Source organism: Hylobates moloch, unplaced genomic scaffold (assembly GCF_009828535.3).
Source record: "Hylobates moloch isolate HMO894 unplaced genomic scaffold, HMol_V3 SCAFFOLD_1, whole genome shotgun sequence".
NCBI lineage: Eukaryota > Metazoa > Chordata > Mammalia > Primates > Hylobatidae > Hylobates > Hylobates moloch.
The window spans coordinates 114,986,948-115,059,036 of NW_026652276.1; the positions used below are offsets into that span (position 1 = coordinate 114,986,948).

General features: G+C 36.9%; 1 pseudogene; it reads right to left on the minus strand.

Annotated features, from left to right (window-relative positions):
* Nucleotides 1-19,839: 19,839 nt before the first annotated feature.
* Nucleotides 19,840-52,009, minus strand: LOC116810577 (ADP/ATP translocase 2-like; annotated as a pseudogene).
* Nucleotides 52,010-72,089: the final 20,080 nt, after the last annotated feature.

Below are 72,089 nucleotides of genomic sequence, written 5' to 3' on the forward strand. Positions count from 1 at the left end.
GAACTGTGAAGAAATGTATTTCTGCTCATTATAATTTACCTAGTCTCAGATATTTCATGACAGCCCCACAAAACAGATCAAGACAACAGTCTTTTTCAACCATAGTACGTTAGCAGATAATTGAACTTCTTTTCAAAATGTGTAATAATATTTTTACAGAAAATATTACTACTTTTATAGAATTTTACAGAATTGCTATTTTAAATATTACTATTTTTACAGAAAACAAAAAACACAGGACACATTTTATTTTAATTTTAAAGTGTTTATTCAGAAATTTAAGGAAAATTCCAAAAGAGTGTTCTTTGGAATAAACTCACTCTTTCAATGCACATATAAATTTCATTTGCTTTTTGAAGCTATAATGATATCTCTGACCTGCAATATGTAAATACCTGCAATATGTAAATACATGTAAACTCTTGATTACCTATCAGCCACCAGAAATAACTTCTTTCTGCATACTTCAAGCTCACCTCACTCCCAGATATAATTTCTATTTCATGATGCCTCTCCCTGCTGCTGGTACTATAATGCCAAGCAATTAAACCACATATTGCTATGTTAAAAATTGCTTGAGGCCGGGCGTGGTGGCTTATGCCTGTAATCCCAGCACTTTAGGAGGCCAAGGCGGGCGGATCACGAGGTCAGAAGTTCGAGACCAGCCTGACCAGCATGGTGAAACCCCGTCTCTACTAAAAATGCAAAAATTAGCTGGGCATGGAGGCACGCACCTGTAATCCCAGCTACTCGGGAGGCTAGGACAGGAGAATTGCTTGAACCCAGGAGGCGGTGGTTGCAGTGAGCGAGATCACACTACTGCACTCCAGCCTGGGCGACAAGGCAAGACTCCATCTCAAAAAAAAAAAAAAATTGCTTGAGAATTTGATTAGAAATGCTAATTTCTTTGTTAAAGATGGCTGTCAATTACATCACAAACAGATATTGATCAAGAACAAAGGAGACTAATTTTTTCTTTCAAAGGTAAATTCAGATGAGAGTTCTCAGGGGAAGACATGAGGAGAATGTAATGATAACATTTATGACTATATGATAAAACAATAAAGGAACAGTAAAGGAATACAATGGTCAGTAAAGAGTAAATCCAAATAAACTTGGGCTGATGATATAATAATATATTAAAATGATATATATGGAATTCAGTAGGAATATAGATAAACAAGCACCTGTTTTGTCTCAGAGAATAAGGACAAGCTCAGAGAGCAGGTGTTATTTGAGTTGAAACACGGAAGATGAACAAGAGTTCATACAAGTGAAAGGAAGGCAGGTCATTTTAATCAAGGAGCATGGGTAATCATTAGCAGGGATGAGGAGGTGGGAACATGAGGTATGGTTCAGGCCCCTGGAACAGGAAACGTGAGTGGAAGCAAGTGAAAACAGTGAGGCTGGACTGGATGGCAGGAGCCAAGGCATGAAGCACTTTAATGCCAAGGATTTTAGATCTTAAACAGTAAGCAATGGGGAGATTCTGAAGAATTTTGAGTCAGTGAAAGACATTTTCAGATTTCTTAATGGAGAAATTACTAGGGCAACAATAGGATGATCACCTGGAGGGAGGCCAAGTAGAAGCATTAAGACTATTCTAGAGGACCAGGCAAGAGGTACTGTGAACCTAGACCAGGAGTGTGGCCGTCGGAATCAGGGAGAAGTGGTAGATATACAAGATTTTGTATGAATTGGCATTATTTATGGATTGATAGAGCTGGAGGCTAAGAAGATGATTCATTGGTTTTCAAAGTGTTAAGTTCTCTTTTTGTGAAATCTTCCTAGATAATTAAGTACAGCCTACATTGTTAGTTTCTTACTTTGACCTTTTAGTGGCATCCTCATTTTTTCCCCACGATTTTTGGGTGAATGTGTTTTGTTTTGTTTTGTTTTATTTAAACACATATTTATTCTCACCTCTCACAGGAGGAAGTGTATACTTCCTAACTCACCCGCATTGGGCTTGGCCATGTGATACACCTTAGAAAGTAAAATGAGAATGGATGTGACCTCTGCCACCTCTGCCTTGAAGCTTTGGATGCCACGTGGGAATCAGCTGAGAATTTTTGTGCCTTTGCTGTCTGCTAGCAAAGCAACATACCCCAGTCAGGGCAGCTCATTCAGCCTGGGTTCTGGCATAAGAAGAAATGTGATCAACTGTTCAGACCAACACACCATGTTCAGATAACATGAACAAGAAATTAATGTGTGGGCAAGGGACTGAGATTTTGAGTTTGTTTGTTACTGTAGCAGAAGCTAATTCAGGGACTATATGCTTCTTTGTAGCAGAAAACTTATATTTCTATACCTAGACCCCCCTTCTTAAAATGCATCTTAAACAGAAATTTCAGAAATGAATTATAATAAAATGAAGACTTAGCTTGAAGGGTAGAGGATTTTAAAAAGAGCACCCTCTTTGAAATCCACACCATGGATCTTATACTTTTTCCAGAAGCCTAGTTTTTGAATGACTGTCTATTTGCATAATGGCTTTTCTTGTGTTCCCTTTGTATTTCTATCTAATTACTTTAGAACATCTTCCTTACGTTTTGCATCATTTTGGTCCTTTTCTTTAGGACCTACACATTCCTGGTCGACTACTTGCAATTTGGATAGAGTAGTTTTGGGAATAAAACATTGAAGATGTGAGTAGTCTGAAACAATGATAGTTATCAATGTTGATAAGTTATCAATGTTGTGGACCACTCGCATTAGAAAAAGAAGGCAACCTTTCTTTTCTCCTTATATGATGAAATATGGGCTTTAGTGGTGGTCTGAGGTCAAATTTAGAAAGTATTGAAGATCATAATTTAACATTTTAAATGTAAAGAATCTTTTTCAAAAAATTCTTTGATGTCTTGAATTAGACTATAATGTAGCAGATCCCTGAGATTTAACTTGAACCCCAAAAGAAGGAATTCTGGCATGAACAAGAATATGTTTGACCCTGTAGTGGCCAAGGGAAAGCTTCCCTTCTGCCCTCTGTGGATTCCTTGAAAATGAACTGACAATACATGGATTAATAGGAGAAAAAGACAAACACATTTATCTAAGGTACATAAGCAAGGGGGAAGTGCAGGAGGATGATTACTCAATAACCCAGTGAGTTTCAGAAGCTTATATGCCCTTCTTCAAAGGGAAGAGGAGATGGGGGGAATGTATTTTCAGGGATAGTAAATGATTTTTAGGGGAATTGAATGAACATGGAGACAAAATAGCTTGTAAATGATATCTTTGTAAGCTCGATGGGACTGAGAACCAACAATGATTTGGGACAAAGCTTGTCTGGACTCCAGGTATGGTGTTTAATTTTCAATCTCTTCCTCTATGTTATGAGTTTTATCTTCTCTGGTTAATAAAATTTCATGGAAAGGATCAAAGGCAATTGTGTTCCTCCTTGAGGATCTGGCTTCCAGGTAGATAAGGGAACTTCAGAGAATAGCCTTATCCTTTGCTTTGTGGGAGACAGAGGATGGAGAGACAGGAGGGAGGAAGAGGAAGGTCAGAGAGACTTTGAGGCTGCCTCTTTTAGTTAAGCATGTCAAAGTGCTGTATTTTGGGGTATCATGTTTTGAGCCCCAACAACTCATAACAGTCATCCCTTTTACATTTCCTGAAGTGAAAGTATCATTTCAATGGTAGTATTAGTTTTACTACTTCTACTACTCGTAAGTGCTGCTACTTTTGAACATACCAGGTACTGTAGACTGACTTACACAATAAATCTACAGTAAGTTGATTTACTGCAGTTGTGATTCACACAAACCTCACAAAAATTTTAAGAATAGGCACTAATATTTCTGTTTTATAGACAAAGAAACTAGAGTTGAGAGAGACAAAGGAACTGCCATGTTAGCACAGTAACCAGGCTCTGACACTACCTAGTCATCTCACGCCATGACATAAACTTACTTCAAATATATGCTATGAGACATGTATAAGGCTACATAATAATTCTAGAAAAAGTTGTAATTTGTCATCTACCATTATTCCATTCTCCAATTTTTGTTTCTAATTTCTTTTTTTTTTTTCCTTGAGTTCACATCTGTGTCACTGAAAAAAGCAACCCAGTTTGTTAGGCACACATCTTCTGTGTTGATGGATGTTAGCAACATATTTACTATTTTATTGGATTTTCAGATTCATTCTTTGTGGACTTAGTGATTAGATATTACTTTTTTTCCAAATGATCTTTTTTTCCTAAAACGGAGAACACTTTGTATATATAAGAATTAAATCATTTTTATTATTTGTAAGCAGGTAATTTCTTCATTTAAGTAAACATGACTACCAAAGTCTAGATTCACCAAAAATGTGAAGATACCCTTCACATCGCAGGACAGAATATGGAAGCCACTGCCATCTTTCATGACCATGTAAGCTAATAAGTATTCAGCCATTGAAATGGACACATACAAACATACACACATAAATAGAAACAACTGAAATTTACTTTGTAATTTATATGCTTTTATCTTTAATTTTCTAAAATTCAATTTCAATTTTTGTGTTAAATTTTTAAGAAGTAAAATTAGAAAGCTTACCTTAATGATCATCCAACTAATAATTACTAAGGTTTTATAATTACTGAGATACCAATATATCTTTCTTTTTAATACAAACAAACCAAATTGCATATTGTCAAACATTAAGCTACCTTTCTTGGATTTATTTGTATTGTGATATTGTTTGAATATGCAGAAAATTTACCAGGACAGGAACTTTATGTCAAAAGAAAATGGAGCTGAGAGTTATGCAACAAGAAAATAAAAAAGTGTTTTCTGTTTTCTTGTATTGCTAAAATGTTATCATCTTCTAGTCTCTCATTATGTCAAACTGCATACATATAAATGATATATCCCACTATGTGTTAATTCCTACAATTGAAAACATGAAGAAATAAAAACCAGGTACCTCCTATATGGAGGCATGGTTATTTGAATATCACTTTTATCTCCTTTTATGAGTTCATAAGTTCCTACAGATTCTAAATAATATAACTTACAAATGTTTTTAAAGACTTCCAAGTGCAACTCTATTCTGGAATGAGAGGCTTGCTGCAATTTCTTTATTACTGAATTCTTCAAGCTACTATTTTATCAAAATGTGAAGCAAATTTTAAAAGTCAGTGCTTATTACCCATTTAAATTACTTCTTTGTTATTCTCATTGAGCTGTTTTTTTGTGCAGAGTTAAGGTGAGGGGGCAAAGAAGTTAGAATGAAAGAATGGTTTTTATAAAAAGGAAAGAAGGAAGGAAAAAGGGAAAAGGGGAGAAAAGGAGGGAGAAAGAAGTGATATAAGTATAGTTTTTCATATTTTTCCATCTTTGAAGTCAGGACATACCTTGCATTTGATGGGTCTATGATGCTAGAGCCAATAAGCTCTGATTGGTGTGCAGAGCTTATTCTTCTTCCTGATGACCTAAATCAGAGGCAGTGTGTCCATCACCAAAACTTTTAAGAACCTTTTGAGGAAGGAATATGAGTCCCAGTTGTTGTTTGTTAGGATCAAGAAGGTGAGAGCATCAAAACTTGCAGAAAGATATTAGTGATTTGAAAAAAGCTCCCAGAGAGGATAGTGAAACACTTTTATGAAATGCTGCATGATCAATGCTCTTGAGGGCACAAAGGACCATACTGTGTGGTGGGGAAATATGAGGATATCAACACTATCATCTGAAATATTACAGAAGAATTTACATCTAAAGATAAAGAAATTTGGAAATACATCAATCATTCGTTTTGCTCATATTATTTTCCTTCTTATGTACATACAAAAATGATTTATGATAAAAACTTATCTAAAAAAGGTCTTTTGGTAAGTATAAAATAAAAATCCTGAATTATAATGAAACTGTATTATCATTTGATTAACAGTTTTCCCTTTTTAGTCATACATAAATTAATGTTGCATTCTATTTTTTAAATGAGAATATACATTGAATTTTAATAACATTTAATTTTAAAAAGAAACAAAAGTGAAACTAAAGAAATTTTAAACTTCAAATAAGTGCTTATTTTCATTAGTAGAGATCTTAGTATTTAAAAGTAAAGGAGAACTTGAAAACAGATGATTACAAATTAGTTTGGAACCATTGGTATTTTCAAAAATCAATTCTACTTTTAGATATAAATATTTAAGACTTCCTTTTTTAGTAATTGGTTGCCATTATTTGCAAAAATAGCTTGGTAAAATAGAAAGAGCACTGAACTCACATATCCTGAATTCCAATTTTGGAAACCAATTAACCTTAAGAGATTTGTCCATTACTTTTGAACATATTTTCTTTCTACCAATGATAGTCATGATTTTTGCACCATTTACCACTTCTTGGATCCTGCATTTCTAACTAGCTCCCCAGTCTGTGGTGATGCTGCTGACCCATGGACCACACCTTGAGTACTAAGACCTTTAAAGAAAATCTATCTGTATTCACATAGTTGTTACCATATTCCTCATCTGGAAGATTTGACTCCCTTGTTCATTTTTGTTTTCTGAATATTTTAAGAAGCTACACCTTGGTAGTCCAAATTGTTCATAAAATCTTTAGCCTTTCTAAAAGTACATTGAGGAAATCAGATTACACCTGTTTTAGGGCATTTACTCCATGCCTGCCTAGTCAGATCTGGGAAAATACTGAATATGTGAGATTAATTTTGCTTCATATCTTGAAAATTTTCCCAGTGGAAGAGGAGATGTTACTTACTGGGAAGATGTACCCAAAGAAAACTTTCCCTCTTTTCCCTAATAAAGTACCAAATGATTCAGAAAGCAGCACCTCACACTCATCTGAATCACACTCAGGGATGTGTTGGGGATGTGGACCCTAATGCTTTGATTTACATCTAGGAGGGTTAGTGCACAGAAGGTAGTGCTGGTGAACTAGTCCCACAGTTGGGTTAGTGCATGGAAGTTAGCTCTAGGGGGTGAGTATCACAGCTGGGTTAGTGCATGGAAGTTAGCTCTAGGGTGTGAGTCTCACAGCTGGGTTAGTGCATGAAAGTCGGCTCCAGGGAGTGAGCCCCACAGTTGGGTTAGTGCATGCAAGTCAGCTCTAGGGGGTGAATCCCACAGCTGGGTTAGTGCATAGAAGTCAGCTCTGGAAGGTGAGTCCTACAGCTGGGTTAGTGCATGAAAGTCAGCTCTGGGGGGTGAGCCCCACATTTGGGTTAGTGCATGGAAGTCAGTTGTGGGGGTCAAGTCCCACAGTTGGGTTAGTGCACAGACTTCAGTCCTGGCAGTAGAGTCCAATACTTGGTTAGCATGGCACCAGAAGGAAATCTGGTTAACCCTGTTTCAGAAATAAAACATTTCTAAGGACATGTTTTGATAAGTTTTAAGCTTCAGTGATCTGTGTTATTGTATTGTTTGTTCTCATGTTGCCATAAATAAATACCTGAGATTGTGTAATTTATAAAGAAAAGAGGTTTAGTTGACTCACAGTTCTACATGGCTGGGGAGGCCTCAGGAAACTTACAATCATGACAAAAGGCACCACCTCACAGGTTGGCAGGAGAGAGAATAAGAGCTGAGTGAAGGGGGAAACCCCTTATAAAACCATCAGATCTTGTGAGAACTCACTATCACGAGAACAGTATGGGGGAAATCACTCCTATGATTCAATTATCTCTACCTAGGTCTGCCCTTGACATGTGGAGATTCTTACAATTCAAATCCCAGATTTGAGTAGGGATGCAGAGCCAAATCGTATTATTCCACCCGTGGCCTCTCCCAAATCTCATGTCCTCATATTTCAAAACATAATTATGCCCTTCCAACAGTCCCCCAAGGTCTTAACTCATTCCAGCACTAATCCAAAAGTCCAGGTCCAAAGTCTCATCTAAGACAAGGCAAGTCCCTCTGCCTATGAGCCTGTAAAATCAAAAACAAGTTAGTGACTTCCTAGATACAATTGAGGTACAGGCACTGAAAAAATACATCCACTCCAAATGGGAGAAATTGGTCAAAATTAAGGGACTACAGGCCCTATGCAAGTCCAAAATCCAATAGGGCAATCATTAAATTTTAAAGTTTCCAAATTATTTCCTTTGACTCCACGTCTCACATCCAGGTCATGCTGATGCAAGATGTGGGTTCCCGTGGTTTTGGACAGCTTCACCCCTGTGGCTTTGCAGGGAACAGTTTCCCTCCTGACTGCTTTCATGGGCTGGTGTTACTTGTCTGTGGCTTTTCCAGGAGCATGGTGCAAGCTGTTGGTGGATCTAACATTCTGGGTTCTGAAGGATGGTTGCCCTCTTCTCACAGCTCCACTAGGCAGTGTCCCAGTGGGGACTCTGTGTGGGGGACTCCCACCCCACATTTCTCTTCTGCACTGCCCTAGCAGAGGTTCTCCATAAGGGCTCCACTCTTGCAGCAGACTTCTGCTTGGACACCCAGGAGTTTCTTTACATCCTCTGAAATTTAGGCAGAGGATCCCCAACCTCAATTCTTCACTTCTATGCAGCGGCATGCCCAATACTATGTGTAAGCTGCCAAGGCTTGGAGCTTGCACCCTGTGAAGCAATGACCCGAGGTGTACCTTGGCTCCTTTTAGCCATGGCTGGCGCTGATGCAGCTGGGATGCAGGACACCAAGTCCCAAGGCTGCACAGAACAGGGAGGCTCTGGGTCTGGCCCACGAATTTTTTGTTCCCCACTAGACCTCTGGGCCTGTGATGGGAGGGGCTGCTGTGGAGGTCTCAGACATGCCCTAGTGAAATTTTCTCCATTGTCCTGGAGATTAACCTTTGGCTTCTTGTTACTTATGCAAATTTTTGCAGCCGACTTGATTTTTTCCTCAGAAAATGTGTTTTTATTTTCTATCGCATCATTAGGCTGCAAATTGTCCAAACTTTTATGCTCTGCTTCATCTTGAATGCTTTGCCAGCCACTTAGAAATTTCTTCCACCAGATACCCTAAATTATCTCTCTCAAGTTCAAAGTTCCACAGACCTCTAGGGCATGGGAAAAATGTTGCCAGCCTCTTTGCTAACACATAGCAAGGATCACCTTTATTCCAGTTCCCAACAAGTTCCTCATCTCCATCTGAGACTACCTCAGCCTGGACTTCATTGTCCACATCGCTATGAGCCATATGGTCAAAGCCATTCAACAAGTCTCTATGAAGTTCCAAACTTTCCAACATCCTCCTATAGTGGGAGCAGGCACCCCCAAATCTGGCCATAAACTAGCCCCAAGACTGGCCATAAATAAAATCTCTGCAGCACTGTAACATATTCGTAATGGCCCTAAAGCCCAAGCTGGAAGGTCATGGGCTTACGGGAATGAGGGCAAGGAACACCTGGCCTACCCAGGGGGAAAATAGCTTAAAGGCATTCCTAAGCCACAAACAATAGCATGAATGATCTGTGCCTGAAGAACATGCTCCGGGTGGAGCCAAGATGGCTGAATAGGAACAGCTCCGGTCTACAGCTCCCAGCATGAGCGACGCAGAAGATGGGTGATTTCTGCATTTCCATCTGAGGTACTGGGTTCATCTCACTAGGGAGTGCCAAACAGTGGGTGCAGGACAGTCGGTGCAGCACCCCGTGCATGAGCCAAAGCATTTGCCATTGGTTTGCAAGGCATTGCCTCACTCAGGAAGTGCAAGGGGTCAGGGAGTTCCCTTTCCTAGTCAAAGAAAGGGGTGACAGACGGCACCCGGAAAATCAGGTCACTCTCACACTAATACTGCGCTGTTCCAACAGGCTTGTAAAACGGCACACCAGGAGATTGTGTCCTGCACCTGGCTCGGAGGGTCCTACGCCCACGGAGTCTCGCTGATTGCTAGCACAGCAGTCTGAGATCAAACTGCAAGGCAGCAGCGAGGCTGGGGGAGGGGCGCCCGCCATTGCCCAGGCTTGCTTAGGTAAACAAAGCAGCCAGGAAGCTCGAACTGGGTGGAGCCCACCACAGCTCAAGGAGGCCTGCCTGCCTCTGTAGGCTCCACCTCTGGGGGCAGGGCACAGACAAAAAAAAGTCAGCAGAAACCTCTGCAGACTTAGATGTCCCTGTTTGACCGCTTTGAAGAGAGTAATGGTTCTCCCAGCACACAGCTGGAGATCTGAGAACGGGCAGACTGCCTCCTAAAGTGGGACCCTGACCCCAGAGCAGCATAATTGGGAGGCACCCCCCAGTAGGGACAGACTGACACCTCACTTGGCCGGGTACTCCTCTGAGACAAAACTTTCAGAGGAATGATCAGACAGCTGAATTTTCGGTTCACGAAAATCTGCTGTTCTGCAGCCACCGCTGCTGACACCCAGTCAAACAGGGTCTGGAGTGGACCTCTAGCAAACTCCAACAGACCTGCAGCTGAGGGTCCTGTCTGTTAGAAGGAAAACTAACAAACAGAAAGGACACCCACACCAAAACCCCATCTGTGCATCACCATCATCAAAGACAAAAAGTAGAAAAAACTACTAAGATGGGGAGAAAACAGAGCAGAAAAGCTAGAAACTCTAAAAAGCAGAGCACCTCTCGTCCTCCAAAGGAATGCAGTTCCTCACCAGCAATGGAACAAAGCTGGATGGAGAATGACTTTGACAAGTTGAGCGAAGAAGGCTTCAGATGATCAAATTACTCCAAGCTACAGGAGGAAATTCAAACAAATGGCAAAGAAGTTAAAAACTTTGAAAAAAAATTAGACTAATGTTTAACTAAAACAACCAATGCACAGAAGTGCTTAAAGGAGCTGATGGAGCTGAAAGCCAAGTTTCGAGAACTACATGAAGACTGCAGGATCCTCAGTAGCCGATGCGATCAACTGGAAGAAAGGGTATCAGTGATGGAAGATGAAATGAATGAAATGAAGTGAGAAGGGAAGTCTAGAGAAAAAAGAATAAAAAGAAATGAACAAAGCCTCCAAGAAATATGGGACTATGTGAAAAGACAAAACCTATGTCTGATTGGTGTACCTGAAAGTGATGAGGAGAATGGAACCAAGTTGGAAAACACTCTGCAAGATATTATCCAGGAGAACTTCCCCAATCTAGCAAGGCAGGCCAATATTCAGATTCAGGAAATACAGAGAATGCCACAAAGATACTCCTCGAGAAGAGCAACTCCAAGACACATAATTGTCAGATTCACCAAAGTAGAAATGAAGGAAAAAATGTTAAGGGCAGCCAGAGAGAAAGGTCGGGATGCCTACAAAGGGAAGCCCATCAGACTAACAGCTGATCTCTTGGCAGAAACTCTACAAGCCAGAAGAGAGTGGGGGCCAATATTCAACACACTCAAAGAAAAGAATTTTCAACCCAGAATTTCATATTCAGCCAAACTAAGCTTCATAAGTGAAGGAGAAATAAAATCCTTTACAGACAAGCAAATGCTGAGAGATTTTGTCACCACCAGGCCTGCCCTAAAAGAGCTCCTGAAAGAAGCACTAAACATGGAAAGGAACAACCAGTACCAGCCACTGCAAAAACATGCCACATTGTAAAGACCATCGAGGCTAGGAAGAAACTGCATCAACTAATGAGCAAAATAACCAGCTAACATCATAATGACAGGATCAAATTCACACATAACAATATTAACTTTAAATGTAAATGGGCTAAATGCTCCAATTAAAGGACACAGACTGGCAAATTGGATAAGGAGTCCAGACCCATCAGTGTGCTGTATTCAGGAATCCCATCACAGGTGCAGAGACACACATAGACTCAAAAATAAAGGGATGGAGGAAGATCTATCAAGCAAATGGAAAACAAAAAAAGGCAGGGGTTACAATCCTAGTCTCTGATAAAATAGACTTTAAGCCAACACAGATCAAAAGACAAAGAAGGCCATTACATAATGGTAAAGGGATCAATTCAACAAGAAGAGCTAACTATCCTAAATATATATGCACCCAATACAGGAGCACCCAGATTCATAAAGCAAGTCCTGAGTGACCTACAAAGAGACTTAGACTCCCACACAATAATAATAGGAGATTTTCACACCTCACTGTCAACATTAGACAGATCAACGAGACAGAAAGTTAATAAGGAGACCCAGGAATTGAACTCAGCTCTGCACCAAGCAGACCTAATAGACATCTACAGAACTCTCTACCCCAAATTAACAGAATATACATTTTTTTCAGCACCACACCACAACTATTCCAAAATTGACCACATAGTTGGAAGTAAAGCTCTCCTCAGCAAATGTAAAAGAACAGAAATTATAACAAACTGTCTCTCAGACCACAGTGCAATCAAACTAGAACTCAGGATTAAGAAACTCACTCAAAACCGCTCAACTACATGGAAACTGAACAACCTGCTCCTGAATGACTACTGGGTACATAACGAAATGAAGGCAGAAATAAAGATGTTCTTTGAAACCAACGAGAACAAAGACACAACATGCCAGAATCTCTGGGACACATTCAAAGCAGTGTGTAGAGGGAAATTTATAGCACTAAATGCCCACAAGAGAAAGCAGGAAAGATCCAAAATTGACACCCTAACATCACAATTAAAAGAACTAGAAAATCAAGAGCAAACACATTCAAAAGCTAGAAGAAGGTAAGAAGTAACTAAAATCAGAGCAGAATTGAAGGAAATAGAGACACAAAAAAATCCTTCAAAAAATTATTGAATCCAGGAGCTGGTTTTTTGAAAAGATCAACAAAATTGATAGACTGCTAGCAAGACAAAGAAGAAAAGAGAGAAGAATGAAATAGATGCAATAAAAAATGAAAAAGGGGATATCACCACTGATCCCACAGAAATACAATCTACCATCAGAGAATACTACAAACACCTCTACGCAAATAAACTAGAAAATCTAGAAGAAATGGATAAACTCCTCGACAAATACACCCTCCCAAGACTAAATCAGGAAGAAGTTGAATCTCTGAATAGACCAATAACAGGCTCTGAAATTGTGGCAATAATCAATAGCTTACCAACCAAAAAGAGTCCAGGACCTGATGGATTCACAGCCGAATTCTACCAGAGGTACAAGGAGGAACTGGTACCATTCCTTCTGAAACTATTCCAATTGATAGAAAAAGAGGGAATCCTCCCTAACACATTTCATGAGGCCAGCATCATCCTGATACCAAAGCCTGGCAGAGACATAACCAAAAAAGAGAATTTCAGACCAATATCCTTGATGAACATTGATGCAAAAATCCTCAATAAAATACTGGCAAACCGAATCCAGCAGCACATCAAAAAGCTTATCCACCATCATCAAGTGGGCTTCATCCCTGGGATGCAAGGCTGGTTCAACATAGGCAAATCAATAAATGTAATCCAGCATATAAACAGAACCAAAGACAAAAACCACATGATTATCTCAATAGATGCAGAAAAGGCCTTTGACAAAATTCAACAACACTTCATGCTAAAAACTCTCAATAAATTAGGTATTGATGGGACATATCTCAAAATATTAAGAGCTATCTATGACAAACCCACAGCCAATATCATACTGTATGGGCAAAAACTGGAAGCATTCCCTTTGAAAACTGGAACAAGACAGGGATGCCCTCTCTCACCACTCCTATTCAACATAGTGTTGGAAGTTCTGGCCAGGGCAATCAGGCAGGAGAAGGAAATAAAGGGTATTCAATCAGGAAAAGAGGAAGTCAAACTGTCCCTGTTTGTAGATGACATGATTGTATATGTAGAAAACCCCATCGTCTCAGCCCAAAATCTCCTGAAGCTGATATGCAACTTCAGCAAAGTCTCAGGATACAAAATCAATGTACAAAAATCACAAGCATTCTTGTACACCAATAACAGACGAACAGAGAGCCAAATCATGAGTGAACTCCCATTCACAATTGCTTCAAAGAGAATAAAATATCTAGGAATCCAACTTACAAGGGACGTGAAGGACCTCTTCAAGGAGAACTACAAACCACTGCTTAATGAAATAAAAGAGGATACAAACAAATGGAAGAACATTCCATGCTCATGGGTTGGAAGAATCAATATCGTGAAAATGGCCATACTGCTCAAGGTAATTTATAGATTCAATGCCATCCCCATCAAGCTACCAATGACTTTCTTCACAGAATTGGAAAAAACTACTTTAAAGTTCATATGGAACCAAAAAAGAGCCCGCATCGCCAAGTCAATCCTAAGCCAAAAGAACAAAGCTGGAGGCATCACGCTACCTGACTTTAAACTATACTACAAGGCTACAGTAAGCATAACAGCATGGTACTGGTACCAAAACAGAGACATAGATCAATGGAACAGAGCAGAGCCCTCAGAAATAATGCCACATATCTACCACTATCTGATCTTTGACAAACCTGACAAAAACAAGAAATGGGGAAAGGATTCCCTATTTAATAAATGGTGCTGGGAAAACTGGCTAGCCATATGTAGAAAGCTGAAACTGGATCCCTTCCTTACACCTTATACAAAAATTAATTCTAGATGTATTAAAGACTTACATGTTAGACCTAAAACCATAAAAACCCTAAAAGAAAACCTAGGCAATACCATTCAGGGCATAGGCATGGGCAAGAACTTCATGTCTAAAACATCAAAAGCAATGGCAACAAAAGCCAAAATTGGCAAACGCGATCTAATTAATCTAAAGAGCTTCTGCAGAGCAAAAGAAACTACCATCAGAGTGAACAGGCAACCTACAAAATGAGAGAAAATTTTCACAACATACTCGTCTGACAAAGGGCTAATATCCAGAATCTACAATGAACTCAAACAAATTTACATGAAAAAAACAAACAGCCCCAACAAAAAGTGGGCAAAGGACATGAACAGACACTTCTCAAAAGAAGACATTTATGCAGCCAAAAAACACATGAAAAAATGCTCATCATCACTGGCCATCAGAGAAAAGCAAATCAAAACCACAATCTGATACCATCTCACACTAGTTAGAATGGCGATCTTTAAAAAGTCAGGAAACAACAGGTGCTGGAGAGGATGTGGAGAAATAGGAACACTTTTACACTGTTGGTGGGACTGTAAACTAGTTCAACCATTGTGGAAGTCAGTGTGGTGATTCCTCAGGGATCTAGAACTAGAAATACCATTTGACCCAGCCATCCCATTACTGGGTATATACCCAAAGGACTATAAATCATGCTTCTATAAAGACACATGCACTCGTATGTTTATTGCGGCACTATTCACAATAGCAAAGACTTGGAACCAACCCAAAGTCCAACAACGATAGACTGGATTAAGAAAATGTGGCACATATACACCATGGAATAGTATGCAGCCATAAAAAATGATGAGTTCATGTCCTTTGAAGGGACATGGATGAAACTGGAAACCATCATTCTCAGTAAACTATCACAAGGACAAAAAACCAAACACCGCATGTTCTCACTCATAGGTGAGAATTGAACAATAAGAACACATGGACACAGGAAGGGGAACATCACACTCCGGGGACTGTTGTGGGGTGGGGGGAGGGGGCAGGGACAGCATTAGGAGATATACCTAATGCTAAATGGGTGCAGCACACCAACATGGCACATGTATACATATGTAACAAACCTGCACATTGTGCACATGTACCCTAAAACTTAAAGTATTATCATAATAAAAAAGATAAAATAAAGAAAAAGAACATGCTCCTGCTGCAGTTAACTAGCCCAACCTATTCCTTTAATTTTGCCCATCCCTTCATTTCCCATAAAAGATACTTTCAGTTAATTTCATTTTTATAGAAACAATGCTAATGACTGGTTTGCTGTTAATAAATACATGGGTAAATTTCTGTTCGAGGCTCTAAGCTCTGAAGGCTGTGAGACCCCTGATTTCTCACTTCACACCTCTATATTTCTGTGTGTGTGTCTTTAATTCCTCTAGTGCCACTGGGTTAGGGTGTCCCCACCTGAGCTGGTCTCGGCACTCCTATCTTCTTCTGAGCCCTCCAGACTGTTCCAACCTCTGCCTGTTACCCAGTTCCAAAGTCACTTCCACATTTTCAGGTATCCTTATAGCAGCACCCCACTCTACTTGTACCAATTTACTGTATTAGTCTGTTCTCATGCTACTATGAAGAAATACTCAAGACTGGGTAATTTATTAAAAAATAGTTTTAATTGTCTTAAAGTACTGCATGGCTGGGGAAGCCTCAGGAAACTTATAATCACGGCAGAAGACACCTCTTCACAGGGTGGCAGGAGAGAGAATGAGAGTCAAGCAAAGGGGGGACTCCCCTTATAAAACTACCAGATCTTATGATAACTGACTCACTGTCATAAGAACAATATGAGGAAACCACCCCCATCATTCAATTATTTCCACCTGGTCCCACCCTTGACATGGGATTGTTACAATTCAAGGTGAGATTTGGGAAGGGACACAGAGCCAAATCATATCACTTAAATTCTGTTTTATTTTCCAAATTGGAGTGTAGAATTTAATATTATCAAATTTAGGATAAAATGTCTTAATTGTATATACAGTATGTGTTTATAGTGTTTATTTTAAAATATTTTCTTTTAGCCTTAGAGGTGTAACCTGCTTTCTTCCCACATTCTCCTTTTCACACTCCCTCCAAGTGTTTCTCTCAGAACACTTCTTGATGCTCTCATCTTCCTTGGAGAGAGGCTTTCTTCCCTCCTCTTCATTCTCATGTTGGGGCAGCTGGTAGAGGTCACAGGTTTGGAGGCCCAGCAGCCTCATCAGCATAGATGGTGGCTTAGTGCAGATTACAAGTCAGCCTAATGCCATCTGCAGTGACATTCTCTTCATCACCGTAATACTACCAAGAGGCATGGGGCTCCCAGGTGACACCCCCACTGACACCTGATGTCTCATCTCCATTCTCATGTCTGAGATGCATTAGAGCATTCACCTCAGGATCTTCCCACACTCAAGCCTGATCCTCACTGCACCTGGCAGCACATTCTTCTATTTTTCAAACTGGGATAACTGAAGACACAGTTTGTGTCATTGAACATATAGCTTGGATTTCTGTTTCTCATTCTCTTCTTTTTTTTTCCATGTTGAAATTTGTAAGTAAAGAAGTGAGAAACACTGTCTGTCTTCCACTACTTAAAAACCAGAAGCCTGGGCCAGGTGTGGTGGCTCACACCTGTAATCCCAGCACTTTGGGAGTCTGAGGTGGACAGATCATGAGGCCAGGAGTTCGAGACAAGCCTGGCCAATATGGTGAAACCCCATCTCTACTAAAAATACAAAAGTTAGCCAGGCATGGTGGCACATGCCTGTAGTCCCAGCTACTTGGGAGGCTGAGTCAGAAGAATCACTTGAACCTGGAAGGCAGAGGTTGTAGTGAGCTGAGATCATGCCACTGCACTCCAGCCTGGGTGACAGAGCAAGACTCCATCTCATAACAAACCAACCAACCAACCAACAAACAAAAAAGACCAGAAGCCTGTAACCTAGCTTTATTTTTACTTTTCTGAATAAATATCCATTTGCTTCCAAATTATTTACACTACACAACACACTTCCTCCACTGATTTGGAATACTATCCTTATAATTATGAAAATTTTATATTTATTCTTTTTTCTTTCATTTTCCTTTATTTCCATCCATGCTCATTTATGTCAACAGCACTTTTAATTATTGAAGCTATAGAATATGTGCAGTTATGAGAAAGGGCTGTTTCCTCCCTGTGTTCTTATTTTTCTAAACTTTACTCTCTTACAGAATCCTCCATTTGTGACTTTAGCTTTGCCAAGACGAGCTCGGTCGGGGAGACCCTAACCAGTGGCACTAGAGGAATTAAAGACACACATACAGAAATACAGAGGTGTGAAGTGGGAAATCAGGGGTCTTACAGCCTCCAGAGCTGAGACCCCTGAACAGAGATTTACCCACATATTTATTAACAGCAAACCAGTCATTAGCATTGTTTCTATAGATATTAAATTAACTAAAAGTATCCCTTATGGGAAACGAAGGGATGGGCCGAATTAAAGGACTAGGTTGGGCTAGTTAACTGCAGCAGGAACACGCCCTTAAGATAGAGATCGCTCATGCTATTGTTTGTGGCTTAAGAATGCCTTTAAGCGGTTTTCCACCCTGGGTGGGCCAGGTGTTCCTTGCCCTCATTCCTGTAATCCCACGACCTTCCAGCTTGAGCTTTAGGGCCATTAGGAATATGTTACAGTGCTGCAGAGATTTTGTTTATGGCCAGTTTGGGGGCCAGTTTATGGCCAGATTTTAGGAGGGCTTGCTCCCAACATGTTTCCCTTCTTCGATTTGCAAAGAGATAAAAGCAAGGGCAGCTTTGTCACGGTGAGCTACTTCTCGCAGGAGTCGGGATCCACATCTGCAGACTATACAAAGGCAAACAACATAGATTAAAAGCACAGTCATCATTGAAATCACAGAGCCTCCAAGTGTTTTTATTCATTTAAATGGGTTACTAGCTGCTAATTTGTCTACAGCTCCTTTAAGCACTCCAGTTCCTGGCATTAAGGTCAGATGTGCCTGGGATGCTTTAAATATTTGTTCTTTTAATTTTGCTATATCCAAAAACAAATTTGTGGAGTGTCCTTCTGGATGCTTTTTTATTCTTTCCCAAATTTTGATCTTATTAAGAGCATTTAATAGTTTCCACAAATCCTTATGTTTAGCTCCTAGAGTGGGACATATCATTTGAGGTTGAGGTGCCACTATAACGCCATGGTTCCAGATAATAGGAACTTTTGCTGTACTTCTTATCATTTCTACCATCTGACAATTTTGTTCAGATCATCTGAACATAGTGTGGCTGTGGCACGCAGACTGAGAGGTGCAATTCAAGCTAAATATCCCCTTAGGGGACCAATCAATAATGATTCCATAGGAATTGTTGTGCAGCACCTCTGCCTGTTCTGTAATGCAATCTTCCTAAACAAGTACGTTCATTTTTTCTAACTGTTTACAAATAGGTTTTTGAGGGTGGTATGCCTCAATTATAAGAGCAGATTTATTATGGTAAATACTGAGTTCAGAAAGCATGTGTAACTGTGTCATAAAGTGATTGCATCCAGGCATTATTGCCACCCATACATAATAAGTATAATTGTTCTCTGTGTCAGCCCTTATTGAAGGAACACTCACAGCAGTGATGATAACTGCTATCATATCTACCATTAAATTATTCACTGTGACTGGCTGTCCCACTTTCCTCAGGTTTTCTTCCACCATCTGTGACAGCTTCTTGATCTGTCCCCAGGTGGGTAGCTGTGTTCAACGGGTGTTGCTCATGACAGTTGGGGTCCTCCTCAGCTTCAGTCTCGACATGGCTGCTATCGAGGGGTCCTTGGGATCCTCTCGGAGTCTCTTCTTTGGCATCTGGCTCATGATAAGGTTTCAGGTGTCTTGATGGTATCAAAATCAGCTCTTGATTTTGGCCTGGAGAAATACAAGCATAACCTCTACCCCAAGTTATTATTTTACCTATTTCCCAACTTTTTGTTATTGGATCTCTCCACCAAATATGTTGTTCTGTTTCTGTCTTTGCAGCTGGTTTCTGTCAATGCTGTTCAGCCACTGATAACATCTGGCCTTTGGGCAGGCTCAAAAAATTTAAAGTTAATAATGTTAGGTTCAGTTGTATCTGTGGTGTTCCATATTCTCTGTCTCCCCCTTTCTGCTTTTGCAACTGCTGTTTTAGGGAGAGATTCATTCTTTCTACTATGGCTTGTCCTTGAGAATTGTATGGGATACCAGTAATGTGTTTAATATTCCATATGGAGAAAAATGTAGCTAGAGCTTGGCTAGTATAGCCTGGGGCATTATCTGTTTTAATAGAAGCTGGAATGCCCATCACCACAAAGCACTGCAAAAGATGACGTTTAACACAGGCAGAAGACTCTCCTGTTTGGCAGGTAGCCCAGACAAAGTGAGAAAAAGTGTCCACACATACACGTACATAAGCTAGTCTCCCAAATGAGGGAACATGCGTGACATCCATTTGCCAAAGAGAGTTAGGTTCCAGTCCTCGAGGATTAACTCCTCTTGTAAAAGATGAGGAATGTACCATTTGGCAAGTTGGGCATCGCTGGATAATATCTTTAGCTTCTTTCCAGGTAATGCTGTATCTGCGTTTGAGACCAGAGACATTAACATGGGTTAAATTGTGAAAGTGTCTAGCATTACATATTGCAATAGCAACTGGGCCATCAGCCATTTGATTTCCTTCAGTCAAAGGTCCTGGAAGAGTGTATGAGCTCTAATGTGAGGCATGTAAAATGGGTGCATTCTACTTCTAACTGCTGTTTGCAATTGGGTAAATAAAGTCATCAGTTGTTCGTCTGTAAGAAATTGTAACTGAGCATTTTCAATTAACTGTGTGGAGTGAACCACATATGAAAAATCAGAAATCACATTAATAGGCATATCAAAAGCAGCTGATACCTCAATTACCACTATAAGCTCTGCTTTTTTGAGCTGAGGTACAGGATGTCTGGAACACTTTACTTTTTGAGCCAGAATAAGAAGCTTTACCATTACTAGACCCATCTGTAAAAACATTCTCAGCACCTTCAATTGGTTTAAATTTAGTTATTTTAGGGAGAATCCAATTAGTTAATTTCAAAAACTGAAACAGCTTTGTTTTAGGAAAATGCTTATCGAGAATACCCACAAAGTCAGCTAAATGGGTTTGCCAAGTAAGACTATTTATAAAAGCTTGCTGTATTTATGCCTTCATGAGAGGGACAATAATTTTTCCAGGATCATATCCATGTAATTTAACAATAAGAGTTCTTCCAATCACTATCATAGTAGCAATTTGATCTAAATAAGGAGTTAGAGTCTGTGAATTAGTATGTGGAAGAAAAAGCCACTCTACTAAGTCCTGTTCTTGGACAATAACACCAGTAGTTGAATGCTGAGTTGAAAAAATTAGCAAACCTAGAGTCTTCTCTGGATCTATTCTATTTATCTGAGCTTTATGTCCTTGCCTCTCAATCAGTTGTAACTCTGCCTCCACCTCCTTTGTTAATTGTTGAGGGCCAGTGAGACTAGGATTTCCTCTAAGGATAGAAAACAGATTACTTATGTCATAGGTAGGAATGCCTAGAGCAAGTCGTATCCAATTAATAACTGCTAGTAATGTTTGAAAGTCATTTAATGTTTTTAGTTGATCCCTACATATGGTTACTTTCTGAGGCACAATGGTAGTGTCATTTACTAAGGTCCTCAAGTGGGAGTAAGGAGTAGTATGAATTTTGTCAGGAGCTATAATTAAACCAGCACGAGAAATCGAATTTTGCAAGTGATCATAACATTGGAGTAATATTTCTCGAGTGGGGACAGCACAAAGTATATCATCCATATGGTGAATAATGTAACACTGTGAAACATTTTTATGAGTTCGTTCAATTGCTTGCCCCACATATGTCTGGCAAACTGTTGGGCTGTTTGACATGCCCTGTGGCAACACTTTCCAATGATAACGCTTAGCAGGCTGCAGGTTGTTTACTGCAGGAATTCTAAATGCAAACCATTCACAGGCTTGCTCAGTCAAGGGGATAGTAAAGAAATAGTCCTTCAAATCTATGACTATTAAAGGCCAATTTTTTTTGAATTATAGCAGGAGAAGGCAATCCTGGCTGTAATGCTCCCATAGGTTGTGTAACTGAATTGATGGCTCTTAAGTCAGTTAACGTTCTCCATTTACCTGATTCTTTCTTAATTACAAAAACTGGAGAATTCCAAGGGGAAAATGTTGGAGCTATGTGCCCATTTTCTAATTGTTCAGTAAATAATTCCTCTAAAGCCTCCAGTGTCTCTTTACTTAGTGGCCATTGTTCTATCCAAATTGGCTTGTCTGTTAACCATTTTGAAGGTATAGGTTCTGGAGGCTTAACAACGGCCACCCTCAAAAATCATTTCCTAATCTTTAGCAGGAACTTTGTTTTTCCACTTGAAGTGGTCCTTTCAAACCTTGCAAATTTTTTTCTAGTCCCATACCAGGGACATATCCCATTTCATGCATTGTATGTTGACATTGAGGGCTATATAATTGTTCTGGAACCAGAACTTGTGCTCCCCTTTGTTGTAATAAATCTCTTCCCCATAAATTTATAGGTACAGAAGTTATAATCGGTTGAATAGTCCCAGGTTATCCATCAAGCCTTTCACAATGCAAAATATAACTACTTTGATATACTTCAGCAGCTTTACCAACTCCAACTATGTTAAATTGAGTGGGTTGAATTGGCCATGTGGACGGCCAGTGCTGTAGAGAAATGATTGAAATGTCTGCTCCTGTATCCACCAAACCTTTAAATTTCTTTCCTTGAATAGTTATTTCATAGGTAGGACGTTTACCAGTAATTTTATTTACCCAATAAGCTGCTTTGCCTTGTTTATTTGTGCTTCCAAATCCTCCTGTTTGTTTAATTTCACTTTTTCACATTCCCACATATGGCACAATCAGGAACTGTTCTATACACTCTCCTGGCTCTGCTTTCCAGGGAACAGAAGTAGATACAACAATTTGAATTTCCCCATTATAATCTGAATCAATGACTCCTGTATATATTTGTACCCCTTTTAGACTTAAACTAGACCTTCCAAAAAGTAATCCTATTGTCCCTGCTGGCAAGGGTCCACAGACTTCTGTTGGGACCTTTTGCGAGGGCTCCCCAGGCAGAAGCCTCACTGCTTTTGTGCAGCATAAATCTACTGTGGCACTACCAGTTGTGGCGGGGGACAGACATTGTACAGGGGTGAGGGAATGACCTGAGCTGGAAATGCCCCAGTTTAGAATGGAGCCCGGGACGGGCCCCTCATGGCATTTTCTGAAATCAGGTTCCCATCTTTATCAAACTTAGAGTGACACTGATTAGCCTAATATTTTCCTTTTTTACATTTTGGACATATTTCAGGCTCAGCAATTTTCTTTTTTCCCCTATCTGGCAGCCTGACTCACTGATTTTTTCTACATTCTTTTTTAGTATGAATAGCTTGTTTAACTTATTTGAGTAATTTAAAAGGAAAAGGCTCAAATGTAGCTGTAATTTTTCCCTGTTGATCTGAGGGGTGTATTCTAACAGGGAACTGCCAAGCCTCTAAATCACCGTCTCATCTAGCTTGCTGAATTCCTGCCTGAATAGAACAAAGAACCATCGCTCTTTAAGAGTACTTGGGTGGGATTGCTTTAAGAGTACTCGGGTGTCCTTCAGCTAGTTTTCCATTTCAACCATTGCTCTGGTGACCCTTTGACCTGGATTTCAGCCCCCATGAATGGACGCCGCTTGCCGAGACCAGCTCAGTTGGGGAGACCCTAACCCAGCGGCACTAGAGGAATTAAAGACACACACACAGAAATATAGAGGTGTGAAGTGGGAAATCAGGGGTTTCACAGCCTCCAGAGCTGAGACCCCGAACAGAGATTTACCCACATATTTATTAACAGCAAACCAGTCATTAGCATTGTTTCTATAGATATTAAATTAACTAAAAGTATCCCTTATGGGAAATGAAGGGATGGGCCAAATTAAAGGAATAGGTTAGGCTAGTTAACTGCAGCAGGAACACGTCCTTAAGACACAGATTGCTCATGCTATTGTTTGTGGCTTAAGAATGCCTTTAAGTGGTTTTCTGTCCTGGGTAGGCCAGGTGTTCCTTGCCCTTATTCCTGTAAAACCATAACCTTCCAGCTTGGGCGTTAGGGCCATTATGAACATGTTACAGTGCTGCAGAGATTTTGTTTATGGCCAGTCTTGGGGGCAGTTTATGGCCAGATTTTTGGGGGGGCTTGCTCCCAAGAAGCTTTATAGATGTAAACACACTTAAATGTGAGTTCATGGCCTAATGTATTAATTAATGTTGGAAAATTGCATGTTTACAATTTCAAAACTTTAGGTATGAATGTAGCCAATAAATTGAGTTATTCAAAGTGTATGCATTCCTTTATGTTTCACAGGAAACTTTTATTTTATTTATTTATTTATTTTATATCTACTTTTGTGAAAAAAAAATCAACAACAGTGTTCAACCATAGACTCAATTTAAGTTATTGTTTAAGCACCTGATTTTAAGCACCTTAAAGTATTATGTCTCCTTATATGATTTTAACTGTAGTTTTAAAAATAAATAAATTATAAATTTATCCTGTCTATAATATTTATTATCTCTAGCATGATGTTGAGATAACCTTCTCAACAGGAAGACGATGAAGATGAAGACCTCACAGGAAAGTTTTATAATTTTTGATAATAGATGAGCACAGTTAGCTTTATTGCTTGATTTGTTAAAAGCTTTTTACTTGCTTCTATGAATGAGATTATGAGATTTGTTCCTTTGTTGCATTCTAATGCATTATTTTTGGTATACAAAAAAATTTGGTTGTTAGTATTCTCATTTTTGTTACTGTTGCTTTTCTGAATTTTTAAAACTTTAAAATAATTCCATACATTTTTTATATATAAGTGCAAAAAGAAGCATATAAAAAGGTATGCTCATTGAAGGAATTTGAGGGAATTTTTATATTTATAGAAACCTATAAATAAGCATAATCATACCCCATTCCATTAAGTGTCTGTGCAGTCAATATTTCCCTCTTGCCCTTTATCTATGTGTATATGTGTCTAAATACTCAAAGTGATGTCATATTGGATATAAGATTTTGTGTCTTAATTTTCCAGTTACCAAGAACTTTTTCCCACATTAATCATTATTTATCACAAACATGATTTGTAAGGGCAAAATATATTCTAGATTATGACTGTAACAAGTTATTTTTATTTGGACAGTTTAATCTCAAATTTAATATGATAATTAATATTTTAGTCTCATTATACACACATTTTTATTTAGTTTCCAAGTTTTCTTTAGTTTCACTTCATAGAAATGAAATTACTAGATTAGAGATTTTCAGATTAATTTTAGGCTACATGGAGAAATTAAGCCTGAGAGAAGTAAACTACCAGATTTCGTGAAGTAAAGGGAGACTCTCTCAGTAAGTCCTGGAAGAAGTCGTAGAGACCAGCAGAGAGGATGCATAGAATTATCCAAAACACATGCTGGAGTAGAACTTGGAGACAGAGAATAAGACAAACTTCATTTACCTAAAAATGTGGAAGTAAACATCTTAGCCTATACCAGACCTGAAAATCAGAAGTAGAGGGAGGAAGCCGTGGTTGGATCCTAATGATGATGAACATTGACAGTAACACTCAGAGTCTATCCGCAGTGGGAAAGAGCCTCTTCCTGAAGGAGAAACATTGGAAACCTGTGTGAGACATGGTGGCTCTGAGCACCGGTCCCCAGGGAATGGAAAGGCATGCCTTGGAAGTGCACCAGTGCAGTGTGGCAGCATTGAGAAGGTGCATTGCTCAGGAAGAGAGAGGTGCCTTGGAGACAGGACAAGACACCTTTGGAGACTTAGTCATAAAGCCAAGGAGGAAAGCAGGCCTTACTGAATAAAGTTAGTTTCAAAGAATCAGAATAAAGCTGACCAAGTTAATAACAGCAAATCAGGGTCCTTTAATTAAAGCAAGTGTACCTACTGCAGCAGCAGGAGAGGGCACTCTTGAACTAAGAAACCAAGGAAGCCACAAAACCCCTACCCCCACCCCGACCCCAGCATGGCTTGCTGTTACTAGTTCAGGAGCATCTTACTTAGGAATCATGAAAAGATCATCATGAACATCCCTACAAAGTCAAACAAATTGCAACAACCAAAACGGTTTTAAAAAGAGAACCATCAGATAGAGAAAAGTTGTAACACAGGATATAAAATTGAATCAAATTTAATTAAATAAAGCCATTTCACATAAAAAAGCATATCATGTATCTAAAATGTCAAAACTCAGCATGGAAATGGACAACCAGAAGAGAGTGAAAAGTGAGTCAACAAAATTCTTACTATAAATTAAAAAACGAAACAGACAAAAGTATCTCAGAAACAATAACTCAACTGCAAAGACCCCAAAGTAGAGTAGATATTACAAAAAGTACCAAAGAGGGATGAACAATAAGAATGTAAAGAATTAAGAAAATAAAAATACAGTAAAAGGAAGTACAAAACATCTGACATAAATTTTGTGACAGACATAGAATACGGGGGAAGATAGCTTAAAATACATGATTAGAGTCAATGAAGAGAAAACATAAAACAATGAGAGAACTAATATTTAAAACTGTAACTGAAGAACAATATCTGTTAAATAAGAGACTTAACTACATATGAGAAGAACCCACCACATACTTGAGGAAATCGATTCAAAATGGTCAATTCTAAAAACTACCCTAGCAAAGTTAGTAGACATAAAGATAAAGGGAAAAATATCTCAAGGGCCTCCAGGTAAGAAGGAAAAGAAAATTACTGAGAAGGAAAAGAAAATCAGTATGAAACCTGCTGTTGTATTAAACAACTGTGGAATGCCACCATCAAGAAGCTCAAGGAAGAAAAATGCAAGTAAAGAATTCTATATCCAGTCGAATTTCTTTGAGATTCAAAGCAATAGAAAAGCAATTTAAACATGCAAGAGCTCTGGGAATCTTGTATTCAGAAACACTTCCTGAGGATTATACTAGAAAACAAGCTTTATGCAAACAAGAGACTGCTGAAGAAACTTGGGTAACAAAGAACAGCAGGGAAAATAGAATGTATTTCTCTGTAAATCTAAGACTAACTTACAGTGGAAATGGGCTGAAACAATAATATGTACTAGTAATATCATCTATAATGTATTAATAGCCAACTTAAAATGGAAGCTAAAAAGTAGGGAAATGGGAAAATAGAAAACTCTTACTGAGTAGGTTAGAGGTGAGAGTCAAATTATATTTAAGCTTGTCAAACCAAATAAGAGAAGCTTATGAAAGGAAGAAATAATAAGAATGTACATAAATTAATTGGCATGAAGGTAATACTAAAATAAAAATATCATTCTTGCTAAAGACCAAACACAAACACAAGACTATCGCCAAAAACTTGAGTAGAACAATTTAGTGATTGAATGAAATATCTACTCTTTCAATCTTGAAATCGGACTCATTGGGAAAATACAGCATAAAATATTTTGAATTCTCATTCTTTTGCTCTTGGTTTAGGCCTCTAAATGAATATGTCTGATGACTGAAAGAATGCTAGTGACTCTTCCTGGACAGTAACTTGATGGTGACAGTGCTCCCTACACAGATGCCTGCTCAAAGTAGGGAGCTGTAGGTCAGAAAGTTCAGTGTGCTATGTAGAAGCAGGAAGGGAGCCATGTCCACCACACGGTTTGGCCTGGATTCACTCCTCTTACTGTATTCCCTGTTCTTGTTCTGACCACTGTCTGCTCCTCACCAATCCGTATTCTAAAATTTGTTATACCAGAATTTTAGTATTCTTTGAAATATTACTCCTCAGATTGGTATCTCACTACTATTGCCTTAACTGTTTTATATTATTTAGTAAGAACAATATAACTAATACTGTGAATATTATATTTTTGTGTACGAGTATTTTTTAAAATAACATTTTAGTTCGTAAATAAACTTCATTATTTTTTCCTTTCTCACCCAACAAAGAAAGATAGTAAACACATTCTTGAAGAAATTTTTCATATAAGAATTATAAACAAAAGGCCAAATTTACCACTAAAAGTTTTTCACCATTTATATTTTCACTCCAGTAAGAATAGTTTAGTTTCAACAAATCATCACTGGAATTAATATTGCCTTTTTACCTTCACTGCATTAAAGAGTCAAAAAAAGTATTTCTTCATTTTAATCTCCATTTTTAACTACCAGTGTGGCTTAAAATTTTTTTAATGTTTGTTGGTCATTGTATTTATTTCTCTATGATATGTCTCTCTCTATCCTTTGCTCAGCATAGTATTTTTCTTTTGGCATAGGAACATTTTATGTTTTAAGTTTATGCATTTTTGTCTCTCCGACTTATTACAATTAATTTCTTCAGTTTTTAGTTCATTATTTTCCAAAGTAATTTTATAAAAATTACATAAAGGACTCAAACATCTTTGGCCAACAGATTTTAATCATTATTTATGGAACAATTTACCCTAGAACAGTAGAATACATATTCTTTTCAGGTACCCGTGGGCTGTGTACCAAAATAGACCATATCCTGAATCATGGGGGGAAAAATCCTCTAAACAAATTTAAAATATTTGAAACAATACAGACTTTGTTCTCTGACCACAATGAAATCAAACTAGAAATAAAAAAGAGAAAAATAACAGGAAAATATCCAAACACTTAGAAGCTAAACAACACACTACCAAGTAATCAATGGGCTACAGAGGAAGTCTTAAGAGAAATTAAAAAATATATATATTGAATTGAATGAAGATGAAAATACAGTATATCAGAACTTATGGGATGCAGGTGATATAGTTGAGAGGGAAGCTTATAAAAGTAAACTCTTACGTCAGAAAATAGAAAACGTCTCAAATCAATAAGCTAAGTTCCCACATCAAGATATGAAAAGAAAATAAGAGCAAAGGAAACCTATTGCAAGCAGCAGGAGGGAAATTATAAAGATAGAAGCAGGAATTAATACAATTGATGACAGAAAACTAACAGAAAATCCAAGAATCAAGGAGCTGGCTTCTGAAAAAGTCAATAAAATCTGCAAACCTTTTACAAGACTAGCAAGAAAAGAGTGAAGAAACAAATTACCAATAAAACAGAAATATTCCTACAGACATTGCAGAAATCAAAAGGATAATAAGCATTTACTAGGAACAATTCTACACACATAAATAGGAACACTTGGAATGGACTATTTCCTCAAAAAACTACCATAATTTGTCCATTATGAAGTAGATGATAGACTTGCCTTATGTCTACTAAGGAAGTTAAATTTGCAATTTAAAAGATCCCTCCAAAACTCTCCAGTCCACATGGTTTTACTGGAGAATTCAACGAAGTATTTAAAGATAAATTAACAACATTAATTTTATGCAGTGTTTTCCCTAAAATAAAAGAGGAGAGAACATGCACAAAGTCAGGTCATATACAGTATTTACTGATATCCAAACCAGGAAAAGTCAGTACAAAAGAAGAAAAGTACAGACCAGTATTCCTCGTGAATATGAATGCAAAAACTCTTATTTGTAAAATAAAAAGTATGGAAGAAAAATATGAGTAAGTAGAATTCAGCAATACACACAAAGAATTATCTACTATGATGAATGGAATATGACTGGTTCAATAGTCAAAAAACCAGTCATTGTAATCCACTCTATTTACAGGCTAAAGAAGAAAAATCACATGTTCAAATGAATTGATGCTGGAAAAGCCTTTGATACAATGGAACAACAACTCATGATAAAAACTCACAGAAAATTAGAACTAAGGGAAACTTCCTTAATTTGAAAAATAGCATCTTCAAAATCCCTACAGTTAGAATCACACTTAATAGTGAAAGGCTGAAATGCTTTCTTCATTTTTTTTTTTGAGACGGAGTCTCGCTGTGTCACCCAGGCTAGATGGAGTGAAGTGTCGTGATCTTGGCTCACTGCAACCTCCACCTCCTTGGTTCAAGCAATTCCCCTGACTCAGCCTCCCGAGTGGCTGGGATTATAGGCACATGCCACCATGCCCGGCTAATTTTTTCTTTTTTTTGTAATTTTCATAGACATGGGGTTTCACCATGTTGGCCAGACTGGTCTCAAAACTCCTGACCTCAGGCAATCTGACCACCTTGGCCTCCCAAAGTGTTGGGACTACAGGCGTGAGCCACCACGCCCTGCCAAATGTTTTCCCCTTAAATTTGAGAACAAGTGGGGGATGTCCATGCTCATCACCTTTCTTCAATGTAGTCCTAGAAATGCTAGTCAATGTAATAAGGCAACAAAAGGAAATAAAAGCAAATAGATTGAAAAGAATGAAATAAAACTGTCCATATATGCTGATGAACTCATTGTTTATGTAAAAATGCCAAAGTATCTATCAAAACCAACAAAAAAATACCTTCTAGGACTAAATAATATGTTTAGTGAGATCATAGAATACAAGAAAAAAGCTAAAAAAAGTCTATTATATTTCTGTATGCTAGCAATGAACACACAGAAACCAAAATCAAAGATACAAGCTCATTATAATCACTCAAAAAATGAAACATTTAGGTATATATCTAATAAAACACATGCTGGACTTGGATTCAGAAAATTACCAAAGGCTGCAGAAATGAATCACAAGTCTAAATAAATGGATCTAAACATACTATGTTTATGGATTGGAGATAGACCAGAGTAAAGAGGTTAATTCTTCACAAATTGATATACAACGTTAATGCAATATCTATCAAAATATCAGCAAAAGTCTTTTTTTAGAAATAAGATTATTCTAAAATTGTTATGAAAAGACAAATGAACTTGAATAGCTAAAACAATTTTGAAAAAGAATAAAGTGTGAAGGATGACTTGATTTCAAAATTTATTATGTAACTTGTGATTAATACTGTGGTATTGGCAGAGGAATAGGCAGATCAATGGAACAGAATAGAGAAACCCAAAATAGACCCACAATAGTGCAGCCAAGTTATTTTTGATAAATGTGCAAAAACAATTTAATGTGCAAAGAATATTCTTCCTAATAAATGGTGTAGGAACACTTGGATATCTGTAGGTAAAACAGGGAAACTTGAACTAAAGCTGACACTTTATACGAAAATTAACTCTAAGTGAATCATATATTTAAATGTAAAACCTAAAACTCTAAAACTTTTAGAAGAAGACACAGGAGAAAAGTCTCTGGGACTTTCTTCAGTGCTTCATGAACAGTTCTTAGATATGACACCAAAAGCACAATTTATAAAAAGAAAAATCAGTAAATTGGGCTACATCAAAACTAAGAATTTTTCTCTGTGAAAGACTTTGTAAAGAGGCTATAAAGACAAGCTACAGGCTGGAAAAAATATGCATCAATCATAAATCTTACAAATAACTCATATCTAAAATGTATAAGGAAATCTCAACACTTAACAGTAAAAACATCTAGTTAGAAAATGGGTAAACGAAATGATGAGTTATTTCACAGAGATGATAAATGAATGGCAAATAAGCATATGAGAAGACGTTCAACATCAATAGTCATCATAGAAGTTCAGGGTAAGCCTGTGATGAGATGTACCTACACAGCTATCAGAACTGTGTCACTATTTGGCAATAGTGCCAAATCCTGGTAAGGACGTGAAAAATGGGATCTCTCATTTGTTGCTGGTCAAAACGTAAAACGGTACAGCCACTCTCATAATTGTTCAGCGATTTCAGGTATTGCACTCCTGGGCATTTATCCCAGAGAAATGAAGACTTAGGCTTAGCCAAAAACTGTATATGACTGTTTATAGCAGCATTATTTGTAATAGCCAAAAGCGGGACATTGTAGATGTCCTACAACAGGTGAACAGTTAAACAAACTGTGATACATTGACACAATGGAATGCTATTCAGGAATAAAAAGGAATGAACTACTGATATACATGACTTGGGTGAATCTCAAGAGCATCATGCTAAGTGTTAAAAGCCCATTTCTGAAAGTCACATTCTGTGGATTCCACAGAATCCACATTCTGCAGCACTTCTACAGCATTCTTTAAATGACACAATTATGGATATGCAAACAGATTAGTAGTTGCCACAAATTAGGGATGGGGCAGGGGGATGAGAGTTGTGATGATTAAGGGGTGACATGAGGGACATCTTTGCGACCGTGGACCAGCTCTGTCTCCTGAGGTGGGGCTTTCACTGATCTACAAAAGGGGTTACATGACATGGAACTGCACACACACAATGCCAGTGTCAATGTGCTGACTGTGATATTGTACTATAGTTATGTTAGATGTAACCATCAGGCAAATGCGGTGAAGAGTACACAGGATCGCTCTGTAACATCTGTATAACTTCTTGTGAATCTATGATTATTTCAAAATAAAAAGTTTAAAAAATCACTTGTTGTCTTTGTAAATAAACATTTTATCTATTGTGTAAAAATATGGTTAAATGTATAATAAAATAAATAGTACACAGATATCACAAAGTGGCCATTGATGATCTTAAATAGTGACTACTCCACTCACATTCAGTGATTTCCCTGAATTTCATCTTTCGTGTGTACCATTTTGGCTTAGCCAGGGGCAGCTGTTTTAAGACCTTGCTTATTTCTGGTCAACAGAAATGTGTTACATTTAGATAATATTGGAGCCATGGTGTGTAGTCACCACCACAGCAATTTGTCCTGTGTTAACCAATGACATATTGCATCTTACTGGCCTCTGGTTGTTTATTAGTTTTCAATATCTTCCTCACTTTTTACCTGTTCCAGCATTTTCAGTTTGTTTTTTACAATTGTCTGGCTTCTCTGTTTCTTTCTTTTTTTTTTTTTTTCAGTTTTTTTTTCTCTGTACATTTCGTTTGGGATAGCTTCTATTGCTATGTCTTCGAGTTGATTAATCATTTTTTGTGGAGTGTTCAATCTGCAGTTAATCCTATCTAGTATCCTATCTAGTATATTTTCATCTCAAACATACTTTTCATCTCTAGAAGTTCACTTTGAGACTTTAAAAAATACCTTCCAAAGGTCTGGTTAACAAATGCCCAGGTATTTCTCCACCTTCCTGAATATTTGGATTATACTTATAATAACTGTCTGTCTACTAATTCTGTTCTCTGTGTCATGTCTAGGTCTGTTTCGATGTATTGGGATTTCTCCTCCATATGGGTCATATTTTTATTCTTCTATGTCTGGTTGTTTCAGTTGGATGCCAGACATTGTATTTTTACCTTGTTGGTACAGGCTATTTTTTTATTCCTGAAAATATTCTGAGTTTAGCTTTGAGATGCAGTCAAGTGACTTGGAAATAGTTTGATCTTTTGAGAATGAGCTTAACAACATGGTGGGACAAGAGTAGATTTAATTTAGAGCGGGTGTTTCCCATGCTCAGCAAGACTGGGTGCTCCATCCAGTGTCTTATGTCTGCTTTTCCTAATGGGAACATAAAGTATTCTTGTTTCTGAGTGAGCTCAAGGAATTTCCCTCTCTGCTCCTTTCTAGCGATTTCTTCCCCAGCCTTGGGCTGTTTCCTTACACATGTGCGCTGATGATACTCAGCTGAAGGCCAAGGGCAGGTCTCTGGGTATCTCTCGCTGCATAACTGCTCCTTGCTCTTTACCTGTCTTGGCATCTGTGGATTTCCAAGTCTATCTCCTCAACTAAGACAAATGCAGGGCCCTGCCTTGGTTGCCCCTCCTGCAGTTATTATCTAAGCCCTCTCTGGGCAATGAGGCAGGGCAATTATAGGACTCACTGTTTTATTTCTCCTCTTTAGGGATTACTGTCCTGCACTACCTGGTGTCCAATGTCGGAGAGCTGTTGCTTCTTCTGTTATGTCTGTTCAGTTGATTGAGGTGGGAGGGTTAATTTGTTTCTGCTTGTACAAGTTGACTTCTACCAAGTCACTTCTATCCCTTTGTCTTCACAGTCAGTCTCCATTTTATTGGGGAGAAGCTCAATCTCAGAATGAAACACTCAGTGATACCATTCTCTTGAGTGTCTTATGACCTCACAAGTTGAAAATCGCTGCCCAAAGCCTAGACAGGCCTTCACTGGTGTCCTAAGCTCATATGGTGCCTCATGGAGGGCTGGACTCAGAAAGCCTCATCCACAAACTAGGATCTGAAACAGCCTCTCTGGAGCACTGCCTCTCCAAGGTTAGCCCCTCAGTAAGTAGACCAATTACCAATGATGCAAAAACAAACCACCCAAAGATAAGGGGCATCCAAAAATGATTTAATTGTGTTCCCAGACTGTGTGTCAGAAATTCAAGCAGGGCACAGGAAAGATGTCTTGTCTCTGCTTGGTGATTTCTGGTACCTTGGTGGGAATTCTCAGTGACTAACAGCTGAGGCTGGACTGACTGGGGTGTCCTCACCTGCAAGTCTGGCAGTGGATGCCTGTTGTCCACTGGCTCCTTGGCTGAGGCTGACCTGTGGGTAAGGAAGGGAGCACTGCATGTAGCCCCTCCATATTTCCCAGACTTCCTCACAATATATGTTTCTTACATGTAGCTCAGCTCTCCAAAAACAGTGGTGGGCACCCAGGTGGGAGATGCATTATTTTTAAAAAAATAATATAAATGTAATTTTCAGAGCAGTTTTAGGTTCATGGCAAAATTGAGTAGGAAGTAGGAAGTTTCCGTAAATCTCTGCCTCTCCATCAACATTCCCACCAGAGTGGCTTATTTGTTATCAGTGATGTCTTACATTGCCACAGATGGGCTTCTTTAACTCAGCAATATCCACTTAAGATTGCTCCATGTCTTTTCATGGCTTGATAGCTCACTTCTTTTTAGTACTAATGAATGTTTCATTATCTGGATGTACCACAGTTTATCCATTCACCTGTTGGAAGACACCGTGGTTGCTTCTAAATTATGACAATTATGAGTAAAGCTGCTATAAACATCCACTTGCAGGTTTTGTGTGCCCATGCACTTTCAAATGTTGGATCATATGGGAGGAAGTATGCTTAGTTTTGTAAGAAACTGACAAATTGTCATCCAAAGTGGCTGCACTGCTTTGCATTCCCATCAGCAATGAATGACAGTTCCTGTTGCTCACCATTCTAGCGTTCAGTGCTGCCAGCATTTTGGATTTTTACCATTCTAATAGATGAGTTGTGTGTGGTGTCTCGTTGTTTCAGTTTCCCCGACGAAATGTGATGGAAGTGTCTTTTCATATACTTAATTGTCATTTTAATAACTTCTTTGGTGAGACTGCATTGTTTGTTAAGGCTCACTCTTGGAAGTCACACAGCGTCAAATCTATATTGAAGCCATCAAAAGCCTGACAACATTTGATGGAGGCAAATATAGATCCACCCTGCTTGGAAATGTGGCAAGTCACATTGCGGAACAACATGTGGATATAAGGACTGAGGAAGACATCGCGGGGAAATACAATCTACTCTGGCATCTTCAATAAGATAGAACAATACACATATGAGTGTTTAGAGAAACTGGGGCCAGGGCATGGAAAGAACTAAACATACTTGGAAGCATATCTTGTGAAGACTTGATTAATATGGTCTGGGTTCCTTGACAGATCATCATTTAAAATAGTGGCTGACAGCCACAGAATCATGTTACAGATCATTCACACAACATCCCCACTCTGGCATAAATTACATTTTTAAGTCCATAGCATCAAAAATAATGTCTTGAGAAAGTCGTACAATCTACGTAGGGTTCCATTATTTTATTCTTAAAAAGTGTAGTGTGAACTAGAATCCCTGAAAGACCTCTTTCTATTCTAAATCTCTATTTTTTTTTTTTTTTTTAGGTAGATCTAAGTTACCAGCAGGCAAATTTCTCCTTCCTGTAAAGATGAAATCCACCTAAGGGTGAAGGTTACTTAGAAGGTGATAGAAAGCATTAGCTAGCCCTCTTACTAATTTTGAGGGAATCTATGGGGAAAGGAAACAAATACCCCGCATTGCTAAGCATTGGCTTCATGTCTTGTCCTCTTGCCCTAATTCCATGAAAGCCACCCTCAGAATGCACAGGTTTGTCAGGTAAAAAGAAGAGATGATTCTTTCAGTCCTGGCTTGTTCAAAGCAGTCTCAGTGATAAACAGGTCTACAGATGAGCTTTACCTGTAGAAAATTGTATTCAAAAGCTCCCAGATCTTATAACCACAAGGTCAACGTTTAAAAAGAAAGGAAACAAGTGGGAAAAATCTTAATGACATCATTTCCCTGTGCGGCTCTCATTTCTTACATTGCTTTACCTTTCTGTCATTTGCACCGAGTTTTCAGGTCCAAATGTCAGGTATCAGAATTCAAAGGGAAACACTTTCTCTCGCTTATCTGTGTTTCTGTTCCCCAGAGTCCCAGGCCTAAATTTCAGATTCTATTTTTATAGTCCTCACAGTGGAGAGTTATGTGGAACACATTGATTGTAGCCAGTTAGGTGTTGAGAAATTTCCTTTACTAAAAGCTTTGCATGACTTGAAAAAGGAGAGAGCTGGGCAAGCAGTAAGACTCAATATTCAGGAAAAGATCTTTTTTTTCCCAGTGTGAGTCTGCAGTTGTTACTTACAGCCTAGTGTTCTGTCTGCATCCAACAGTTTTCACAGGAGCTGCAGATGCTCCTGGAGAAAGTTCCTCTGGTCTTACTCGATGCCTATCAGAAATTCAGATATTTCATTAGTGCTGGAGAACGTTTACTCTTCTTGTAGCACAAAATAAACAATTTTATACAATACTCACCTATTGTCAGGTAACAGGCTTTCCTATTTGTGTGTTTGTGTGTGTGTGTGTGTGTGTGTGTGTGTGTGTGTGTGATCTTAGCTTACATATCATGTCTTTAGAGGAAGCTTTCCGGCCCCTTATTCCACAGCCTCGATCCCAGTCTAGGCCCAGTTCCTCTTTTCTATGACTCTCATAGAATATTTTGAGCTTGTTTCAAGCATTTATTTGCTTATGAGTATTATTATTGGATGAATATGTCTTCTGCACAACCATGGAAAGCCTCAGAAAATGCCCATGCCGATGTTCGTAGCTCAGTGCATGCACAGTACGTATGCAAAATATAACTGTCAAATGAATGAAGAAATGAGAATTTCTTCTTCCAATCTCCACTTCTTAAATCAGAAAACAGAAGCTAAAAATTTAAGACTCTTATTTGTGATCTTGTGGTTGATGTGTGGTTAGATGGTCATGGAATTGAGGTCTCTAACAGCCCCCACCCTATTATGTGCCAGATGTACTCTGTTTCAACTGCCTTTAAATCCACTGTATCAGGTTTGATTTTTGTTAAAGTCAAACGAGAAATAAATTGCTGCTTGTAACATATTAGTTGCAGTAGAACAAACTGAGATGTATCCCTTTGTTCAGAGTGGGACCTACTCAGTAAAGATGCCTCAGGAAAAATTGCAGTCCACACTTGCTGCAGTGTAGTGCATTCGTTTTGTTTTTTGAAACATCTTATGACCTAGCCAGTCTCTTAATGACACAACAGATGGTCCTAGAAGTTAGCTTGCAAAGCATTTTAAGCTTTCTTCACTAGAAACTTTTAGGTATCTGTGCAGGGATAAGATAAAAACATGTTTGGATGAAGTTGTTATAAAACCTCAAGACTTAGCGTACAAAGATATTACAGAAACAGTATGAAATATTCAAGTAACTTGATATACCATTAGGGGTGTGTGTGTGTGTGTGTGTGTGTGTGTGTGTGTGTGTCTGTGTGAACATTTCTCAATAAACTAACTTTTTTGGGTAATTGTTATAATTTCCTTTTATAAAAAAGTTTTTTTGTGTGTGTTTCAACTTTTGACATTCTCAGGCTGATGAATATTTAATTACTACTAAATAATATTGAAAATAAATAGTTTTAAGGTTCTTCCACATGCATTTTTTTGGTTCACATCTCTGATTTATATTATTAAAATAATCGACTTGGTTGTTTTTAATATTTAATTTTTCTGATTTTTTAAATTAGGGCATAGTTACATAGAGTAAAATTGACGTGTGTGTGTGTGTGTGTGTGTGTAAAGTTCTGAGAGTTTGGCAAACATGTGCAGTCATAGAACACCACAACCATCAAGATTTAGAAGAGCTCCATCTCCCTACAAACTCTTTTGTAGTCAACCCTCAGCCTGCTGCCAGGCCAGCATCCATGAATCCACTTTTTGCCCTGATATTTTGCTTCTGAAAGAATGACATACAAATGAAATGATATAGCATGGAACCTTTTGAGTCTAGCTCCTTTTACCCAGCATAATCCATTTGGGATTTATCCATGTTGTGGTGTGGATTGGTGGTTCTTTCTTCATTACTGCTCAGTTGTATTTATTGTATATATGCACTTTGGTTTGTTCATTTATTCTGCAGTTGAGGACTATAGGGGTTGCTTCCAGTTCACGAATAAAACCACTGTAACAGTTTATGTACAGGTTTTTTTTGTGTGTGTGTGAACAAAACCTTTTATTTCACCTGGATAAACACCTCAGAGTGGTCACTATATTAAGTGTATGTTCAATTTTGTATTGTATTGCCAAACTATTTTACAAAGTATCTGTACTATCTTGCATTGCCAAAAACAATGTGTGATAGTCCAGTTACTCAGCATCCCTGTCAGCATTTTGAATTGTTTACATTTTAGCCAATACATTAATGCAGAGTAATATCACATTATAGTGATTTGCATTTCCCCAGTGACTAATAATATTGACCACATTTTTATATGCTTATTAGCTATTCATAAATCTATTTGAATTTTCAGATATTTGGACCATTGTTTAAAAAGCATTACTTTCTTATTTCTGAGTTTCGAGGATCTTTATATGTCGCATGGTTACAAGTCCTTTATCAGATATATAATTTGCAAACTTGTTTTCCCTGTCTATGGCTTTTCTGTTTTTTCAGTCTCTTAACACTGTCTTCCCAAGAAGAAATGTTCAGTTTGATGATGTCTAATTTATCACTTTTTTTCTTTTATGGATTCTGCTTTTGGTGTTGTATCTTAAAAATCTTTGCCTAACTCAAGATCACAAATATTTTCACTCATGTTTTCACTTAGAAGTCTTAGAATTTTACATTTTACATTTAGTTTATGATGTATTTTGAGTTGATTGTTGTATAGGATATGAGTTAGAAATTGCTGTTGTGTTTTTGTTTGTCTTTGCATGTGAGTATACAATTGTCCCAGCACTTTTGTTGAAAAAAACTTTTCTTTCTTTATTGAATTGCCTTGGCATTTTTACTGAAAAATCAATTGACTGTAAATATGTGGGAATACTTCTGGCCTTTCTTTTCTGTTTCCTTTATCTACATGATTATTAATACTTTCTTACTGTATTGTCTTGACTACTGAAATTTTATAATAGGTCTAGAAATCAGGTAGTGTGAGTCCTTCAAATTTATTCTTATTTATTTATTTACTTATAGATGTGCCTTTTTATTTTCCTATAATTTTAAAATTAAATCTTTGGTTTTTCTAAAAAATGCTGCTGGAATTTTTATTAAAGTTGTGTTGAGTGTGTGGAGAGTTGCAGGTGAACTGACATCTTAGCAACAGTGAATTTTCCAGGCCATGGATATGGTATATCTCTGTTAGGTCTTTGATTTCTTTCATCAGGATTTTCTACATTTCAGTGTACAGACCCTACACATACTTTATGATATTCATATCCAATTATTTCGTGTATTTCATCTTATTGTGAATGGTATGTTTTTAAAATTTCAACTTCTAATTATTCACTGATGGAAGGTAGAAGTACAATTCATTTTTCTGTATTAACTTGTATTTTGTGACCTGCTAAACTCACAGATTGGTTCTAGAATCTTTCCTGCAGATGCTTTACAATTTTCTATGTAAACAGAATTTCTGGGAAAAGAAAATTTTATTTTATTTTAGTTCATATATATTTTATTTTAATGTTTTGTCTTATTATATTGTCTAGAAATTTTAGTACTCTGTCGAATGGCGTTATAAAGGCAGATAGCCTTGCTTAATTCCTGATCATAGGAAGAAAACATTTACTCTTTCATTATTAAGTATGGTGCTAGCTGTAAGTTTTTTTTATAGATACCCATTTTCAGATGAGGATGGTCCTTTTTATTACTAGTTTGTCTAAAGTTTTCTATAATAAATGGATTTGATCTTTTCCTAAGGCTCTTTCTGCATCTATTGAGATCATCATATAGTTTTCTTATTTAGTTAGTTAATTTGATGTATTAATTTAGTTGATTTTTGAATGTTCAACCATACTTGCATTCCTGGAATAAACACTATTGATTTATATTTTTATATGTTGTTGGATTCAATTACGTAACACATTATTGTGATTTTGGCATTTATTTTCATGAGGAAAATTGATCTGTACTTTTCTTTTAATATATATGTCTGAGTTTGATAGCAAGGTGATATTAACCTCATAAAACAAATTGGGACATTTTTCTTCTTCTTTTAAATTTGAGGAGAGCTTGTGTAAAATTGGCATTATTTCTTCTTTACACATTTGGTAGAATTTTTCAATGAAACTCTCTGGGCTTTGTGTTTTCCTTCTTGGAGCATTTGTACTACAAATATAGTTTTTATGTATCAATTAAAACAAAAATAAAATTTTGTATATAAAATAAAATAAAAATAAAATTAAATATTTTTATATAAGTAAAAATAAAATTATATATAGGATTTATATATTTATGTCTTATATATACATAATTTATTGAGTGAGTTTGGGAGTTTGTGTCATCATGAAATTTGTTCATTGAATATAATTTGTTGAATTATTGCTTAAAATATGTCCTTATTATTTCTATAACATCTATAGGGTCTATAGTGATGTCCCTTTTTTCATTCCTTACATTTGCAATCTACCTCTTCTTTTTTCTTAGTCAATATGGCTAGAGATTTAATTTCATCGATCATTTCATTTTGAATCAAAACACATGGAAAGTGACAAAATCCTGCATTTAGAACAATCCACTCTTGTGGAAACTAAGTCTCACCAGGCAAAGAACTCACTACCATGAGAATAGAACCAAGCCAATCATGAAGAATCTGCCCCATGGTTTAAATGCCTTCCATTAGGCTTCATCTTTCAATATCACTAAACTGGGGTCAAATTTCAAGGTGACTTTTAGTAAGGAAAAGCAAACCATGTTTAAACCAGATCACCTTATGATCTCAGCTCTTGGATATGTTCAGTGAAAGTTGACTTGTAGATTTTCAGACATATTCTTTGTTGTATGGGTGGAGTGATCCTTTTTCCATCTTTCTACATCCTAAACAGAAATTCTTATGTATTGTTTAAACTTATATGTGTCAAATATCTATTACGTATTAAAAAGGAAACAGAACTCAAATGAGAAATCTAAATCAAAATAAACTCAAATGATACTTCCATGTTATCATGATCATTAATATTGTGTTATATGCTTAGAACACATTTTTAAAAAGGAGTTAAAAAGTCATGATAAATATTTTAAAAACGTTTTGTACTTTCTGGTTTATAGTTTCTGAATTTCCAGTTTCTTTATCAACTGCTCTCCTTTGCAGGCCTTACATTTTGGAGTTGTTATTGTTGACACTGTTTTATTCTTTCCTATTTAGTTTATAAAATTTTAAACCATTTTTAGAGCTGTGGCAATATTCAGTAAGGTTTGATGTTTAGTGTTGTCATAATCTTTTCAAATAAAGGGTTATAGCCTTATATAATAAAATACTACAGTGGTAAATGTCTCTATATAAGGGTAAATAGTCTTTTATTTGAAATGCAAGTTGAACTTTTCTGTACATGTTTTCTGGAAAGATACTGCAAAGCTGTACACATATTCTCAAAGGGCTAGGAAGTACCACAAAGGCACTGTCTTAAGTACATCTTTATTTCAAATACAACTCTTAAGTGTTACTTTTGCTCTTCTTTTATGATGCAAATTAAATGATAGGTATTAATGCTTTAAAAAATATATGTCATCTATGGAAAAATAAGAGATATGCCTCTGATTGTAAAGTTACCTCACAGAAATATAGGTAGATCATACCTGGGTACCACTACTGTACATCTGAATACCGCCAGAATCCTTTTTGTTTGTTTGTTTTCAGGATGATTGTTGATTAGGGTAAGTTTCTATTACCAGGATTTTTTTCTGTTAATTCTAGTGCCCCAAAGAATCGAGGCAGTTCATAGATCAGTACTTCCTCCAGTAATGGATTCTTGGTCCTGGACACTTTTTTTTATTCTGTTTCCTGTGGTTACTTAGCTGTTGACTAGCTTTCTGTACCTAGCCTTCTTTCTTGGCCTGGCCTCCACTGCTTCCATTTTGGCTTTACTCTTTCTCTCAGGGAAGAGACTCTGTGCCCCATAGTGAAGCATCACCAGGCAGAAGCCCAACTGTCTGCTTGTGTGGTCATTCATGCCTTTCAGCCTGTTCAGTGAAGCTGAAATTTTTTTTTTTTTTTTTTTGAGACGGAGTCTCACTCTGTTGCCCAGGCTGGAGTGCAGTGGCGCAATCTCGGCTCAGCAAGCTTCGCCTCCCGGGTTCACGCCATTCTCCTGCCTCAGCCTCTCCGAGTAGCTGGGACTACAGGCGCCTGCCACCAAGCCCGGCTAATTTTTTGTATTTTTAGTAGAGACGGGGTTTCACTCACCGTGGTCTCGATCTCCTGACCTCGTGATCCGCCCGCCTCAGCCTCCCAAAGTGCTGGGATTACAAGCATGAGCCACCGCGCCCGGCCAGTGAAGCTGAATATTGATGACAGAGGTTTCCAAATAATAGACAGAATTAAAGAGGAATGCCACCTCCTCCCCAGCAGCACACAATCACTTCTGCTATGGTTTGAAAGATGGTGTCCCCAGTGCAACGGTATTAAGATGTGTGGCCCTCAGGAGGTGATAAGTTATAAGGGCTCCATCCTCCTGAGTGGGAGCAGCACCCTTATGAAAGGGCTGAAGATCAAAGGGAGTGCTCTCTTGCTCTTCCATCCCTTCTGCCATGTGAGGATGCCATGTTCCTCTTCTCTGGAACATGTAGCTACAAGGCACCACTTTGGAGGCAGAGAGCTGCCCTTATCAGACACCAGTCTGGTCAGTGCCTTGATCCTGGGCTTCCCAGCCTTTAGAATCATGAGGAATAAATTATTATTGTTTATAAAATTACCAGTCTGTTGCATTTTGTTATGGCAGCACAAATAGACAAAGGCAAATTTTATTCTTTCCTCTTCAATACTACAGGCTTCAAGTGGAGTTCTAATTAAAGCTGCCCTACTTATTCCCTGTAACAATGAAGGACTAACTTTATTATTTTTTCTTGCTCTCCTGCCTCCCTGGTAGCTGGTAAACTGCTGCTTACCTTTTAGGATGCAAATTAAATCTCCTCATTCCCCTGTTCCAATAGCCTTACAATAAAATCCAGAAGCTTGACCTACATGATCACACCTTAGGACACCTTCCTAACCTCATTGTCTTCCGACTGTCCGCTTGTATTCTCTTCCCCAGATATACTGCCTCCTCAGTGTCCACTGAGAATGCCAAGGAGATGCTTTTGATTCTTGTTCTCCTCTCAGCATGTCCCTGCAAAATCCATTTAGATAACTCTCTTTCTCTCTTTTAGGTTTCTACTCACACGTCCCTGCTCAGATGTCTCTTATTTCTTTTTCTTTTCTCCCTCCTACTACCTTATTCAGCATTACTTTCCCTTTTAGAGCCTAGTGCTACCTAATACCATCTTACAAATTATTTGTTTTCTAATGTCTTTCTCTCCCATCTAGAACATAAGTTTTATGAGAGGAGAAACCTTGTTTTATTCACTGCCATATCCAGGGAACCTGTAGTAAGTGTGGTGGTACTCATGAAATATTTGTTGGATATATGAATGGCAGAAAAATAATTTACATGCAGTGAGTTGATTGGCAATTAGGGAGAAGCACTCAATTTGGTGTGACTGTTCCTTTATGCAGCCTAGCACATGCGGCTACCCACTGACGGCCAGCAGTGAGTGGGATTTCATGTGGACTAGCACCTTCCTTTCTCAAGGTGCAACCTTTTCAATCTTTTCTTGCCAACTCTGCCCTTCTAATTCAGACTCTATGGAGGGCGTCCTGCCTAGATCTCCTCTACTGAGCCTTTGAAAGATACCGACACATTGTCTACAAGATAAAATCTGAGTTAGTCTTTTGTGTTCTTCAATCTCTTCCTTTTTATTCTATTTAAAGTATAATTAATATATATTCCTGATTTCTACTATTGCTGAAGGTAGTTTTCATATCAACTATTTTCTGAGAAGGGAGGTTTGAATGATTAGAACAATTTTTTCCATTATTCCCAGAAATTTGGCTATGTCATTGTGGCAGACAGAGTAATGGTCCCCCAGAGATGTCCACTAGCCAATCCCCAGAACCTGTGACTATGACACAGATGATTTTGTAGACGTGATTAAGGATCCTGAAATGAGAAAATTATCCAGGGCCCAGTGTCCTCACAAAGGTCTTCGTAAGTAAAAGAAAGAGGCAGGAGGCACAGAAGGAGATGTGACAATAGAAGCAGAGGTCAAAGTGAGGAGAGAATGGAGCCAGGAGCCAAGGAATGTGGGTAGCCCCTGGAAGCTGAAAAATGCAAATATAACTATTTTCTCCTGAAGCCTCCAGAGGGAATGTCTCCCTCAATTTTAGCCCAGTGGAACCATTTCAGACTTTTTATCTCCAAGAACTGTAAGACAAATTTTTGTTGTGTTAAGCCACTAAGGGTGCAGCAATTTGTTACACCAGCAATAGGAACCAAATGCAGTCATCTGGTATCTTGCAAATAATACTAGAATATTAACAAAAGGAAACACACTTCCAACTAATTCTTTCAGGAAGGAAAGGAAAATGTCCAAGTGTGTGCAGCAGTGTTTTGCTCTCCTATACCCCAGTGCCCCCCTCAATTTGTGTCCTGGTTTCCTACCAGGCTAAGAGCCATGCACAGCTCAGTCCACAATTTTTCCTTGATCAATGTCCTTCCAAGCCAGGCTACTCTTTGCAAACCCTTATCCCTAGGAATTAATAGGTCATGTTTTCCACATTCCCCTTCACTAACTTGGGCCCTGATTCCAGTGAACACGGCCCAGGATCTATATGCTTATCATTACAATTAGTTTGAATACCAGAAATACAGGTAAATATTCCTGTTACTCTATTTCATCTCTCAGATTAAAACACCATTGAATTTCAACTTGTTATTAAATTGAGCCTGGATTTGTCTTATTAGTTTGGTGCAAACTAATTTTGGTTTTTGCCATTACTTTTAATGCAATGAGGCTTAAAACTCACATGATTGAAGTTCTGCTTAGCTCTGCAACCTCATCTGGCTTCACTTTCTCTGTGGTTTTTGTGCCCCAACCGCAGGGCCTCTCTTTCTTTTCCTTCAATATGTTAAGATCGCTCTCCACTCAGGGCATTTGCTCATGCAGTTTCCTGTGCCTAGAATATCTTCTGCCCCATCCCTTCTCCTGGTTTACCTTTAATACTTCAGCAGTCTCCTGAGGAAAGCCTTCCATTCCATTATTATTCAGAGGACATTAGGCCCTCTGTTACATTCTCTCTCTGCTCTCTGTATCTTTCCTCTGAGGCACTGATCCCAGTTGTTATTTACCAATAATTTGGTTTCACTGCTTGCCTCCTCCAGTTGTTAGAGACAGGCACAGTTTCTGTCCTTGCCTTTTATTTGCAGCAATTATCAGAGGACCTGGCATCCGGAAGCATTACAAAAAATGCAGATGATATGTTCTTTTCTTGTGTCCCCTGTCACTTCAAGTTGCTGTGGGCACAATCTAAGTTATGACATTTATTACTAAAAGATAGTACTTTACATTTCTTTTCATCTCAAGGTCTCAGATTCCTCTGTTAATGATTTCATCATGATATCCCATTATGCTAACCACTACGCAATGTTCTCTTTTTATAATTATAAATTGAAATGACAGAAGAAAATTGAAGTAGAGGCAAAAATGTCTTTGAAAGATTCACAGGGAGGGAATGACCCAGCTCATATGGATTTAAAATACTTTCAAGTCATTCTTTTCTCTAGGAGTAATTATTTTCTTCTCTATATTTACATAATTAATAAATACATTTTTCTCCACATATGTATGTGTATATACATGCATATATTCTACATATGAGAAATCCTTTATTTCAGTAATGGATTGGAATGAACACATCTATCATTTCCCCTTGTGTAGGCAATTGTGTCATTACATAACTGGCTCTAGGTTATGGACTTCTGTTTCCTGTTATAATACCTTACATGTGTATCATGTTTTCCCTAGCAAAAAGTATTACTTCAAACAGCCCATTTTTTTCCTCTTTAAACTCTTGCTTTCTAGAGCTATGTTAAACATTTGCAACTAAGTTGAAAAAACCTTGAGATTAGTTAATTTTAATATCAAGTCATATTTAACTAGATTATGATATCTTTTTTTGTACTACAAGGAATTCTCAAAGGTTATCTTTTACATGAACTTGGCAAATTTGTAAACAATGTCCTTTATAAACGCTTTCTAAAAGAATTTCTTACTAGCTCTGAAGCCAACTTTGACGGTGATGAAAGTAAATTTTCCTTGCCAACTGTTTCATTGCTTAATTTGTCTTATAATTAAAATACGCTCCTTTTTATTTAATCCACCCTTTCTCTACCACACACTCAGCCATTTTTATTTCTTTTATTCAATCTAGTAATAATAGTTGCTATCTTTTCTCTATATTAGACATTAATGGCAGTTTGGGGTAAATTTTTATCATAATAGCATGTCACTATTCTCCATCCAGCAAAAATTATTCTGAGTTTCCTTTCAATATTGAAATATGGCCCTATAGTTTATCTCATTCAATTTCATACATAGCTTGGAAAGACAGATTGTATTTTTAATGATTTATGTTTATTCATATTGCAATTTCCTTCATACTCAAGATAATTTATGGCATCCGATTGAAGGGCACCTTCAAGTAGTTATGCCTTAGGTGGAATAACATATATGTTTGCTACTTTTCCAATGAGTTGAGCTATGTTTTGATACTCAAATAGAAAGGTCTGAATTCAAATACATTATATTTTTTAAGTTAGCTAAGTTTAATTTATCATATGAAGGATCTCAATAAGGCATATCTTTAATAGTTTTTACCTTTTTTCTCCTTGAGAATGCCACTAATACTTAGTGCTTTGTTCTTAAGATTCAGTCTACTTTTTCTGAAAATGCATTGATATACCCAAATCAAAGTTGGCAAACTGAAATGGCAGAGGGAGAAGTAAAATATCTAGCCTTTATTCCTCCCAAATTCTTCTCAAATATGACAGTATCTCATATATTTGAGACTGTTTTAATGCCTAAACTTGATTTATATTTCTAGCAGTTTCAAGGAATTCTTTCACATTGGCAGCACGATCAAGTATTGCTGGGATGCAGTGTGGTTTTAAAAACTGCAAGTGAAAACCACAAGCCCCTAGAAAAATAATTCTGGAATTTAACAGAACCACAGTTGGGGAATTCATTCATAAAATTCTCATTAATTCCAATAGAAGTTATTTTAAGAGATGTTGATTAGTAGTATATTCTCTTTCTAATCATTGCTGGTCTCCATTAATATTGATCCTCTAACCACTAAGTTACTAGGTTGGTGCAAAAGTAATAATGCTTTCTGCACCAACCTAATATAAGCAATTGGTTCCAACTAGTATTAACCACACATATCAAAAAAGAAATGGATAGACTGCATAAGTCAGTGATTTCTAAATGACATTTATATACAAATTCTATTAATTTCACTAGTAATCAAACATATTTTTCTTTTTTTTTCCTCCCTAGACATGGGGGTCTACTTCTTCTTAAGTGAACTTCCAGCAGTGCCCCCCAAAAAGCTGTTTTGTAAAGACTCAAGGATTACCTTCCAGCACTGCCTGTGTTAACTGTCATTGCTCCAGTTTTCTGCTCTCCACTCTCCACTCTTACCACCAGCAGGAGAGGAGCTGACTTCCTGTCCTTGGGGCTGCCCGGTGTCACCGACCCAGCCCTCTAACTTCCCTGGCTTTTCACTAATTCCTCCATCTGCTGGTGTCTCAATTTTGTGACGGGATCAGAAGAAAGAGCATAAATGACCTTCTAATGGGTATAAATTTTATTTCCAATTTAATTTGAAATTTTTTAATTAATATGAAGAATAAAATAGATTTCAAAATTTCAAGCAAAATTGTGTCTAATTTTTGAGGTTTATAAGAAAAGTCATTTATACATAAAAAAGTGAGGAGGAATTTCATTCTATAAATTCTGTCCTACACTCAGATATTTCAGCATAGGCTGCAGGTCTTCCTGAACTTCTCGCTAATATGATTTTGTGTTGAAAACTATTAGAGGGAGTTTGGTGAGGAAAAGCATTTTTACAGGTAGTTTAGTGTCCATTTCTTTTGAATACCCCTCAGCACAGGGCAAGAAGCTCTGTAACATGCATTAGCACTAATTGAAGGGTTTATTACCTGTATATTGGACTCTCTGAAACTTTAGAGAAGAGAGTTTTTAAGAATATTTTATTTAATGTCCTCTAAATTTACAATCAGCATCTTTTAATTGATGTTTACTTTGGTTTATGGCTTTCTTAAAGTTTCATTGCAAAGAAAGGATTATGAGTATGTTTAGTTGTAAACATGACAAGTATAGACTTTCTGAATTCAGCGAAGTGTGGAAGTAATAGGCCAATAAATTACTGCTAAGTAGCTGGGTTTAAAAAAAACAAACACAAACAAAACTAAACACTGCATTGCAGATTCCTACTGTGAGCTTTTCTTTTTTCTTTTTTTCTTTTTTTTTTGAATAATATATGTGCAATCATTCTCCCCAGAACTATCACAGCTTGAATTGAAATAATCGCTCTAATTTGTATGGCAAAAGAAAAAAAATAACACCCTTGTTTGTGCTGATAAAATGCAACTTGTGGCAACTCCAATCCTGTGGTTTTAATGTGATTCAGAAAGCTGTCTTCAATAAAGGAATGTATTAGAGATACTAAAAGCTGATACCGTTTTGTTTTTTGTAAAGTTCTGGAACAATTTGGCTGATTGGTGGAAAATGTGCTTTAGATTTTCTGATAAGTGATTTTCCGTTCACCAAAATTTATTTCCATATCCAGAAACATGATTTTGAGAAGCCTTCTCAATCCATGGGGTACCCATGGGCTTCTAGTATTATGTGCCAGATGTAATTGCAGTTTGCACAAACCTCTTATGAATGGCAACTAAAAGTTGTCAAAAGATAGGAAATAAAGAGGCTGGTTGGTTTGAGTAGAATAAAATATTTCTAGGGAATTTATTTCACTTTAGACTGTTTCAAAGGACACTCTAAGAACAGAAACCATGAAGATGTTTTATTTACCTGGCACTAATGTCCACAGAAAACAACCTGAGACAAGAGGTTACACAAATTTGGGATTTCAAGTTGTCAGAGGAGTTGGAAGTGCCTTACCCCTTGTCATCCTCCCAGAACCTCTGGAGGTCAGGTAGGGTACTGTTGGCTTTCAGGGCCTTGAAAAGTCAAATGGTTCTAATCATCTTCTGGACAAGCTCTGTCTTGGCAACTCCATTTAAATGATTTACTTTTCCACTTTTCCTCCCACTGGTTCACTACATCCCTCTGAAGTTTCCCCACACCTCTAATCTCTTTATAGCATTGCGTGAATGAATTACTTTAATGCATATTGTTGTTTTTCTGTCTAGCCCATTAGAACGTAGTGCCACAGGACAGGGATATTTGTCTTTTTGCTCCCTGGTGCTGAAATCAGTAATTTGTGGTATTCAATAAACAGTCCTTAGATGACTGGGTAGTTCCTATAGCTACAGACCAGTGAAGCCACAGTGTTTTAATGGGTTTGTAGTACTCAGGAGTCCTTGGGAAACGAATCAGCAGTGGATTTGGGGTGGAAAAGGAAATCTTGAGTGATAGATTTATTCAAGTCCTCTGCCAGAGAGACAAGATGGTCCACGAATAATGGTGGCCCCCAGCTTGGCCCAGGCTGTGGTCCTAGATATGCAGAAGACCCCCAAGTGGATCAAACCACCACCCCTCTCTGCAAGGCCTCTTCTGATCTCCCACACAAGGTAAGTCAGGGGACAGCCACTTCTGGTAGAAGGGAGAATCTCTGATTTTCTGAACTTGTTGCTCTGTGAGCCATTCTAGCAAAATATTGAACTTAAGGAGGAGTTCATGGGAACCCCTGACTTGTAGCCAAGTTGGACAGAAATCTGGGTAACATGAGGACCCACTACTTGTGTTGAGTGTCTGAAGTGGGGGACAGTTTTGTAGGACTGATCTATTTACCTATGGGGTCTGCGTTAACTTCAGGTAGTTAGTATCATAACTGAATTTAACATACCCAGTTGGTGTTTGGAGAATTGGAGAATTAGTCAGTGTGGGAAACACACACTCATATCACACACAGACACGCATACCTCGCACATGAGGTTTTACACATTTGACATTGGAGTGAAGTGCTGAGTGTGGTAAACAGGTTGTTTTTTCTATACAACCTTCAAGACTCCAATTTATATATGTTAGATCTTTTGCTTTTCATCATTTTGTTCCTCTGTGCTTCGTTCTAGAACTTAGGTGAGGAAAAATTATCTAGGCTACCTGGATCACACTTTGAAAACTGCTTCCCTGTGGTGCCACTCTTCAAAATTTCAACCTGTTCTGCCTTCTTAATGGACTCTAAGTCTGGATTGTTTTTCTTCTTAGCAGCATGTGTCATTAGAACACATTATTCACTTTCTCAGTCTCTCTGAGCCTCCCCTAAATGAGCAGATTCTGCCAGGAAATACCTAAAAAACAGGGTTGAGATCTCTGAATTTTCTTTTTCCTGAGAGTCTCAAATATATAATTCTTCACCATCTCTTTGACTTTACATTGCCTTAATATACATACTTAAAATACTTTCTTTAGCTTTCCCAGTTGTTCTTTTGGGAAACATTGTTCAAACCCTTGTGCCACTTATAACTGATAACAGATCTCTCTCCGTTTTACATTGGACAAAGTTTTAGCTGTTATCTTCAATGCAAAAATAATCAGAAAGTTAACATGTGATTATTGTTAAAATATTCTAATTAGCCAGGCATGGTGGCACGTGCCTGTAGTCTCAGCTACTCCAGAGGCTGAGGCAGGAGAATCGCTTGAACCCTGGAGGCAAAGGTTGTGGTGAGCAGAGGTCGTGCCACTGCACTCCAGCCTGGGCAACACAGCAAGACTCCATCTCAAAAAAAAAATATATATATATTCTATTTAGTCTTTAAAATACGCGTAACCTTACATACATAGGGAATTTTCATTATGGACATTTGTGTAATGAAGGGTGCACATCATAACCATGGTTAAATTTGTTAGCAAATAAAAAGCCATAGGTTTTTAAAAATTTTTTATTTAGATATTTTTATTTCTCCAAATTTGTTGTTTATCAGAAGTGACTGAAATAAAAAATATAATTGAGTCCCATCATCATCATCATCATGAAGATGGCTTTAAGAGAAAACTGGTCAGATGAATATTACTGTTTCCCATTTTCAACCAATAAACAGTTGCCATTCATAAATTGACAGCCAGGAGTCTGTCAAGAATGCTCAAGATATGTTTTATAATACAACATACCTGTTCACAGGGGGAAAAAACCCAGGAAATAACTTACCTGTACTTCTTGATTTCATCAAACAAGACAAGCACAAAAGCACCACCCAAGCCTCTGAGAACACTGGACCATGAACCCTTGAAAAAAGCTTTGCCTCCTTCATCACCAGCAGTCTTCCTCCAGCAGTCAAGTGTGCCTGTGTACGTGATGTTAGTTACTTTGCGCCCTGACTGCATCATCATGAGGGACGAACAATGTCAAATGAATAGGCAGTCAACCCAGAAAAGGCAGTGACAGTCTGTGTGGTCATCCAGCTGATGACGATGTGAGTGTTCCTGGGATCCAGAAGCATTCCCTTTGCAGTGTCATAGATACCGAAGTAGGCAGCTCGGATAATACCCTGCACAGACACGTTAAAGCCTTGGTATAGGCCCTTAATCCCATCAGATTTGTAGATCTTAACCAGGCAGTCACGGAGGCCTCGGAAATTTCCTTTCAGCTTCAGCTTTACCCACATTAGCTGCTAGACAGGTACAGGCAAAATCAAGAGGGTACACAAAACACAAGGATGTGGCCCCAGTGGCACCGCCTGATGCCAGATTCCCTGCAAAGTAGGGCCAAAACTGAGTCTTTTGTCCACACCACCCAGGAAGATCTGCTTGTATTTATCTTTGAAGGCGAAGTTAAAAGCCTGGGTGGGGAAGTATCTGATGACATTGGCCAGGTTACCGCGCCAGGACAGGACTCCCTGGTTCTTGGGAATAAGACCGCGCAGTCTACAATGCCCTTGTATTGCTTATCTGAGGTGATCTGCTTGCTGGCATGCTGCACCTGCAGCAGCAGCTTGACCTGCTCAATGGGCGCTACCACTGTCTTGGAGATGGCTGCGGCCACTCCACCTGACAGGAAGTCCTTGGCGAAGGACACAGCGGCATCTGTCATGTTGAAAGGAAAGAGGAGGCAGGCTGTCACGGGACTGGACCGGGCCGGGAACCGGCTTTGACTCCGGGGCTGCCTAGGTTTTTTTATCCAGCAATTCCTAGTATTCCCCTTCCGCTGTGAAAAACATTCCAAACTGTTGAATTTTAACATTTTAGAAGATGGCGTAGGGTTTGCGGGAATGTGCAGAGATGCTTTCCTTTTCTGTCTGAATAAACGTCTGTATCTTCTCACAGCTCCTAAGAAAAGGAAACCGTGTCAAATACACCAGACGGAGTTACTGAGAAGTGTGTTTTTGTCTTTCTCTAGCTAAGGAGTGCTTTCTCTTCCTCAGGTCTTAGATGCCCCTGAGACTCTGATAGAAACATCTGAGTTGTGTTCCTTAAAAAGGAAAGAGAGAGAGAGAGAGAGAGAGAGAGAGAGAGAACCAAAGGATGAGCACAGTTTCAGGTATTCCGAAGACAAAGCCTATTCATGGACCCCAGGGTAAAACTTCTCATCTGGTTGGAACAGTCTGGAGACTGTTCCATCCAGATCCAGTTGTGAATGTGCCACCCACATGCCCTGTGTATTTACATGTTAGAAGGCAATGCTTGAAATTCCTTCCACTTGCTGCTGTAAACCCAGCTAAATCCCCTGAAACCAGCTCATCAGAAACTCACTTTCATAATCAAAAAAGAAGCACATGGAGGGGCAAAACACATGCCTGAGAGTAGTTATTTTCATGTAAGATGATGCTTAGTAACATCTATTTTTAAAATTATATATACACATATTTAAAACTGAAATTATGTAATCTATTAAAAACATGCTTGAAAGTTCACCCCCAAGACTTTTTTTGTTGTTGTTTTGTACCATCTTACATCACCACTACTTCATACCACTTTATATGATTAACACTTATATATAGAGAGAACATAGAGAACATATATATGTGTTCTCTATATATGTATATGTTTAAGAAACATGTATATATGTTTCTTAAAGGCTAAGTTTAAGAAAATGTTTTTAAGCATTCCCTTATTTCATTATTTTGCACATTCATTTGATAATGTTTTCCTGCTGAGAAGGAACATAAAATAGAAAATTTCTGTATATAACAAAGAAGGTATTTTGTGTTTATATTTTATGTTTCTATCATAGTGCATAAAAAATCAGGAAAGTGATGCCCTAACATAGTTTACATTTTATTAATTTTTGTTATTTTTAGTTTTTTTAAACAACTAAAAGTCTTTCATTCTAAGCTGACAAAAAATTGCCTATTTAATTATGGAGCAGCTGAAATACAGCAAATCCTTATTAATTTAGAGTCTATTAGTAAAGTGTTTGAGATAATTTGAAAAGAAAGAATGCTATTTATGCAATTTAGAGATAAACCATGTTGGCAAGTGAGTTAAGTGTAAATAAGATTTTATAAGGGGTATTTGCTATTCTAAAAGAAGGAATTTTCAGTCACATTAACATCAATTTGGTGAGTCAATTCTGAAACCTGTTTTTTTTTCTGTACCTTAGTGTAGATCCAGTGGGTCCTCTGTGCTGCTGAACATTATTAGCATAGTTCATTATGCCATTCACATGTAAGAGAACGGCTCTTCTATTTAGTATTCTAGAATTTATTCTGTGCTTCATATAGAGAACTCACCATGCTCCTGTTAATCTAAATGAGTGTGGAAATCAGTGGGCTGTATGAATTGGGTGATAGTGTCTATAACATTACACCTAATGCTAAAAACAACAACAAAAGCTAAAATGATCAGGTAGACTATAAAAAATAGTATGTTTGCAGTTATTTTTCATCATATGAAAACCAAATCAACTAAAATCATTAGCTGATCTGATTAGGTAACAAAAAAAACGTATCTCAGATATATTTACTTATATGAATGAGGGAAGCAAAAGCAAGTGAACAGTGAGGTTCAACAATGAACCTCACTGTCGAACAGAGTTGAGGTTTGAGGCCTGCAGGGTCCTCTGGGATTCCGTTTAAGCCGTTATTAAGGATTTAAAAATCTCATTGATTTCGTGTCCAATATGTAATCAATTGACTATATAAAAATACATGGATCATTGAAGGTTCCAGCAAATGCAAAAGACAAGTAAAAATAAAATCTAAGCAAATTAAGAATAGTAAAGGAAAAAATGGGGTATTTATAAAATAATAGAATTGTCCACAAAGAAAATCTTAATATAGGAAAAAAGTATTAAGACTAATCATAGTGTTTTTAGCAGTTTTGGTGGATAAAAGGTGTTTATATTTTATCTGTACCTTTTAGAGAAAGAAGTGTTTCTCTTTTTTCTCAGCTTTATTGAGGTTTTACAAAAAAAGGTTTATATATTGAAGTGATGTTTGATATGCATATACATTGTGAAATGAGTACTACAATTAAGCCAATTAACATATTCATTACCTCACATAGTTACCCTTTTTTTTTGTAGTGAGAACATTGAAAAATCTACTCTCAGCAAATTGCGAGTATACAATTCTGTATTGTTAACTATAGTCACCATGGTATGCAGTAGCTCTCCAGAATGTATTCATCCTGCTTAACTACACTTTTGTACCCTTTGACTAATATCACCCTAGTTTTCCCACCATTCCCAGTCCCTGGCAACCACCATTCTACTCTCTGCTTCCATGAGTTCTGCTTTTTTAGATTCCACATTTGAGTATTTGTCTTTCTGTGCCTGGCTTATTTCACTTAACATAAAGTACTCCAGCTTTATACCTGTTGCCCAAACAATAGGATATCCTGCTTTTTAAAGACTAAATAATATTCCTGTATATATATAAAAATATATATAATAGTCTATGACTATATATTATAAATATATTATATATAATAGTCTATGACTTATATAGACTAGGCTATGTATATATAAAATAGTCTAATAGTCTGTATATAATAATATATATGGTATTATATATATATATATATATATAATAGTATATGTACATAACATTATCTGTCCATGGACACTTAGGTTGATTCCATCTCTTGGCTATTGTAAAGAATGCTGCAGTAGACATGGGAATATGATACATTAATGACAAATTGATTTCATTTCCTCTGGATATATACCCAGAAACCAAATTGCTGGATCTTATAGTAGCTCTATTTTTAATTTTTTGCAGAATCTCCATGCTGTTTTCCGTAATGACTCAACTAGCTTACATTTCCACTAACCATGTACAAGCGTTTGTTTTCCACATCCTCACCAATACTTGTTTTTTTATTTTAAAAATTTTTGATAACAGCCATTCTAGCAGGTGGGAAGTGATAGCTCATTGTGGTTCTGATTTCCATTTTTCTGTTAATTAGTAATGCTGAGCATTTTTCTGTATACCTGGTGGCCATTTGTATGCCTTCTTTGTAGAAATGTCTATTCAGGTACTTTGCACATTTTTAATTGGGTTGTTTTCTTGCTATAAAGTTGTTTGAGGTTCTTATATATTTCGGATATAAACCCCTTATCAGTCATACGATTTGCAAATATTCTGTCTCATTATTTAGGTTGTCTCCAAACTCTGTTGATTGTTTCCTTTGCTGTGTGGCAGAAGCTTGTTAGTTTGATGCATACCACTTCTCTATTTTTGCTTTTGTTTCCTGTGCTTTTGGGGTCATATCCAAAAACATTGCCCAGACCAATGTCATAGAGCTTTCTCTCTGTTTTCTTCTAGTAGTTTTACAGTTTCAGGTCTTACATATGTCTTTAATCCATTTTGAGTTTATTTTTGTATATCGTGTGAGACAAGGTCTAATTTCATTACTCTGTGTGTGAATATCCAGTTTTCCCAGAACGACTTATTGAAAAGGCTATCCTTTACCCATTGTATGTTTTTGATGTCTTTGCTGCAAATCAATTGACTGTAAATGTGTGGATTTATTTCTTGGCTACCTATTCTGTTCCACTGGTCTATATGACTGTTTTTATACAAATACTATGCTGTTTTGATTACTATAGCTTTGTAGTATATCTTGAAATCAGGTAAAGCAATGCCTCCTGCTTTGTTCTTTTTGCTCAAGATTGCTTTAGGTATTCAGGGTCTTGTATGGTTCTATATAAATTTTAGGATTTTTTCTATGTCAGTGAAAAATATTGGAAATGTTATAGGAATTCTACTGAATCTGTGGATTGCCTTGGGTAATATGAACATTTCAATAATATTAATTTTTCCAATTAATGAGCACAGAATATCTTTCTGTTTGTGTCTTCTTCAATTTCTTTCATCAATATTCTATAGTGTTTAGTATACAGACTTTTCACCTCCTTAGTTAAATTTATTCCTAAATATTTTATTCCTTTTGGTGCTATTATAAATGTGATTGATTTGTTGACTTCTTTGTATAATAGTTTTTTTGTCAGTATATAAAAATGCTATTGGTTTTGTTATGTAGATTTTGTACCTTGCAACTTCACTGAAATCATTTGTTACTTCTAACAGTTTTTTAGTGGAATTCTTTTTTTTTGAGACGGAGTCTCGCTCTGTCACCCAGGCTGGAGTGAAGTGGCACAATCTCAGCTCACTGCAACCTCTGCCTCCCGGGTTCAAGCGATTCTCCTGCCTCAGCCTCCCAAGTAGCTGGGACTACAGGTGCATGCCACCACGCCTGGCTATTTTTTTGTATTTGCAGTAGAGACAGGGTTTTACCGTGTTAGCCAGGATGGTCTCAATCTCCTGACCTTGCGATCCCCCATCCTCAGCCTCCCAAAGTTCTGGGATTACAGGTGTGAGCCACTGCTCCCAGCTGTCTTGCTCCAGATGTACAGAAATAATTTTCAGCTTCCCACTATTGAGTATACTAGTTCTGGGTTTGTCACCTATAGCCTCTGTTACAATGAGGTAAATACATTATATACTTAATTTGTTGGGAGTTTTTACCATAGAAGGTACTTGAATTTTGTGATGGCTTTTCTGAATCTATTGACATGGTAACAGGATCTTTATCCTTTATTTTGTTAATATGATGTACCACATTTATTGATTTGTGTATGTTGAATCATTCTTGCATCCCAGATAGAAACATGGTGTATGATCCTTTAATGCATTGTTGAATTCAGTTTGCTAGTATTTTGTTGAGAATTCTTGCGTGTATCTTTATCCGGTATATTGGCCTGAAATTTTCTTATCTTGTAGTATCCTTGTCTGGCTCTGGTATTGGGGTAATTATGGTCATGTAAAATGAGTTTGGAAGTGTTCCTTTGTCTTCGATATTTTGGAAGAGTTTGAGAAGAATTGGCATTTATTCTTCTTTAAGTGTTTGGTAGGATTCACCGGTAGGCCATCATGTCCTGAGCTTTTCCTTGTTGGGAGATTATTGACTACTGATTCAATGTCCCTACTTATTATTGATCTGTTCACATTCTCTCTTTCTTCATGATTTAGTTTTTGTGAGTTGTGTGCATCTATGAATTTATCCATTTCTTCTAGGTTATCAAATTTGTTGGTGTATAGTTGTTCAAAATAGTTTCTTATAATCCTCTGTCCTTCTGTGATATCAGTTGTAATGTCTCCTCTTTCATTTTACTTATTTGTGTCTTCTCTGGGTTTTTTTTTTTTTTGTAAGTCTAGCTAAAGATTTGTCTATTTTATTTATCTTTTCAAAAAAACACCTCTTAGTTTAATTGGTCTTTTCTATTATTTTACTAGTTTCTCTTTTATTTATTTCAGCTCTAATCTTTATTTTTTTTTTCTTTTTCTGATTTTGGGCTTAGGCTGTTCTTCATTTCTGTTTTCTTGAAGTGTAAAGTTTAGTTGTTTCTTTGAGATCTTTTTTTCTTCTTAATGTAGGCATGTATTGCTTTATATTTACCTTTTAGAACTGCTTTGCTATATTTCATAATCTTTGGTATATTGTATCAACATACTCATTTGTGTGAAGATATTTTTGATTGATTTCCTTTTTGATTTCTTCTTTCAGTCATTTGGTTTTCAGACGTCTGTTTTATTTCCACCTATTTGTGCATTTTTCAGTTTTTCTGTTGTCATTAAATTCTAATTTAATACTATTGTGGTTAAAAAAGATACTCGATATTATTTAAATCTTCTTAAATTTCTAAGATTTGCTTTGTGGCCTAATATATAGTCTATCCTGGAGAATGTTCAATGTGAGTTGAAAAGAATGTGTATTCTTCTGTTTCTGGATAGAATGTTCTGTATATGTCTATTAGACTTACTTGGTATAAAGTGTAGTTCAAATTCAATGCATCTATACATTTATGCATATTTCCTTATTGACTATCTATCTGAATAATTTATTTGTTGTTGAAAGTAGGGCATTGCATTTGCCTAGTATTATTGCACTGCTATTTCTCCCTTCAGTTCTGTTAATATGAAATTTAGATATTTAGGCACTCTGATGTTGGGTGCATATATATTTACAATTGCTATATACACTTGATGAATTGATCACTTTATTATTGTATAATAATTTTCTTTGTCTCTTTTTACAGCTTTGACTTATAACCATAAATGCCTACATTAAGAAAAAAAGAAAAATCTCAAATAAACAATCTAACTGTACACCTCAAGGAAGTAGAAAATGAAGAACAAACTAAGTCAGAAAAAGGAAGGAACTGATAAAGATTGGAGCCAAAATAAATAAAATTGGGACTAGTAAAACAATAGAAAATATTTAAGTATAGCTACACCTGCCATCATTTTCCTTTTATTTGCATATTTTTTCCATCACTTCACTTTCAGCCTATATGTGTCCTTAAAGATAAGTGACTATTATGTGGGCAGCATATAGTTGGATCTTGTGTTTTTATTCATTCAGTTATCTATGTCTTTTGATTGAATAATTTAATTCATTTACATTTAAAATAATTATTTTAAATGATTACTATTTAAGGACTTACTACTGCCATTTTAATAGTTTTCTAACTATTTTATAGTTCCTTTGTTCCTGTCTTTCTCATTTGCTTTTTCCCTTTATGATTTGATTTTTTTTGTAGTGCTAGTTATTTTTGTATATTTACTATAGGTTTTGGGATGTTTTTGTGATTATCATCAGGCTTACATAAAGCATCTTATAGTTATGAGTTTATTTGAAGCTGGTAACTTCATCACAATGAAAACTCTGAACATTGACTATTCTTCCCAACATTTTATGGTATTGGTCTCATAATTTACACTCTTTATATATTGTGTATCCATTAACAAATTATTATAGCTATATTAATTTTTAATACTTTTGTCTTTCAATTACCATTCTAGAGTTACAAGTGATTTATGCAACACCATTACAGTATTAGAGAATTCTAAATTTGACTACATTCTTACCTTTACAATAAGCTTTTCACATTCCTATACTCTCTTTACCTTTTCTCATTAGGCAGGTTCAGTGGTGACGAACTCCCACAGATTTGTCTGGGTAAGTCCTTATTTCTCCTTCATTTGTGAAGAACATCTTTGCTGACTGTAGTATTGTTTTTGGTAAGTTTGCTTTTTGTTCTTTTAGCACTCTGAGTATGTCATTCCACTTTCTCTTGTCTCCTGGCCTATACATTTCTGCTGATAAATCTGTTGGTAGCCTTATAGAGGTTTGCTTGAATTAATTAGTTTCTTTTATAAGTTTCAAAATTCTCTCTTTGTCTTTGACTCAAGAATTTGATTATAAAATGTCTCAGATCTCTTTAACCAAGATTGTCTAACTCATGGCCCGTGAATTACATATGACCCGGGATGGCTTTGAATGTGGTCCAATACAAATTTGTAAGCTTTTTGTAAACATTATGAGTTTTTTTGTGATTTTTTTTTTTTTAGCTCATCAGCTATTGTTAGTGTTAGTGTATTTTATGTATGGCTCAAGACAATTCTTCTTCCAATGTGGCCCAGGGAAGTCAAAAGATTGGACACCCCTGTCTTTATCTTTATTTGGGATTCTTTGGACTTTATGGATTTTGATGTTCATTTCCCTCTCCAGATTTGGGAAGTTTTCTGTCATTATTTCTTTAAATAAACTTTCTTCTCTTTTCTCTTTTTTAGTTCCACTGGGACTCCTGTAATGCATATGTTTCCCCCTTGATGGTGTCCCATACATAAGTCTTGTAGCCTTTCTTTACCCATTTTCATTATTTTTTCTTTATGTTCCTCTGACTGAGTAATCTCAAATGACCTTTGTTTGAGCCCACTGATTTTTTTCTTCTGTTTGATTAAGTCTGCTATCAAAGTTCTCCATGGAACTTTTTAGATCAGTCATTGTGGTTTTTAGCTCCAGAATTTTGGTTTGGTTCTTTTTATGATTTATGTCTCTTGGTTGAACTTCTAATTTTGTTTGTATATTGTTTTTATGATATCTTTTATTGCCTATCTCTGTTTTGTTATAACTCACTGAGATTCTTTAAAATAAACTTTTAAAATTCTTTTTAGGCAATTCATAGACTTTCATTTCTTTAGGATCTGTCACTGGTGCTTCCATTTCTTTATGGTCTGTTACTGGTGCTCCCTGTTAGTGGTGTCATGTTTCCCAACTATTTGTGTAACTTATGAATATGTGTTGGTGTCTATGAATTTGAAGGAGACAACTATTTCAGTTTTTACAGACTAGCTTCTGCAGTGAAAGCCCTCTACCAGTTAGTTTATCCAGAGATTATGGGCAGGTAATCTGGTGAACTGCGTCAGCTGACTTGTTTCTGGAAAACTTTGTGTAGCCTGGTTTAGTGCCTAGGCCAGGCTGGGTCCACAGGGGTTATTCTGGTTCCTGGTTCCAGAGGGGCCAGGCAGAATTTAGAGCCCATGGTGCTGGCATCTGGGGCCACAAGGATGACCTGCAGCTTGGGTTTGCAGAATTGACTTGAATGTTTGGTCTTTAGGTGTTGGCCTAAGACTAAGTCCCCTGAGGAATAGTCTGAGATCTGGGGCCATGGTCAGGAATAGTCTGACCATGCTGGGGTTGACCTGGAGGCTGGATCTGTAGAAATTGACCTGGTTCTTTAGGTAATGGGAACATGCCTGGAGCCTGTATCCATAGGAGTAATCCTGAAGCCTGGATCCTTGGAGGCTGGTCGAGTACCATGGTCTACTGAGTTGGCATTGAACCCTGGGTCTGCTGGAGTGGGCCTGTACCCTGGCTTTCCTGTAGGCTGGAGCAGCAGATGCCTGCTTGGTGTCTGGGACCACAAAAGGCAGCTTGGTCTATGGGTGCTGACCTGGGTCTGGGGTGGGCCTGGAGGCTGAGTCTGTGGATGCCATCCTGCAAACTGGGGCTGACTGTGTGGTGGAGCATACCTAGACCCTGGGGCTGTGGCAATGAGCCTGGTGCTGTGGCAAGCCTGGGGGCTAGATCTGTGGAGTACTAACCTAGCACAGAGGCCTGTTTAGAGCCCCAGGCATGTCTGGAGCCTGAGGCTGTGGGGGCCATTCTGGAACCTGGAGCATTGGTGTTTGATCTGGGGTCAGGTGTTACTGGGGCTTGCATCTACGGCAAAGCTGGTTTCTCACTTTACTTGCTTTGACCACATGGAGAGTATCTCTATTTGCACTGCCCTCTTCAATGTGTCTTTTCTGTGCTATACCTAGGTGCTGTAATATCTTACCTGGATTTCTTAGCTCTTATGAAGGTATTTCTGTGCATGTATAGTTATTCAAATTGACATTTCTGTAGCGGGACAAGCCCTGGAAAGTCCTATTTCACAATGTTTCTGGTATCATTTTTACCAAGAGTTTTTAGATACTATACTAAAGTAACAACCCTTGAAGGAAAAAAATGTAAAGTTGGCCTTTATGAAAACTTTAAAAAATGTTCTGTGCTGAAAACCTTGTTAAGAACTTAAAAAGACAAGATTCAGATTGAAAGAAAAGATTGCAAATCAAATTACTGACCCAAAATAATTGTGTCCAGAATATATAAAGAACTTCTGACACTCAACAATAGGTAAACAGATAAACAATAGGTAAATCACCCAATTTTGAAAATGGCAGAAGATCTAAACAAACACTTCCCCCCAAAATAAACAAATGAAAATTTGGCATATTAAAAGATGTCCAACATTATTATTCATCAGGGAAATGTAAATTAAACCTCAATGAGATACCACTATAAACCTACTAAAATGGTTACAGTTTTAAAAAGCAATGATAATACCAAGCATTAGTGAAAACGCTGAGCAATTGAAAATATTTTTGTTCAGTGATTGTAGGAAAACAAAATGGTACACACACCATGGAAAATATTTTGGTAATTTATTATCAAGTTAAATATATGTACTATATGTTCCAATGCCCATGGCTTCCACAAGCTTGCTGGCCAACTGTTGATGAGAACACTACTTAGTGGTAAATGCAGAATTAGTACTAAAGTCAGCTATGAGATAATGAAATTTATCTTGAGATTGGCATATGATGATTGAATGTTACCAGGTCTTGACACCTCCTGACAGTGCATCTTTAGATATGTTATTTAACCTTATTGAGTCTATCTGTGATTCATGGGTTAAATGGAGACATACCAGTCTTACAATCATACACTAGTATGAATATTTTAAAGTTGTTAAATATTCTCTACTTTACAAGATAGATAAGTTTATGGAATGTTATTATGATCATTATCATAATCACTATCATCTGTATTTCCTCATTACCAATCTGAAACTCTTCAAACGCATTGTCCCTTAAGAATAGACTGGAAGTTATCAAGGATGTTGTGAAAAGATGTCATATTCTTCTTTTTGGCCACAGCATGGTCCTTTTTCCTTACAGAACACAGATGTCATAAGGACAAGAGCATGAACCAGGGCTGAGTATTAATATGAATAACTTTCTCTTTTATCTGTATAACCAAAACATCTTTTCCCCCCATAATTATAGCTACCCACTTAATTTTTGCAAACAGATGAGAGTACATTGGGTTAAGTCAGTAGTGTATTTTAAATCTTTACCTTCTTCCATTTCTATATCAATTCTGTTATAGGAGTTAATCATGAGATATTACAAATACAGTTGGTGGTAGATAAGCCCACAAAGTTTAGAAAAAAATTGACACAAAAACACTGAAAACTCAAAAAGCCAGTATGCCTCTTCTCCTCCAAATGATCTCAACACCTCTCCAGCAAGGGCACAGAACTGGGCTGAGGCTGAGATGGCTGAATTGATAGACATAAGCTTCAGAAAGTAGGTAGTAATGAACTTTGCTGAGCTGGAGGAGCATGTTGTAACCTGATGCAAAGAAGCTAAGAATCATGATAAAACAATACAGGAGCTGATAGCCAGAACAGCTAGTATAGAGAGGAACATAATTGACCTGATGGAGCTGAAAAATGCAATATGAGGACCTCACAATGCAATCACAAGTACCAGTAGAAGGGTAGACCAAGTGGAGGAAAGAATCTCCAAGTGTGAAGACTCTCTTTCTGAAATAAGACAAGCAAACAAGAATAAAGAAAAAATGAAATGGATTGAACAAAACCTCTGAGAAATATGGGATTTCTCTGATTGGGATACCTGAAAGAGATTGGGAGAACAGAACCAAGTTGGGAAATATACTTCAGGATATCATCCAGGAGAACTCTCCCAACTTAAGAAGATGAGCCAACATTCAAATTCATGAAATGCAGAGAACCCCAATAAAATACTCCACAAGAAGATCAACCACAAGGTATATAATTATCAGATTCTTCAAGGTTGAGATGAAAAAAAAAATGTTAAATTCAGCCAGAAAGAAAGACCTGGTCACCTACAAAGGGAAACCCATCAGACTAACAGCAGACTTCTCAGTGGAAACCCTAAAACCCAGAAGAAATTGAGGGCCAATATTCAACATTCTTAAAGAAAAAAATTTCCCACCCAGAATTTCATATCTGGCCAAACTAAGCTTTATAAGTGAAGGAGAAATAAGATCCTTTTCAGACAAGTAAATGCTTAGGGAATTCATTACCAACAGGCCTGCCTTGCAAGAGCTCCTGAAGGATGCACTAAATATGGAAAGGAAAAAAACATTACCAGCCACTACAAAAACACACCAAAATAGACAAGTGACACTATGAAACAACCACATAAACAAGTCTGCAAAATAACCAGCTAGCATCATGATTACAGGATCAAATTCATACATAACAATACTAACCTTAAATGTAAGTGAGCTAAATGCCCCAATTAAAATGCATGGAATGGCAAACTGGATAAAGAGCCAAAACCCATAGGTATGCTGTCTTCAAAAGGCTCATCTCACATGCAAAGACACATATAGGCTCAAAATAAAGGGTGGAGGGAAATTTATCAAGCAAATGGAAGACACAACAAAGCAAGGGTTGCAATCCTAGTTTCTGACACAACAGACTTTAACCTAACAATGATCAAAAAAGACAAAGAAGGGCATTACATAATGGTAATGGGTTCAATTTAATAAGAAGAGCTAACTATCTTAAATATGTATGCACCCAACACAGGAGCACCCAGATTCGAAAAGCAAATTCTTAGAGACCTACAAAGAGACTTAGACTCCCACATAATAATAGTAGGAGCCTTTAACACCCCACTGACAATATTAGACAAATTATTAAGTCAGAAAATTAACAAAGATATATGGGACCTGAACTCAGCTCTGAATCAAGTGGACCTGATAGATATCTACAGGACTCTCCACATAAATTCAATAGGATATATATTCTTCTCACCACCACATGGCACTTACTCTAAAATTGATCACATAATCAGAAGTAAAACACTCCTTGGTAAATGCAAAAGAACTAAAATAATCACAAACAGTCTCTCAGACCAGAGTGCAATCAAATTAGAAATCAAGACTAAGAAATTCACTCAAAACCACACAGCTACATGGAAATCGAACAACTTGCTCCTGAATGACTCTTGGGTGAATAATGAAATTAAGGCAGAAATCAAGAACTTATTTGAAACTAATGAGAACAAAGAGACAGTGTACCAGAATCTCTGAGATGCAGATAAAGCAGTGTTAAGAGGGAAATTTATAACATTGAATGCCCACATCAAAACACTAGAAAAATCTCAAGTTAACAACCTAACATCTCAACTAAAAGAACTAGATAACTAAGAACAAACAAACCCCCAATCTAGCAGAAGACAAGAAATAACCAAGATCAGAGCTGAACTGAAGGAGATAGAGACATAAAAAATGCTTCAAAAAAACCAACAAATTGAGAAGCTAGTATTTTGAAAAAGTTAATAAAATAGACTGCTAGCTAGACTAATAAAGAAGAAAAGATAGAAGAATAAAATAAATACAATCAGAAATGATAAAGGGGATATCATCACTGACCCCACAGTAATACAAACAACCATCAGGGAATGTTATAAACACCTCTATGTACATAAACTAGAAAATCTAGAAGAAATGGTTAAATTTCTGGACACATACACCCTCCCAAGACTGAACCAGGAAGAAATTGAATTGCTGAATACACCAATAACGAGTTCTGAAATTAAGGCAGTAATAAATAGCCTACCAACCAAAAAAAGCCCAGGACTAGATGGATTCACAGATGAATTCTATTAGAGGTACAAAGAAGGGGTGGTGCCATTTCTACTGAAACTATTCCAAAAAATTGAAAAGGAGGGAATCCTCCCTAAGTCATTCTATGAGGGCAGCATCATCCTGATACCAAAACCTAGCAGAGATACAATAAAATAAAATTTTAGTCTATTGTCCTTGATGAACACTGATGCAAAAATCCTCAATAAGATACTGACAAACTGAGTCTAGCAGTGCATCAAAAAGCTTATCCACCATGATCAAGTTGGCTTCACCCCTGGGATGCAGAGTTCTTGGTTCAGCATACACAAATCAATAAATGTGATTCATCACATAAACAGAACTAAAGACAAAAACCACATGATTATCTTAACAGGTGCAGAAAAGGCCTTCAATAAAATTTAAAATCCCTTTACGTTAAAAACTTTCAATAAACTAGGTGTTGAAGGAACATACCTCAAAATATTAAGAGCCATATGTGATAAATCCACAGCCAATATCATACTGAGTGGGCAAAAGCTGGAAGCATTTCCCTTGAAAACCAGCCTAAGACAAGGATGCCCTCTCTCACCACTCGTGTTCACCTTAGTATTGCAAGTTCTGGCCAGAGCAATCAGGCAAGAGAAAGAAATAAAAGGTATTCAAACAGGAAGAGAGGAAGTCAAACAGTCACTGTTTGCACATGACATGATTTTATATCTAGAAAACTCAATCATTTCAGCACAAAAGCTTCTTAAGCTCATAAGCAACTTTAGCAAAATCTCAGGATATGAAATTAATGTGCAAAAGTCCCTAGCATTTCTCTGCACCAGCAATAGGCAAGCAGAGAGCCAAACTATGAATGAACTCTTATTAACAATTGCTACAAAAGAAATAAAATACCTAGGAATACAGCTAATGAGGGAAGTGAAGAACCTCTTCAAAGAGAATTATAAGCCACTGCTCAAAGAAATAGGAGATGACACAAAGAAATGGAAAAACTTTCCATGTTCATGGATAGGAAGAATCAATATCATGAAAACGGTCATACTGCCCAAAGTAATTTGTAAATTCAATGCTATATCCTATTAAACCACCATTTAAATTCTTCACAGAATTAGAAAAAACTATTTAAAAATTCACCTGGAATCAAAAAAGAGCCCAAATAGCCAAGGCAATCCTAAACAAAAAGAACAAAGCTGGAAGCATCACACTACTTGGCTTCAATCTCTACTGTGAGGCTACAGTAAACAAAACAGCATGTTACTGGTTCAACAACAGATATCTAGACCAATGGAACAGAATAGAGAATTCAGAAATAAGACCACACACTTACAACCATCTGATCTTCAATGAACTTGACAAAAACAAGCAATGGACAAAGGACTCTCTATTTAGTAAATGGTGCCAGGAGTACTGGCTAGCCATGTGTAGAAAATGGAAGTTGGACCTCTTGTATATTTGTAAATATACACATATACAAAATATATTTGTATATGTGTACATACACAATATACAAAAATTAACTCAAGATGGATTAAAGACTTAAATGTAAAACCCCAAACTCTAAAAACCCTTGAAGAAAATCTTGGCAATACCATTCAGGACACAGGCATGGGCAAAGATTTCATGATGAAAACGTCAAAAGCAATTGTAACAAAAGCAAATATTGACAAATGGGATCTAATTAAACTAAAGAACTTCTCGGCAAAAGAAATTATCATCAGAGTTAATTGACAAACTACAGAATGAGTTAAAAATTTTTGCAATCTATCCATCTGACAAAGGTCTAATATCCAGTCTACATAGAACTTAAACAAATTAAACAAATTAACTTAACTCTGTTAAACAGCGGGCAAAGGACACGAACAGACTACTTCTCAGAAGAAGACATTTATGCAGCCAACAAATGTGAAAAAGTGCTCAACACTACTGATTATTAGAAAAATGTGAATCAAAACCACAATGATATACCATCTTACATCAGTCAGAATGCCAATTATTAAAAAGTCAAAAAACAAGAGATGCTGGTGAGGTTGTGGAGAAAAAGGAACGCTTTCACACTGTTGGGAGTGTAAATTAGTTCAAACATTTTGGAAGACAGTGTGATGATTCCTCAAAGACCTAGAGGCAGAAATACCATTTGACCCATCAATCTCATTACTGGATATATATCCAAAGAAAAAGAAATCATTTTATTATAAAGATACATCATGTGTATGTTCTTTACAGCACTATTCACAATAGCAAAGACATAGAATCAACCTAAACGCCCATTAATGATAGACTGTATAAAGAAAATGTGGTACTTATACACCATGGAATACTATGCAGTCATAAAAAAGAACAAGATCATGTTCTTTGCAGAGACATGGATGGAGTTGGAAGTTGTTATTCTCAGCAAACTAATGCAGAAACAGAAAACCAAAGGCTGCATGTTATAAGTAGGAGCTGCATGATGAGAACACATGGACAAATGGGGGGAACCACTGGAGCCTTTTAGGGGTGGGGGAAGAGAGAGCATCAGGAAGAATAGCTAATGAATTCTGAGCTTAATACTTAGGTGACGGCAAACCACCATGGCATATGTTTACCTATATAACAAATCACATCCTGCACATGTACCCTTGAACTTAAGAAAAGTTTAAGGAAAAAAAATACAACTGATGATTAAGGATATTTTTATTGCTCAGAATATTATTTTATTTAGTATTTTATTGAACTGATTGATTTAAGAATTTCAATTTTATTTTTTTCACATAATTTTTTGACTGTAAATTTGTCCTTATAATTACAAAAATATGAGAATAATCTCACATTTAGGAGCTGTGCAATTTGATGGACTATTATATCTACTTCTATATTTCTGCTATTATTTTAATGATATGTCTCTTAGTTTAAATATTGGAATTGTATGCATTTGTATTTGTTCAAATATAAAAACTGTTTTTTTCTTGTTTTTGCATTTTACTTATTAGTTATAAAACTATTAAGTACAGTATTTGAATTCTTTAACATAGATTTTTAAATTTGACAAAATATAACACAAATGAATATTAAAATGTTACAAAATATAATACTAAAATAAAATTTTATTTTAATATAAAGTTCTCTTACTTTTATATGATCATAGCATGTGGGATATTATGCTTATAGATTTAAATATAAATACACATTAAATGGAGTTATTTTTTCACAAGCCCTACTGCATTCTAGACTGACAAGAATAAACTCCCTGAATTCCACAATTTGGTTTAGAATCGTTTTATGAAATTTCTTTTTATAAAATTTCCAGAAGTATTATTTAATTTGGATAACAATTAGCTGTAATTGAAACGCAGATAACTGGAGAAAATAGAGACCTGACAAAGAGTTAAGAATTCTATTAGTGCTTCTGGCACATTATAAATAATCAACTAAAGAAAATGCTAAAAAAAATACCAACCTTGGTAGTGTATTGATTTTTTCAATGCACTTCAGCATCTCTATAAGTAGTTTTCTTAAACATACAAATTAAGTGCATTAAAAAAAAAGGAATCCTTGGTTTATTAAAAAGGATTAGAAAGAGTTGTATAATAATTTTCTTCCTAATCTTTAATAGATACCAGAAAAATTTATTTGTGATGACCAAGACAACTCTAATACTGCTTTATAGTTCATTAACTTCAATATTTAACTTCTAGAAATTAACCAATAAATCAACTTTGTATCAATAGTTCCTTAATTTTAAAGCTCTTTTTGAGTCAATACACTTATTTGGATGTCTTCAGACTGTTGCTTTAATTAAATTAATTCAATTAAATTAACTAAATTTTTAGAAGAAAGAAATTACATAAAACATGAAGTGGCCTAATAGTCAAATTTTGCATTTTTCAGTAAGTATTAAATTAAAAGAAGAAACTACTGTAATAATTCTCAATATTAATTCTCAACATTCTAAAGTGTTATGTTACATTGTATGTGGCAATTAGCAATTCAAATAATTCACTATCTGTCTTCATCAAGACTTGAAAATAGTCAGACAAAACAGACTGAACACATTATATCCTTTTCAATTCACACAAGCTACAGAAAACATTAATGTTGATTACAGATGTAAATGTCTCTTACTTTCATATGGTTTATATTGAAACTAAGAATTATATTTATTTATTAGTTATATCTATTCTCAAAGGCTAGAGGACTTTTGAAGAAGTGTTGCTGTGTATTTAGTTCTCAATTTAATCTAAATACTTTTAAAAATCTGTGTGTTCAATAGAAATGTGATAAAACCAGACATCTGGTTTACACACCTGCTTAGCAATCAAACAGTGAGCCTGGTTAGAGACTTGACCTCTCCACTTCTCAGTTTTCTCATGTTTAGATTTAGAAAGAGTATTCTTCTGGTTTGATTGTTGTGTTAAATTAGACAGAGTATATGAAGTCTTTGAACAACGCAAAAGACATAGTGTATGTTGAATAGGTGCTTACTACCTTTGCAATTGCAGTAGATAATTTTCCAGGTCATTCTAGCCAATAGTGCAGTCATGACTCTAGATAACAAAAAACCTGTATTATTCCATGACCAGGCTCACAAAAGGATTTATTAGAAAGGTTGGGCCAGGCGCAGAGCTCACACCTGTAATCCCAGCATTTGGGGAGGCCAAAGTGGATGGATAAATTGAGGTCAGGAGTTCGAGACCAGCCTGGCCAACATGGTGAAACCCCATCTCCACTAAAAATACAAAAATTAGCCAGGTGTGGTGGCAGGAGCCTGTAATCCAAGCTACTCTGGAGGTTGTGGCAGGAGAATCGCTTGAACCCGGGAGGGCAGAGGTTGCAGTGAGCTGAGATCGTGCCACTGCATTCTAGCCTGGGCACAGAGTGAGGGAGACTCCGTCTAAAAAAAATAAAAAATAAAAAAATAAAGTTTGTCAGCCCAAGCCCTTGTCTCTTCAAGGTCAAGGTATTTTTTTATTGCATTTCATTAAGAGCCATTTTTTGTATATTTGCTACTTGATTTCTTTGTCTCGTGGCCACCAGCCCCATCATCTCTCTCTGTAGAGCCACAGCCTACCACCTATTTAGAAGTGTTACAGCCTTGAATTGAGATGGGGTTGAGATCACTACCACATAATCTATGTTCAGAGATGGGGCATGGTTGACATTTTCTCCTTTAATTTCTCCTAATATTGCCAAAACTCTTACCAGATGTCTCCTATCTGGTCCAGGAATCAGGCAAAATAACATCCTGGTGTTCTTGTGTATTCATTCTGTCTAAAAGCTTCACCCCAGGTAAGGAAGTCAGTTCATTTTGTGCCTCCTTTTTTCTGACTTCAGTGTACCCTAATTTTCTCCATATTTTCTAACTTCTCCTATCAGACCTCAGCACCTCATAAGTTGTTATTGTCTCATAATTTGATAAACTGTATGACCTAAAGTTTAATAGGTTTTGTTAACCTAAGTCAAGACTTACATTTGAAATTTCTATTTCTTTATATTTCACAGTGACATAGATATTAGAGCCATCAATTGCTAATGTAAATATATTTTGGATGGCCTAGTCTTGGCTAGCTTCACTTGGTCCAGGTGGAATAAATGTCAATCAAGGAGAATCAAATTTCGTGTATAATACCTTGAACTTTAACACACTACACAACCATTTTGGGTCCATGGCATAGCAATTTAAATCATGGTCTCACGAATGAATGACAGGGATGTCATTGGGGTCTTGTGTGTTCTTGTCAAATAAGACAATTTTTTTTATAATTTTATTTATTTATAATGTTATACAAAGCATAAATGTAATTTTGACTAGCAATATACCTCCACTGTTATGCAGAATGAATGATCTCTGTCTTTACCAAGAAAAAAATGCATCATCATAAGTTAGTATAGTATTTTATCCACGTGGAATACTGTCCAGGCATTAAATGACAATTGCAGAGTGACAAAAGTAATTTTCTGGAAAATGTGCTTATACAATGATAAATACTGAGATAAACATAAAAAAATACAGTATATTAACTGGATATTTTAAAGTGCAAATTCAACCACGTTTGGAATAATTGTTGGATTTTTTGTTTTATTATAAATTATTGGCACTATTGGATATAGATTTTGTTTACATTGCAACACAGTATTATATCACTGATAATTTTAAACATTTTTAGTGATTAGTGCATAGCTCTAGAATATATTTAGTTCCAGCATACCAAAATCGTAGCTATTAGCAGTTAACAATTAATAAGAGGGGACACCACCAGTAACATGCACAGAACTCTCTCCATTTTCATTCATGAAAGCAATATTAAATTGTTTCAAAGTATATTATGTAGTAAATTGAATAATAAATGATATTCATCAGGACATTCTTGCTTCAAAAACATTTGTTTCTTATTTCAAACAACCCACTTTTGCATTCTACGTTGATCAAACACCTTAAGCAATTTCCCATTTGCACTTTATTTTACTGCATTTTGCATGCACTTCTAAAATTCAATTTAACATTAATGTCATTTTGTGTACTGTGTTATTTATATTAGATGTCTGCATTGATCTTGCTCACCAGATATTTGATAAAGTTCTACTTCGCTGTGCTACTCAAATATAAGGTTGATGAAATTCTTTCCCCATTAACAGTTCTTCAAACATGCGAGGAAACTTCAGAATATGCAAACCTACCATAAAACATTTCCCTTTAAACAGAGTTGTGATAAAACAGAGCACCAGAAGGT